At 39.9% G+C, this 59758-nt stretch overlaps 3 protein-coding genes and 1 long non-coding RNA gene across 14 annotated transcripts; 2 read left to right on the top strand and 2 right to left on the bottom strand.

Annotated features, from left to right (window-relative positions):
- The first annotated feature begins 15107 nt into the window (after positions 1-15107).
- On the top strand, positions 15108-23849 carry LOC111251751 (luciferin 4-monooxygenase-like). 3 transcript variants are annotated; one of them, XM_022808688.2, is made up of 9 exons: positions 15108-15222; positions 18027-18234; positions 18387-18493; positions 19644-19870; positions 20360-20537; positions 20717-20885; positions 20989-21234; positions 22974-23234; positions 23625-23849. In XM_022808688.2, the coding sequence occupies exons 1-9, from the start codon at positions 15184-15186 to the stop codon at positions 23759-23761; spliced, it is 1572 nt and encodes a 523-aa protein (XP_022664423.2). In that variant the 5' UTR covers positions 15108-15183; the 3' UTR covers positions 23762-23849. The 3 variants fall into 3 exon arrangements, with proteins under 3 accessions (XP_022664423.2, XP_086845779.1, XP_022664422.1); XM_022808687.2 differs by lacking the exon at positions 15108-15222 and adding an exon at positions 15777-16556; XM_086989653.1 differs by lacking the exons at positions 15108-15222; positions 22974-23234; positions 23625-23849 and adding exons at positions 15765-16556; positions 22743-22967.
- A 3253-nt stretch (positions 23850-27102) lies between these two features.
- On the bottom strand, positions 27103-43877 carry Gycbeta100B (guanylate cyclase soluble subunit beta-1-like). 9 transcript variants are annotated; one of them, XR_002673736.2, is made up of 12 exons: positions 40081-40427; positions 39838-39911; positions 39475-39572; positions 38514-38791; positions 35740-35980; positions 34808-34976; positions 34310-34576; positions 33802-34039; positions 32689-32829; positions 30263-30420; positions 28391-28925; positions 27103-27754 (listed from the first exon to the last, which is right to left on the bottom strand). XR_002673736.2 is itself a non-coding variant. In XM_022807900.2 (12 exons), exons 1-11 carry the CDS (start codon positions 40081-40083, stop codon positions 28703-28705), a joined length of 1890 nt encoding a protein of 629 aa, XP_022663635.1. In that variant the 5' UTR covers positions 40084-43877; the 3' UTR covers positions 27103-28538; positions 28692-28702. The 9 variants fall into 9 exon arrangements, 5 of the variants coding, with proteins under 5 accessions (XP_022663635.1, XP_086845776.1, XP_086845778.1 ...); XM_022807900.2 differs by having other exon boundaries at positions 27103-28538; positions 28692-28925; positions 40081-43877; XM_086989650.1 differs by having other exon boundaries at positions 28692-28925; positions 40081-43877.
- Positions 43878-44030: 153 nt separating this feature from the next.
- LOC111251424 (vesicle-fusing ATPase 1-like) lies at positions 44031-52747 on the bottom strand. Its single transcript, XM_022807984.2, has 12 exons — positions 52730-52747; positions 52150-52334; positions 51641-51732; positions 50715-50930; positions 50458-50545; positions 49666-49832; positions 49024-49199; positions 48557-48744; positions 48228-48418; positions 47298-47718; positions 46895-47177; positions 44031-46788 (listed from the first exon to the last, which is right to left on the bottom strand). The coding sequence occupies exons 2-12, from the start codon at positions 52159-52161 to the stop codon at positions 46385-46387; spliced, it is 2238 nt and encodes a 745-aa protein (XP_022663719.1). The 5' UTR covers positions 52162-52334; positions 52730-52747; the 3' UTR covers positions 44031-46384.
- A 126-nt stretch (positions 52748-52873) lies between these two features.
- Positions 52874-56771, top strand: LOC147755685 (uncharacterized). Its single transcript, XR_015327982.1, has 2 exons — positions 52874-53610; positions 53851-56771. It is a non-coding gene; the product is annotated as an uncharacterized LOC147755685 (long non-coding RNA).
- Positions 56772-59758: the final 2987 nt, after the last annotated feature.

Here is a 59758-nt window from a genome sequence, read left to right as displayed (position 1 = left end):
GCACAGTGAATTGGGCAAAGAAAAATGTTTTTTAAAACGTTAAAAAATATGAGTGGTACGTGATTGGGTGGATGTTTTCGACCTACCGTCTGTCTTTCGTTTCACAGCTTACACAAACTTATTGTTGTGTCTTATCTAACAAAAATAATTGATTTCAAATGATTCAATGGGTGATGCCAATACTGTGTTTTGCTGTGTTTATGACGAAATAGGTAGTTAGATCGGTGTCTGTCTGCCTGCCTGCCTTCGATTCGCAAAGAAACGCTTTCTGGAAAAGGCTGGGACTAAGAAATTTGAACAATGATCCTGCAGTCAAATCAAATTCAAAATACTAGTAAAAGTTCTTCACATTTTGTACAACGCCGGTTTGTCAATACCTGCTGTTTAACGTGACACTAAGCGATGAAAGTTAAATAATGTGGGGTGAGGGGGAGAAGGGTAGCCCTGTGGGGCTAAGATCTAACTGAGCAGTCTGGCAGACAACGTTCGTCGGTGAGCATTCGGTCACCCCTTCGACAGATTGTGTAAAAATAGTTTTCTTTAATTCTGTAACATTCTTTCAGCAACGACGACCCCGCAACCCCCCTTTTCTTCAAAGTGTTTGACGAACGTGCTGCCTTGCCAAAACTAGCAACCTGATGTCCGAGATAGGGGAACGCTTGACAGGAGCACCTGTTGGATTGACAGCATGCGCTGATCTCATATAAACGACACATTTAAACGCAGTTCGGGTCAAAGTTTGCTTAAGTATTATGCGCTTAAAGCCCAATTAAAGGCGGTTGAGAATTTCGAGTTTTAATTCTAACGAGCTTTTTTTTAGTTGAGCGCCGTCCTTTCTTTAATCATAGGACCATAAGATTTGAAGTGCGTCTCACACTTGACAGCGTTGAGGATGACACTCGTGGTTAGGAAGGGTGGCTATGATACCATAGACGTGAATTTGCCATTAGCTATATAACACTGAATGTTTGAATGTAGAGGAATAGTATAATCAATCTCAGCAGCTTAGAAAGCATCTTGATAAATCAATCCGACTAGTATAGAATGGCTTATCTCCCGAGTTTTGGACACAGTTGAGCTGAGTATCACTTAGATCGAACTTCAATGTGCAGTTGGCGCTTGGCTTTTAGAAATTTAAACTTATCCTTATATATAAATAGACAGGTGCGTGAGGTCGAAGAAATAGGTCCAGCTAGGCAGGATGAGCAAACTTTGATATGTATATATATACATAGAATATAATAAAAGATGATACCGGTATATCCGAAATTATAGGCCGACGCGGTACTGACCTAGTCCAGACCAGTGAATAACATGAAAAAGGTACTAACTCTGATTTCTTTCCCAACACAGAACCAGTGCGCTAACAAAAAAATACTGATATAAAAATTCGTGGTATCTGAACATACGTTAGACGCGGTACTGATTAGATGCTACAAAGAAGCTCTCAAACAGGAACCTAAAAAGGTTCCAAATGTGACACTATTTCAGCAGCTGGTGCAACGTTTGTAAAGATCACTTGAAACGACGCGTATTTCATATGTCGTGATTGGATTTACTATGAAATATTTGTTCATTGAGATCATGAGACTGAATCGTTTAAACATTTAACTAAACACTATTAAAGTTACTATGGTTTTTATCTAACTCTCAAGATTTTCTACTTTGTTGAAGTAACTTAGATGTTACTACGTTACGCTGAGTTCTTTTCGCATTCGTCGTTGCGGCCGCGGTGAACCCCTCCGGCGTTCTTTCTCGACATGCTCGTTCTGACCTTGAACGAACACCATTCCACGTGAAGGGGGTCTTCACTATTGCTCCTGGCCCGAGCCCGCAACGACCACGTCTTCAAACATCGAATTGCAATCAAAATCCAAACAATTCTAGGCAAAAGCAAATTTTCTGTTTTCTAAGCTTCATCGAACCTTCTTCCTTATCTCATTATTCTCCTGCGTCTTCTTTTTCTTTTCTTTCTGTCAATTATTCCCGCTTATTGCGTTTCTATACGCTCGTTGTTTTGCCGTCGTTGGCGATGATGCTGCTGTTGCTGTGGCTGTGGCTGTGGCTGGCGTTGCGGTGGCTAAACTTTGAGCGCACAAAACGTTGGCCATCCCATAGCCGAGCCAGCCGTCGTCGTCGTCCTATTTGAAAGATATCACCTGAAACAGCCACGTCTGTTAGCTAAGCTTTCCTCAGTTTGCGCTGGCGTTACTATTACCATTGCAACGTGTGCTACAGCTACAATTGGGAAATTTAGAGAAAACGGTAGACGGAGAGATCAAGGGCAGCCAAAGTCGAAGAAAAACGAGCAGTCAAAGGCATATAAAGGTGTACATGACTGAACGCCGATACCGGGATCCGACGGCTAATGACCAATGCCGATGCGCACGCTGTTTCTACGGACAATCGCGCGACGCCGATTAGACGCTACTGTCATTGCGGAAGGAGCCGGGAGAGATAGCTTGTACAAAAGGGGTAGTAGAAGCACAATCCTTGACACCCTGGACGCGTCTCTCACATGGCGCTGCGCCGGGTCTTCGACCCGCAAGATAGCAAGCTGCCCCCCCCCCCCCCCCCATCCCTCTACCCCCGGAGGACGAAGGAAATCAGTGGCACCGACACAATGAAAATAAAAATGTAGGAGAAACACCATGGCAGGTTATTCGAACCTGTATCATCGTCATCGGCGTTGGCGTCTGTAGACAAATGCAGAAAAGCAACATGGAAATAAAACCATCCGATCGCAGTGGGCGCGACGAGCGATAGTTGCTTCTGTTTCATAGGAAACTGCTGTTCATCGCAAATATGGTGGAAAAGCAGTGTCGTTCATCGATTCGTCATTAGAATCTAGTTATCTATTGCAAGCGGAAGGTACTGTACTGTTCTGTTAGACAAAAAGCAATGAGCCTAGTCAAAGGGCATATGGTGTACAAACGGAAAAAAAACGGGTTAATGAAGTATTGTACGAAAACACAGTAGAAGAAAGTAAATGAAAAGTGACGGCGGGCGTTATTTTGGAAGCTTACATGTTGAACTAGCTTGGAGTTTTGTGTCCTTTTAACTAATTCATTTTTTGCTTTGCATACAATAAAAATCACTGTTGCTTAAAAGAGACTATACATCAGAGGAAATACATTTCCTTTTTGTGTTAATTATTTCATCACTATATGAATAGGTATGTGAAAGCTACAAACTTGTCACGATCAAACATTAACCTGTAGATGATCCCTAATGATTTGACAAAGTGGGCAATACTATTAAACAAAAACGTTTCTAAAATGTCTGTAGAAGAAAAGTTGTCCCGTAAAATGGTCACTCTCGGAGACAACGTATCAGTAGTAGCACAATATCAGTCCACTGTTTCTTTGTTGATTATTCGTGATTTAATTAGATCTGAAAATTGACATGCGCAGCTAGCCAGACGTAGAGATCAGGTGCATGGAGCCGTTCTTGAGCGATAGAATACCAAGTTGCTACAATTCCGTGTCTCAACATCTCCAAGCTACATACATATGTACACCAGGGTCAGTCAAAGTAAGGACGGCGCAGGCAATGCTATCCAACTATGGCCGGAACCCGATTAGCAAGCATTTATTCGAATCGACCGAGACCTTCGCCTATTAGGACGTTCACGCAACGTGTCATGAACGGACCATGTAGCCCAGACGCAGAGAGCATAGGTGGCCAGTTACCACAATGAACGAAGCGGTTTTACTCCAGCGTTCTCTACTGCGGCAAATAATAACGATGCAATTGATCGAGAGTGCCCCGACCGTATAGTTGAGCGCCATATAGTCAGAAAGCCCTTTTATAATAATTTAAAATTAAACTTTAAAATTAAAAACTTCTATAAAACTTTTTATGGGCTCGACTTTTTTTCACAAAATAAATAAATGGGATTAGCTAAAAGCTGGAATAGATTCGAAAATAATGCCTTGCCAAGCTATAGTGAAAAAAAGAGGAATCTTAGAATTCACACAATAAAAAATTAAAGTTAACCAAAAGTTACAATATCGTGTTTAATATCCGTGACATTTTGCTGGAGGGCGGTATCGTTTTCGTTGATAACGTCCTCAAGACAGCCCGAAATCCAGTATCGGCATTATCGTTAACCAGACCCTCTGTTTCCCAAATATTTCCGACATCTACTTTAGCAGCACACGCATGAAATAAGCGCATATATTCTTGCTCAACTTCTTATCATTTGACATACAGAGGAGCTTTCTTGCTTTTAATAAGAAGACACTGAGAAGCTGACGCCGGAAGCCTACAACGCATTGATCTATTTAGGATCGATATGGGATCACTGTTTGCTCTATAGCATACAAACTTTGTGAAATTCCACGAATCATTCTCGTCTCTCAATTCTTGGAAAGCGGATTACCGAAGAAAAGTCGTGGGAAGTGGTAATTCTCGATGAATGATGAGGCAGATCCCCAGAACCCATGCGGGAGTAGGTCTTGGCCAGATACAACGCCGTTTCCCCAAATGGGTTTCTTGCTCATATTTTATATGAGATTTCATACTGCTTCATATGCGATCATGCTAATTAGCATGAAAAGCTGTCTCATGAAGTCGGATAACCGTTGTTGAAGACCACAACTAATAGGCATTTGATCAAATCAACTTTTGTCGTTACATGCATTCAGCCGTAACGTACTGCACTTTTCAACATTGATCCTATTTACCATTAAGGACACTAATCGTCCAAAAACATATGTATAGCGCACACAAATAAGAAAATCGATATTTAAGCTATCCAAATCTGTGCATAGAGTTCATCGAAAACCCGCTAGTGAGCGAAAATGTCCTCACCGTTCGGATAATTCCGTTGCAAAGTTTCACTCGTTTCGTTGCCCCTATAGCCGAGGCGTCAGGCGGTTGATGTTCTCCCGGTTTTTTGAGCTTTGCAGATCATCACCCATTTGGACGCTGGTTCTTATGGCGGTATTTTTCGTGCAGGACGGGCTTACGGTTTCGTTTCGTCCACATCGGCTTTCAATGGGCCAGCTTCCCGTCGTGTGCTCTGCTGTCTTCAGAAGACAAATATATGAAGACACAGAAGCACCCGTTGTAAGGCGCAGTCGAGTTATTGTCGTTATTGTTGTTATCGTTGTTTTGTTATTGGTGCTGCTGTTGCCCGATACTCTGGGTATTGTGGCTGCTCGCTGGTCCGTCCGTATCGACCGAAGACGTTGAACTGATAGTAAAGCGGCAGCACATGGAACTTATCCGTTCACTTCTTTAAAACTCTCCTGGTGGACACGGGACGGGTTTGACAGGTCCATTTGGTCCAGTTTCAAAAATAAATGGGGACCAGATATGCGGGGCAGGTGGATGTGGAAATGTTCATTCGCATATATAGAAATGGTTTCTATAGGGTATAAATAAATGGCAATATGAATTTGTTATATCGTACAGTTATATCTGCTATGTGTCGTAATTAGATATTTCTAATATAAAAAAAAAGAAAACTAGACAACGATCAGTTTATCAGCTGTCTTTCACAAAAAAGCTCCAAAAAATAAACCTGTAGCAAGAGCTTGCCATCGAGGAATTTGTTCATTTATTGAGACAGAACATACCGAATATTTTGTTAATCACATTTAAAATCGATCACTATTTTATCCTATTGCATTTAACGGCGCTAGATGTTCCTGTTTCTACCTGAAAATCCTCTGTTTTTTTTTTCGCGTACATTTACTTTTTGTTTTCAGCTACCTAGTAAGAACCATGTCCACTTATAAGTTTTAACTGTTGCTGTCAATAGAAGTAGCACACATGACTGAATCCCTTACGATAATCTCCCATCTGCCATGACGGAAAGTGCGGCCCTATTTAGTCCTGAAAAAGCATTATGACGTGTTGGCCTGAAATAAAAGTCAACGATGTTATTCGCTTCGCTGTTTAGTCTTTGACATCTGGGCTACTGATGGCATTTGGTACTTGTTGACGGTGACGGCGGATATCGGTGTACATATTAGAAATTTCCAAATTTAAAGATTTGCCGGCATCGGCGTCAGTTTGATGAATTATATTATTTCCTAATCCTGTAACTTTCCCGTTGAATTAGCTCTTAGCGATGTATTTAATCCCCTGAAGCACTACACACGCACAGGAGATTGCAAACAGGCACGCAAAGGCGCTAAAGGGCGACTTTTATTGCACAATACACTATTTAGGAGCCATAACTTGCGTAAGCAAATTTCCTTATCATTGCGTTATTACTCTCTGACAGTTGAGCGACACGGGTAACGGTTGACAAGCTGTGCTACCTTTGCAGTATCGTCCTACAGCCAAATACCGCACCAACACTGTAGCTCAATATTGTTTAATTACGGCTGTTTCTTCTAGATTGCTTGTTGAAATTTCTATTAGACCCCAGCTAGGAAGCCCCCCGCGCCAAATATCGAATCTTCAAAACCGTGTAGTGACCTGATGATGATGCAATACAGATATATCTTTATTGTTAGCCCACAAGCACGTTCGACAAGATTGATTTCGGTTGTCAGGCCACTCTCTATGCAAGCATACATAACTTCGTCTAGTTCTAAAATCTGTAGATTAGTGTGTCAAGCCTCTAAGTATTTCGTATCCTTCAAAATATAATTTCGTATTCGTGCTCGGCTATGAGATCCCTTGCCTTTGCCGAAAAGCCTGCACTAGGGGAACGGTAGGAAACGATTAAAGACGGATAAATCAACATGGCTAAGTGCTGATTTGGATATTTGCATGAGAACGCCACCGGCGGCACACGTGTCTGGCGTAAATGTGCAACATTCACAAACACAGTAGTTGATATACAGGTAGGTTCTTTTGAAGCATGGACCGTAGACGAGACTGCCTAAAACAGGGCCGCAGAAAAAACGCCAGTGTATACGTTCTGTTGAATTTCTGAACACTATCATATAGGTAAATGAACGACTATGAACTGGATGTCGACGCGCGCCAGGATTCGTCTTCAGCAGAAGATGGATTAAGGAGCAGAATCGAGTTATCGAGTATTATCTACAAGTATTACAAATGATCTAGATATCTGAATATAACGATGAAAATATGGTCATTGTAAAACCTACGAGACGCTGAACTAAGTAGCTCTACGCAAGCGTATTTTTTTCTTTGATAAACATTTGTTTACGCGTTTTCTCTTGCTGAAGTTGATATCTCTGTTTCCGATGCAGCTATTTGAACCTGCTGTTCTCGTTCTAAATTACTGCTAGGTAATATCAAGACGATGGCGCAAGATATCGAAAAAGCTGGCTCAGCTTGGAATAAGCACACCATCTAAGCTTGGTATTCCTCCATAAATTGCAGTACACTGCGAAAGCCAGGAAATAAAAAATGTTGTTATACCACTGAATCATAGTCCATTTATGCTATTAACCTTGATTTATCCCCCCTCCCCCCCTCGCAATAAGATTATTTATGTGTACATGATAGCAGACGTGTTTTAGGTGTGCAGATTCTGTTGATAATTCAAATGGTTGCTCTGGACATTCGAATACTAAACCGTTTACCATATCCCTGCCAAGTTTGTACAGTTGTTTGTTGGTTCGTTTGTACGTGTACAATGGCGGGCTACATACTAATAGAAGCAACAATGACAAATCCTAACTGTTTCTGTTGTCGTCAGCGATGGCGATTTTGTTGTTTATTTCTATTGGCAATCGTACAATACAGAGCTAACGGTCCGCAGCGTTCTATTTAGCAAAACGCATTACACAAGCACATTAATTATGAGCTGCATATTCACATTATGTGGAGTCTGCAGTTGTCTAAAGTTTTTGGCTGTATAGGCTGGACGTGCCCCCTATCGCTTTTGATAGTGTTACCGCCAAAACCGCGGTCGTCATAACATCGCGAAGGCAGTAGGCGCGTCTGGGTGTTTCTTCTGCATCGTGGGCTTTTTGCCAGTAACAGCCAAGGTGGAGGTAATTCTGCCAGTAATGGCTGTAGCCAGATTCCCGTTCGGATAAAATGTGATCCTCAGGGAACGATCCATCAGCTGACGCGCCATCAGCGGCAGCAGCTACTGACGGTAAGGCAGCTGGCGTTGGCGCATCTCGGGGGACGAGGAACGAAAGGAAACCAGTTTTGTTCTATGTGGTTCCGCGCCCTCCCTGCTGCCCAACAAACCCCCTACACACGCCAGAGAGACAGTGTTTCCCCTGACGATACAGCGCAGACAGTGGGAAAGCAATCCATGTTCCGTGCGAGCCTGCGGTGCGCTACGCACAACGTGGACGACGAGCACAAATCGTATGACACAGCAGCCTAATTTAATGGATTCATTTTTATCAAAAGAATTGCTTCTTGCAATCCAAACAAAGTATCAGGAGTGTTTTTATTTGGAATTGTACACCGTATACAACGCGAGGTTACGTTCATGCGAACGACATGAGCGAAGCTTTTATGACTGTGTGGTAGAAGTAATGGGTATGTTTTATTATATGAGCGGGGTATTCAGTTACACTACAGCTGTTCTCGACAACCTTACAATAACAAATAAGAGTCAAAATGTATCGTTCTTTGCTTAAGCTATAAGTCAAATGTTACTGAATTGCTATATAAATTTTCTACGACATCTTGAGTGTCTGAAAAAATATGCGTGTATGAGTGATTTGGTAGCATTTAAAAAGCAGGACTTTGTATGCTTTGCTAAATCTAAAACAAGCACACAGATACTATTCCGGTGCAGACTCAATAAAAATATTATCGATCTGCATTATTTTTGTATCTCGATGCCTAAGGAAGTTACGCTTTCATGAGATTTCAGGAATTATTTCGAAAACGTTGAACTATTGCTAACAGTAATATAGAAGTTACAAGCTAGCTTATAGCAAGCTGGATCGTTCACACATCAAAACAAAGGGACCCTGTCTCAGTTGCGTCTTTGTCGACTTCTGCCGACCGATTTCTAAGGTAAGTAGCATTTTGGCACATCGACTTGTCGAAATCGTACAAGGTGCCTCAGTACCAACTTTCAGAGCCATGAAATGGTCGCTGAAAAATGTCTGCATGTACTCAAACGACGATTACATCACCTTAGATCCACCATACGCTCCCATAAAAAAAAGTAGTGGAAATGATAGATGGTCGGATTATTTACTACGACACTCGAACACACGACAATTGACAATGAGATTTAACGCCCTGCTACGACTAATACTGTTTTCTTTATACTTCACCTCTATGGTTGTACTGTACAAACCCAAGCCACAATAAAGATAATAGCAGTTAAGTTAATAATATGAACGTCTTATTCATCAGCGCCTTCCTACACTGTGTGGGGCCAATTCGCCTATAGGCCCGCTGTCCCAGTATCTAATCGGTGCTTGTCACAAAACTAAGAGCGGGAGAACATTGACCGAGAGTGATCTATGGGTTTTCCCGGGAATCACTCTCGTCAAATAGAGAATACTTAGTGGCTGTGTCCAATGAATATCGACACTGTTCATTTTGGCCGTTCAGTTTGGCCACTGACTACCGCTGCTAAGGCGAAGAAACGGAGGCCCGTCACTAGAGAAGCGTACGGGCGGCTTACGCTCCGTCTACGACTCAACGCCATTATTGCCATTAGATCATAGACGGCAAACGACCGAATGGAAAGCACGGGTGGACCTACTAGGGTTTGGCAAGCTTGTTTACCTTACGGCCATCGATATGGTAAACCTTCGCCACGATACCTTTTCATCAACAAAGTTGCGACCGGAAAAAAGTTCATTGGGCAATAATACTGGCATTGCGTTTGCACTAATAGTTACGTTTGGCAGACGAAGGGCATTACATTATATGATTAAGAACAGACAGGCAGCTCGTCGGGGCCGTTGTGTACTATCGCAAGAACCATCATACACTCGGTCCTGTGATGGCTGAATCCGCCACGGCAGTCTGTGGTCTTCATTCAAAATCATATCGCGACTGTCGCGGACATTGGCTTTGTGTATGCCTGTGTCAGATATCCAAAAGACCTCAAATTGATGTTATTTATTAGGCAAATGTACTTCTACGAAGAGATGAAGAGTACCATTTGCTCCATCACTATTCTCATGTGACGTTTTAGAAGGTGATTTATCAGTCAATAAAAATTAATTTTTTACGGTTTTAGCCAACTATCAAACAATAGTCCAGAAGCAAGCGCGTACCATTTCGGTAACAAGATTGCATGAGAAGGTATCATAGATAACAGAGTTTTATCTAGATGTAGACAGAACCACTAATAGCAACAACATTAATCAGACGACAATACAAGTGGTTACAATGTTGGCGATACGGAACCACGCTAGATTCTAGATGACAGAAAGTTATTCTTTCAAATTAATTTCTTTCCAAACTTAGACATATTCAACTTGCAAATAATCCGTTTCCAGGAGACCAAGACTATGTAAATATGGTAAAAATAAATTTTTTTCTACAATTTATTATCAAGCTATTGCGACCTTCTCGTACCTTTTTTCTTTTATATCGAAGGTAACAGGTGATTATTCTTCTTATGATAGGCCGTCAATTCATTCAGTTGTTTACAGCTGCACTATCTAAGTGAGTCCACGTGTTCAGCCTTCTTTATTCCCACCCTCATGGCCTTGAGCGTTTTAATAACATCGTCTAAAGTTTGAAAGATACCATCAGTTTGTGTAATCAATGTTCACGCCAGGACAACCATTATGCTTGATGGGGCATTTATTTAGGTGATGTAAAATTCTGACTAGTGAATAGCGTACTCAAATTAATCACAAACTTGATGGAAAAACTTTTGGCCGCTTCCACAAGCAAACGGTATTTAGATAATCTATATCACTTTACACACAGTCAGGTTAATAATATAACAAAACAAATATCGCAAGCTTTCCTCTCAACTAGTTAGACATCGAATTGTTTGATGCTTCTATTTGAAATTAAAGAAGAAGGTGAGCGAACGCTTTTCTTTTTTTTTTTCATTTTTGACAATTTATTTTGGCCAATAAGCATTTTCATTGGTAATTTCTAGATATTATTATGTTATACTTGTTTGTGACTGTTGGCTCTACGAAGTGGCACTTCGTTGGGTAGTTCCTACATGCACGTGCACAACCTAATGTGCACGTAACAACAACGTAGCAATATCCATTTACTCTTCTCTCATTGATAGCCCATTAATGAAACGTATGAAACGTACTCAAAATATATAAAGGTTTTCTAGGCTAGCCTATTGTAGATTGAGTATTTTTTTTTTTTTGCTTTACTGTACATGTTTGTACACTAAATAGACATAAAAAAAAATTTAACTGAGTTTAAAAAGGCAAAAAGCCACATTATACAGTGTTAGAAAAATGTTAGCGTCTTATCTGATTGTATCACTTTCTAAATGCCTCTATATTGGTGTTAATGCAAGAGAGTGACTATTCACTGCCATTTTTAAAAAGTAAGTATTTCAGCGCGCTAACTTACGCTTACCTCGTTACGATGAGCTTTGAACTCTGCCAGAAACCCACTGGAATGTTCGCTGTGCACCAGCATGGGACGTTGCAAATATGGTTCACTGATATTTTTGAAAGACTAATTGATTTTAAATTTAACGCAGCAGCAGCAATATGAGCATATTTTCAAGATATTTTCCTACCATGGTCTTGACAGGACATAATTGGTGCTCTTGACTCAAACGAACCCGTGTGTGGTACCTGGCTCTTTTACGCTTGCGCCCCTTTGTTGGACTCTGTTATCTGCCGCCCCCCACTCGTAAATTCATTCGCTTGTTTCTCTATTATCACTCCTCCACTGAACTTCATCCAATTGCAAAAAACACACAGACAAAGTTCAAAAAATGCTCTATCGTGTACTCTACCGGACCGGTACATAAAAACGTTTCATTCTTGAACTTAACCAAAACGTAAAATAACAACAATGCAATAATTATTACACCACCTTTATTATGCTATATAATTATAAAATGAAAACAATTTATTTATTTCCTAATTTAGCAGAAGAAATTTAGCAGCATCGTCGTATTGAAACGATATTACAGAGTACGACATAGAATGCGTAAGTAGATAGGTAACGAACGTATAAACCATCATTGGAGGAGTGTATCACTTCTGGTCGGCTAGACACGTCTGGGATTCGGAGCCTACGTGTCGGCGGACAGAGTCAATGCGAACACCGTTAGCGTTTGACTGACTTTAAAAAAAAAACACCCAAAAGTTGATAACAGGCGTTAAGCCCGTACATTTAAATTCTACTGCCGCCATTGTTTCGTCAATTAATCTCAATGTATCCAAATACGACGGCATAGTCTTTTTTTCTCATAACGATAGGAAATACCGACGTTCTCGCAGCTTTTACTGATATATCCTAATTCCGACTCTATATTTTAATACGAAATTCGTCCAGGCAAACATATTGGCCCCTACTACACTTAACCAGCGTGTGTCGTCGTTTTCTACCCTAGTTTGCCTATTGCTATTTTTCGAGAAGTGTTTAATGCTCCACAGTCACAAATGAATGACGCCCGATTGAATTAAGGTGTGCGTAAAAAAAAATTGTAGTCAAATATTTAGATCTATAAAGATGTAATATTGCAGCTTGTTCGCCAATATCGAGCTGATAAGCTTAAAGCTTTACAGGGACACTTGCCCCCTGTATACGTAGGCCCCGCTGGGCAAATGTATGTGCTGTCCCAAACAATGTGCTCTATCACATGCGCCGATAGAGAAACGTGCAACAAAGGAAAACATTGTTTCTATTTATCGAATTTATACCATGCTTAGAATTACCGACAATATCGAATATAACGCACGAAGAAATTTTGAGAGGTGCTTGGACACTGGGCTTACCAAGTCATTAATAGGTACCCGTCACCCCCTTTTGCTTCAAAGTGGAGTTCACCTTACATCAACGAACGAATTACGCGGGGTCGTTCGGAGTGGCGTGACATAGACGAATATGTAAATAGTAAGTTCAATACCGTACGGGAACTAGACACAGCGAACTTTCCGCTATTCCGATCGATTTTACTGGTCGGGCCCTCAAAGAAGGATTTTTCTCTTGATCATAGCATTCCTCATTGTCGAGCGGTGTAGTTAGGTAGCGAATCGATGAAATCATTGTTCAGCGGAACACTTCACAAGAAGTCGCATTTCTACTAGCCTTCACGAGCACAGGAACCTATCCGCGTACCGATATCCGATTTATTCGAATATAATTGCTAAACTTGATTTATTTCGACCGTAGTTGACTTCTTAATTATCTTGATAAAGTACATGTTCTAACGGAAGCCGGCTCCAGAGCAGAAAGGATGGCTCTATCTAATGTATCCGGGGTTTACATACGCAACTTGAAGTTCAAGATATCTACTGGAACACTTCGGTAGGCACAGTCAATAGGTAAAGGTTACTTAATGACTCCAGCGTTTTGTCTCTCTTCTGTCATTGTTGGAGCAATGATTTACGTAATCATTATGCGTACGATCCGCGTTCCGTTGAGTACGAGTGGAGCTGCCCATAGACACACAAGAGCAAGTGGCCACTGGAAATTGTCGTCTGGAGCAGTCGATCTGCCGTGGGACTGCTTACCCAGTAACAGGTTCCAGTAACAGGTGCACCATTAAATTCGTGAATTTCGACCCAAACATCTATAGCTACTACAACGTTGAATAGGAAGCAGTTTACTAAAAAAAAATCGTGTTCTGTCGGAGTTTAGTTGTTTGTTCAAGTTGACGTTGGACTTGAATTATCTAAGCTCAGAAGTAAAATGGAAATAAATAACTTCGATTCGATACTTACCCAAATTCATCAATAGTCACTTATCATATGAATCATCGGTTCATCAGGACGCAGTGAAGCATAATGGTACAGAAATAGCATAATATCGGAACATGATTTTGAATAACTCAGATTTTAGAAGAATCATGCACAGAAAGTGAAGGCTATGTTCCCTATAAATTGCTAGCTTATGTCTTATTTAAGGTAATCTCGCCTACCAAGATCCGACACCACATTAACACTACTATGTTGGGAGAATTCAGGATCTGTAGATAAGTGGCTATTTGATTGAACGTTGTTTGAGTATCCCTCTGTCTGCGCAAGGTACTAGCAGTTGATTCGTATAACAGAAATTTATATATATGATTTGGCAGCTAAATGTACATATGATCATTGTTCACATTTTTGTATGCCAACTGGCTAATTGTATATATATATATATATATATATATATATATATATATATATATATATATATATATATATAACAGTACTAATGTACATGGCAGCGTCGGGCCTGTCGGCAATTCGCCCGAAGATAAACTTAATGGCGTCTGTTCGCGATGTAGAAAATGGTTCATCAAAATAGAAACAGTGGAAAACCTTGGCTTAGGCCAAGTAGAGTACTTTATAGATCGAACAGAATATTGTTTAATATAGATGTCGCCTAATAGAACTACCTCGTTGACAATACAACGTTTACGTGAAGTCCACATAGGCAAATGTTTACGATATAAGCCCTAGACTGAAACGAGTCAAGTCCAATGATGATTTTACGAAATCAGCTGTGGTAGTAAGTCGAGCTATTAATCTATGAAAGTTTGTTTTTATTTAAAAGAAAATCTATCTGATAGGTACACAAGCCTTGATTATTGGGCTTTGTTGTGATTTTCTATAAACGTCTATACATATATAAAAATGTGTTCCCGTGCCAAAATTAGTAAGGACAGACTTGAATAAGGCCGCCAGAGAGTAAGGGAACTGAATTCTCTATATGGACGAGCCGCAGGCAGAGTTAGCTTGCTCCAGCTCACTCACATAACTTGTACGTATGTGTTACAACCTATTAATGAAACAGTCATAGTCAATCTGTTTATTTTTTGGTTTGAAAGATTAGTTCATCATAAACCAGAGCCTTGAAATGCGTTGTCTCTATCCTAGCACTAAAAATTCAATGTAAGCCGATCCAGCTTTTTACAACTGGTAAATGCTACACTGCAATAGGAAGGTCTCGTTTAGATGTGAGAAAGGCAGTATGAACTCTGTCTGAGTCGGGCAAAGGAAGAGTAACCTCTCAAAAATAACTATTCGAACGGTGGTTGTAAATATTTTCATACAAAATGATTAGATTTCCAAAGTGGACCCTTTACAATGTGTTGTACATGAACATTTCCAAGATTATGTGAATTAGACGTCGTTCATCATTCCAAGGCAGGACCTGCCAGTGATGACCGAATTGGCAGGTAGCCTCAGCTGCACGATGATGGTACGTTCGATATGCGCAACAGTAGAGTTGTTCTCGACCTCCTCAATGGTCACCTCAAGCACCCAATCGTAACGGCCTCAATCAGTGTCATTACAAAGGCATGTCCATTGAACCTACTGTTGCGTTTGACATTCTATTATAAACATCATCCGGATGATTACCCTTCTTTAACTACATTTAGCTCTTATAATAGGATGCGATGCGCGACGATTACTGTTACCGCATTGCACAATTTCAGGTCAGACAAGGTCTCAGATATACTCGAGTAGAAAGTCATCGTCTGACTATAGTAGTCCGAAAAGACTTTGACCTTCTACACTCTAAGATGCTCGAGTCAAGCTGTGGCCCCCTTTACCCCTTACCGCTAAGCGTCAATCGCTTATTTTCTTTCTCTTTCATACACTCTCGTTCTCCGGTAGCAAAGAGACGATAGTTGATTCTTGTGTATTATTTGAAATGTGGTGTTGTGCGCCCCCTTGTGGCCGTCACTGCACGACAAAGTCCTAACGAAAGCCGTCGCGTCGCCTGAGAGTGCCGCTGAAAATGGAGAGTGAAAACAGTTGACGGCAGTACTCATGGCGGTTCCGTTCCCTCCGTACTCGCCATCAGCTCAGATATCACTCGAGAGCAAAAACTATTGGCAAGAGGCTTGCCGCCTTCAAACTAAGGGACTCGTTGCCTGTGAATTGTTGTCGACGACTCTTTTTATACCCTAGAAGTTGTTGTCTGCCCGTGACCCCACTATAACAGCCGGTGTTAATGTTCTAGAAACGTAGCAAGTGGCAGTCCGAAATGCCTCTGGAATCCACCATCGGTTCGATTTCGCGCAGCTAAGTTGTTAGGAAGCTAGTAACTAATCCCCGCTACGCGAGCGTATTTTTGAAACATCCGTCCTGCATTGTCTAAATAGAAACCTACAGTGTAATAGGTCAGCTCGTTATTACCGTCGAATCGTATACCAAATGCTCGTGTTTGATGTGTAGTGGCTTTGTAAACAATTCATCCAACTCTGATGAAATTCACAAATGATATTCCCTATGATCAGATCTTGATCGCTGTATCCCTAGTTGATTCCACAAAAGGCTCCGCTCGGTGGAGTTGTACGACTGGTGGCAAATCTTTCGAAGCGGTGCATTATTTCTTTTTCTATACAAATAGTGAACATTCGGAGTTATCGTATCGCGGGTGTCTTTTCACAAAGACCCGCTAATCTACAGTGCGATATGAGTCAATCCATTGCTCGCTTTTACCCTAACACGGATATACACGTTGAGCAAAGTGTATTAGATTTTGTTAAGGACAGATGTCAACGCTACGCCGAGAAAACTGCTATAGTAAGTAAAGCTATGCCACTTAAAGAAAACAATAAGGGGTCATGTAAATTTTCAGCCTATTTAGTCAAATCTGCCAGGACAGATATGTATCTAAAAAGTACTGCACGACTTTGAGTGCGCGGTGTCGAGACTGCATTGCCTTGGACAAGATTAATAAGCTGCGGTGATATAAAGGCTACAAAGGGAATGCAGCTGATGCGGCGGCGCGTATGCGCACGCTTTCTTCATAGTAGTGCCTTAAGCGACTCCAAGGCCAAAGTTGTAAGGCACTCTGCACCGAAGGTCGGCCAAGAATAAAAACGCAGTCTTTTAGCTGCAAACATGTCAATAAGGTTGTTAAAACTTTTTCAAGCTTTATTTTAAATGCTTTTTTGGTATAACTAACTTTGTACTGTGTTGCTTTTTTTTGATTACTATTAAGTACCTTTTTTCAATGAACATAGCTATGATTAGCGCATTAATTTTCAACGTAAGTGATACGCTTTGTCAGCTGACAAATTCGTTCATTTTTAAACGGACCTAAAAGCAACTCGTAAGACTCTGTTACGTCTGATTGCCAAATTGATTAGACACCGCTGAAGCAATCCATTTTAGTGATTCATCACTGAGGATCCTGATGAAAACCTGATAGATCGGCAGTGCACCTTCCACCCTGGTATGGCGCCTTCACTATTTGTATCCCGCTCTTGATACGTAAGGTCTATTACCTAAGAATTTATATGAACTTGACTGTGATAACTTTAAGTTTGCATAATTTTTTTTAGAAAAAAAGAATACGCTTTACTAGAAACCACTGCGCTATTAGTGTAGTTCGAGCGCTTCTAATGGCCCTTGAATAGATTCGTCTGCCAAATCTTGATTCGCTATTTAAAAATAATGCCGTACGGTCACACGTTTTGAACGTCGATCAGTATATCTAGGGCTAATAAAGACCTGGAAGGATAGCTTAGAAATTGTGCCTTATGTAAAACGCCTACTTTAAGGAGGCCTTAACACATCTTACAGGCATTTTGCCAACAATCAGTTGCTCTACTATTCTAATTAAAGTGAAATGCGAGTAAAAGACTCAGTTTATCGATACGTTTCATTGTAACTTTAGATACATTTTTCAAGTTAGGCCCACCCCTTTAATGTTAGATATGGGCCTTTGTGCGCGCAAAATTTAAGCCTGCTGTATAATGTAATTCTTTTACATGTGCATGAAAACGTCATTCCCATTTACGTATTTACTGCAGATCCATTCCTAACATTTACTTACTACAGACCGATTTTCGGGCTTTTACGACTCAAATGAAACACTACAAATAATACAGATTTGAAAAAAATGAAAGATTTGCATTACTACCAGTTACCTAGACTTCCATCAACCTAAACTTCGTTAGTGTACGTAGGAGTGCTCTACGTTAGCATGTCAAATAATGCCTTATCATGTACACTGTTTAACGATGCCCATTGTTTTTCTACGGGCAGATTGATGCGCGTCTGGGGTTGCAGTGGTCGTTTGCCGCGCTCTTCACTCGAGTGAAACAGCTTCGCGCGTTTCTACTTCGAAACGGAGTGTCCAGCGGCGAGCACGTAGCTATTCACGCCTACAATGGAATTGAGACTTACACCTCTATATGGGCCATCGCCTGCGTACCCGCCGTCGCAGTCCTTATCAGGCCAAGCTTCAAATATCGTTAGTTGAAATGATTACAAAAATAACGCGATACGACTTACAATGGCTATTTATCGAATAGCTCTAATGAACAGCTTTTAACATGGTTCAATTCAGCCGCATCCTGCCACGAGGATGTAACATGTAACTAACTCTTAGCTATCTATTCCTAGGTGAAACAAAGAGCGTTCTCAGTATATCGCAATGTTCAACTGTGATCACGGACATAGATCATCTCGTCACCGTTCTTACAATTCAAGAGAAGCTTAATGCAATTAAGGTAATATATATATACATATATTTTTAGCACATTCGATATAGGAGTGCTTTACGAGGGCGAATAATTGTGAAATAGATCAGCTTGATCAGGGGGTGCACCAGAATATACCCCTTAGTTTCAGCAAATATGGAAATAGAATTCGTGGACGAGAATCATGCTGTCGCCAAAAACGACTACTGAATAAAGCTTTTCATTGTACTTGCCTGACCAGCAAACAATGACGACTGTGTATAACGCGTTGATACCAAAGTAGCTTTAAGTAAAAAACAAAATAAAAAAATCGTCGATTCATTAAAATCGAAAACTTGAAGCTGATCGAACTGAACCAGGCCGACAGATAGGGCCGCTCAAAATCCACTATATTGAATCGAACGCCTTCAACTGCACTGATCTCTCATATCATAATGATTAGAAGAAGATTTTAGCATCGATTTTATTATCACTTCAAGTTTAGTGGGAATCATTCGACGGATGAATTGTGAAGGGGGCATGGCGTTGTGGTGGCACCGAATCACAAAAACCTTTCGTGGATGAACTGTTCCATGGCCCGAGAACGTGTTCTGAGTAGTATTTAGTAATACTGTTAATAGCAGGAAGATAGAATCCTTTACACTTTGCTAACTTACATACACTACGATATTATCACGGTATAATCCATCTCACAAGCAACATCGAGATGTCATCGCACAGCTCTAGCTTGGATCAGATATTCTATAATATATAATTTAAATATAATCAACTGCCACATAATTGGATCGTTGAACGACTAGAACTTTTTTCATAAGCTTCTTTTTTTTCCGTCGTTCCTTTACATAGGAAAGCAGCGTAGAAGAAAATGTCTTCTTCCGAACTTTACGATTTTCGCCGGTATTTTCATTATATCGGCTATATAACGAACGCTTAGATTTGCAGTAGAAACCCTTTAAAGGTAAGCTTTTGATCCACACTTTACGCGTTATGACAACTGATTACGAAGCGAAAATCTCTCATTAATAAAGATCGTTATTCGAAAAAAAGTTCAGAGTTTTCTTGCTTCGCTCCTTCTGAACTTGATGAGTGATTATTCTTCGGATCACAGACGTATATATTAGATATTTAGGGCATAGCTGATGACTATATGTCCGGTGGATTATTTTCATACATTTTGCAGAAAATTTTTGTTATTGGCGACTCTGATACGCGCTACCCATCAGTGTCCCAACTGTTTCGATCGACCCCAATGGAGGATGATGAGGTCAGGAACGAATTTGACGGCGAACCTAGCAGGGACCTATCTAAGACTACAGTGTTTATGGTACCCACCTCGGGTACGACAGGAAGGCCTAAGCTCGTTGAGCACACTCATCGCAGTTATCTAAGCAGTTTTCACATCGGAGAGTAAGTTTTCCAATGTCCTTTGCTGGAACAGTCATCAAAGGGACTTATGCAAGTACACATAGAAACCGAGTTACTTCTCGTATCCTTGAGTTGATAAGTATATTTAGTTACTTTGCTTTTTTGTAACGTTCGAGGTCCGATCCTTCCCTTTCTTCGTTTGTGCAAGTAAAAATAGTACGCATGGCTCATGGAGTAAGTCCATGGTACCGCGGAACAGACGAGGCCATAACGAAGGACAATAAAACGTAATGCTATAAGATAAAAAAAAAGAAAAGGATCAGACTAGTAGGCTGTATTTAATAAACAAATGTGCACACATGTCATAGGATCGTTAAATTTGATTGTGAACAAATACATCGCAGATAAATAGTGTTTTGCTATTAACAAGTAACTTGATTGTCTGCTATCATTGTCGGTATTATGATCCTCCGACGTGGCTTGTTCTGTAAAAAGCTTCTAATAGCAGCTTGTTTACATTAATCTTTCTAGTCCATATATGAACGTGTTCTGTAGAAACGATGTATTAGTCACATGGGCAAGCCTGACACATGTTACGGGCGTTTGGAAGATGGGGGGATGTCTGCATGCAGGGGCCGCTTTAGTCGTTACTCGCTTTGATAATCTGCCGACCTATGACGACATGCGCACCATCTGCAACCGATACCAGGTTTAGTATCATACGATTCTAATATGGCTAACTCATCTGTGCCATTAAGTACAGTAGATCATACTTATTATCTTCAATCATAACTATTTACCACTGCGCATTGTCGTTGCATATCGGGAAAGAAGATACACATCGTTCATTATCAAGTTAACATTGATTTATGACTGTAATCTCAACAGGTGACGACTTTCATGATATTTCCCACGATGTCTCGAGTGATCCTTATGAATGCCAACGGAGAACCCACGATGTCGGTCAGAAACATCATCTGCGCAGGTAGCCGAGCTACTCCTGGTCTTGAACATTTAATGCGCCGTTGGTTCCCAAATCTAAAACAATTGCGCAACCGTAAGTTTCTATTACTGGATTTTGTTAAGAACAATGTTACTTTGAAGAAGCTAAATTGAAGTTTCCGCTGAATGAACCAAGTGTCTGATGTGGCTACTTTCAGTGTTGGGCCAGACTGAGGCAATGATCTATGTCTCAATTACTCCCTCTGGCGAATTTGACCTCCGTTCAATTGGTTATCCGCCGTCGAATTGCCAACTTCGTTTGCTCGATACGGAAACAGGTGAGGAGGTTGCCTCAGGGGAAATCGGCGAAATCGTCATCAAAAGCCCTTCGCTGATGAAAGGCTACTTTCAAAATCCATGCGAGACAAGCGCAGTATTCACTGAGGACGGATGGCTTAAGACTGGTAAGCTGTCCTGCTATATGCCATGATTACAATATATGTCGATCAGGTCAGTTTATATTGTTCGGAAAGTAACGAACAGAGGTTAAATGGTTCGTCTTCTATAATTCTCCACTTGTTAATGCTGCATGTTTACGAGTCGTCGAATTGGAGAAACTATCTTTCTATTGTCGTAAACTGTCGCCACCGAATTTTATCCCTGAACTGAGTTACAGCAGTATTTCAGATTGGCGTGTCGAGTGCCAAAGAAATCAGTTGCAGGAACAACTTTTCGACGATGCTACAACACGCAGAAACGATAACTCTTCACATCGCGTAGGACATATATGTTCATCTCATCGATGCTGACTATCCGCAGTCCAAGTCTGGCCTTCGCTGGTCTTGCTAGGAGATTGAAGTGGGCCCAATCCTAGATAATTCCGCAGTAGTACTTCGAGGTCAGATCTGGATTGATTCACATATGTAGAGAAAAAATTGGGGATCATCCGCGGCTTGAAAACCTTTATTTGGGCCCATCTACCATTGTTTTTTTAAGACTTTTTAATGCGCGAATAAGTGTCGGAAACGCTGGCTTTTGTCAACAGAAGTATCATACTGGAGTCCAAACCCAAAAAAACGATTACAACAGCTTAAGAGAGCGAAGTATGACGATTTGAGCCCCTGCAAGAGGCCGATCTACGTCTAGACGACTGCCTCATAGGATGCAGGTCTGAGCATTGTATTCTAGCAATGAAAAAAAACAAGCCTTCAATTAGATATATTTTGATATTTTAAAAGCATATAACAGAGCCTATGGTTATCGCTTTATTTCAAAGTTACATGAACTTCAAATATACAGCAAAACTTTCCCTGGAGTTACTGTAGAAAAGTGAATGGCAAATTTAGTTAGGAGAATGGCCGTCGGGGGTGCTGCAGGAATCGTGTAGATACCCACACTTTTCCTGCCGCTTACTGCCAATCATTTTTGGTGCCAAATAAATTATTCTAAGGGCATGAGTTATAACTGTGTCCGGCTGATGTGAGATATGATCCGTCCGGTAGTGTTAATGGAGAGAGAGTTCCTGCGACCCTCAGTTAACGCAGTATTGAGGTACCGTGACGTCGAAATGTTATTTCGTAATTAACGCAATCTCTGTACGCGCTTTAAAACATCTCCTCGCGTCTACAGAACAGACAATTCATAATTTACGAGTCTTGTTGGATATATGGTGCCTACACCTCAAAGAAACATATAGATACAGGCGGCAATTTGTTCCTTGAGCCAATACAAGATGTTATACTTCTTGGGAGTTAATCACACTCACACCGATAAGTTAGCCGCGCGAAACAGTTAATATTATAATTTAAAAAATAGACCTGGTGGTAATATGCACGTGGTGGCAGAGTATTAGCTGCCACGCGTTAGACTAATTAAGACCATTTTGCCGTGGAGGCTGATGCCTTCGCTAGGATCAAATAGTTTATGCTCTTAAGTTAAATACAAATGCTAATAATAAATCAATTTATTACAGACTTCCATGCATGTATTACATGTTCGTACGCCTTCAGTGATGTCGCTTAGCTGATAATAAGTACGTTTATGAAGCGCCAGAAGAAAAGATATCTGTTGTAACATGCTACAGATTTTAAGCTGCTGTAGATCACCTCTGTACATGCAAGTCAAAACGAACCGTCATGTCCGTATCGGGTGATTCTGCTGCGTTTCTGCCCAATGTCTATATTGAAACTGTTCGTTTCTCTAGGTGACCTCGCCTATCAGGACTCAGTAACAGGCCGGTACTACTATGTGGATCGTATAAAGGAAATGATCTTTTGTAAGGATAACCGAATCTATCCCGGAGAACTGGAAATCGTCCTTATGGAGCACATGTGCGTTGCAGAAGCCGCTGTTATAGGTGTACCGCATCCAGCTATCGGGGAAGCACCCGCGGCGCTTGTCGAATTGAAAAACGGGACTCAGCCTTCAGAGCAGCTTCGCAAGGAGATAGCAGATCTTGTCGAATGTGAGTGTATTCAGACAAAAAAAAAGAAAAGCTGAGTTCATTTTGAAAATATTCGACTGATTTGAAAAGGGTTCTGCTTTGTTTGAAGGTGCGTGATTTTGGTTGAAGAACAACCAATTAAATATCACAATGGGAAGCATATGGTCTCATAGACTTTGGAAAAAAAAGCATGCGCCGCATGGTACGGCTCAAATAACTATTATCACCATTTTACACTGCCAACTGAATTTCTACTGCCATATAATGAGCGAGACGTTAGCCAGAAAATTTAATAAATGTCCAAATGCCAAATGGATATATCGCTTGGCCAAAGAATATATCGCTTTTAACAGCTTCGAAATATCCAAACAACATCGACATATAACTAAGTGTGAACGCTTGATCTTACAGCTCAACTGGCAAGCTTCAAAGTGCTTTATGGAGGTGTACATTTTGTAGAAAGGCTTCCCCGAACAGAACTAAACAAGGTGGCGCGACGCAGACTCCGGGAGCTTCTACCTGATATTGCACCTGCATATGCGCGATGATAACAAATATTCTCTGAAAAAGGTTGACTTCGACGTTTTGTGGTCTATGATAAATAGCAGAAGGCGCAATAAATTTAGGATGTACATACATCGGTTGTGGTCAGTTATCGAAAACAAAATTAACATATATCTTACCTTATATAAGAATGGAAAACTTAGTAGCGAGGCATACCCTTGTCAAATGTGTACATCGCTGGCGTTGTTTCAACGAAGAGGCAACAAAAATGTAGTGGTCCTTTTTGTCGAAGCTACAGTTTACTTAAACGAGTCTCAGAGTTAGCTGGTGATGATAAATAATGTTTCTAATAAACACCTTAAGCTTAATTCCAGTATATCGAAGGTAAAGGAACTTTGAATAGCGAGATCAGCCAAAAAGGAAATAACATCAAATGTCAAGGTCGTAGTTACTACTAGAACTGGTAGGCTTAATGAAGACCTATGTTAATTTTCTCTACCAGTGTGAACATCTATCAGGCTATATCTAATTTCGATAGTCTACCTAGGATAAAGGCAGCATTTCACACGGGGTCAAATCTTATGATTTATGTCTGAGCCACGGAATGGGTGTTCACCCATTCCACCACCGACAGTGAATACGGAACTGATGAATTTTCAATTTGAACTTTCAATTAAATCTAATATTTATAAAAACATGAATATTTAAGGATATTCGACATACTACACTATGCAAACCAGTTGTCGCAGTGGGTCGTAGGTCCTATGGCATAAATGATAAAATCTAGCGCTTTCGAATAAGAAATATGCAATATATCTACCTAAAAGCAGGCAGAGGAGTGGTTAGGGGATCTGTAACGGTTAGAAAGTATGAAGTCTATATCAGTTAGGTCTCGAGCATTCGAGTGTGCGAACCTTCGTAGTACGAATGTCGTATTTTTCTCATAGCTAGAATTTAGCATTTTGTAGCAATAATTAGCAAAACCTTCAACTCTAAAAGAAATCAATTTCATACTGCCTGTACCAGGCTCGACGGACACAATTTCCATTGCGCAGACTGCACAGCTTCAAAAAGAATCCTTCATCATCAATCCTTGTTACTTCTTGTTTGTCAGTTGTTCACATCATGTTTTTATGTCTTACATCTGGTACTTAATATGTCAGGCGCCTCGCTTTCGGCACCAAACGAAATTCGTCTACGGCGAGATTCGCACCACGTGCTCCAAATTGCAGCAGGCAAATACGTCAGCCGCTGCCTTGTCGCGTGGGCTGTCAAGAGCACAAAGAAAATTATGGTAGCTTGTGGTGATGATACAAGCTAAGCGGCAATTACTTCTAGTACATAAACATATATTTATGGATGGTCAAACCTCACTCTCTGATACATCTCTCAACGTTTACGTAGAAAAGTGCCGCCGAAATCTGATCATATTGAATGCTTCTTGCGCATAGGTATTTTGCACATAAGCACACATCTGAGCACCCTACTCTCTAGCTCTTTTGTTGTGTTCAACACGGTCAGATACTTCGGGTTAAATTCAAGTTTTGATCATCAACATTTTTATAGACGTTTCTATATAAACCTGAGCCGCTTGTTTTTGTATAGTTGGCTTCATATACATATAATGTAATGCAATAATTTAATGGTTGGATGGATCTTCCAATAAAACCATTTTTATCTGCGAAAATGAAAATACTAAATGACTGGACCCGCATTGACTTATGTGGTCAGCTTTCTTGGGGTCAACTCTCAACGCACGCGGAAGGTCTCTGCCCCGATTATCCCTGTGCCCTCTCACTTTCGCTTAGCGACGAAAGGAAATAAAAACTCTCAAACTGTATCCGTTCCTATATTGCCACTCAACACGAACAGCGGTTTTTCCCAACTGCAGGTAAGAAGAGTGTTTCTTTTTCTCTGTGGCAAGAAGAGCGAAATGCAAAATGTTTCGTGCATTGAGTGAAATGATGCCTGCCGCTCGTTGAGTACGCACATTTTTACCACGCGGTAACGACAACCAATGACGCAAACGGCAAGGTTTTTCCCTCGTTCGTTACCAGCTATTGCGACCATTGAGGCGAGGTTACTACCCCCTGACAACATCCTAAATTCATTCTGGGTGCAGTGTGAACGTACGGCTGGCGCCAGCATGTGTGCCTCGTTCGAGAATGCTGACGTATTGCTGCTAATGGATTTCAGGGGACTTTCGTTATAATAAAATTTATACTGGATGTTTGGAGACAGCTTGCCCACTTATCTTTCTAGTTGTTTATCTGCCTATTCTTTATCGCGTATCGCAGTAAAATGGGCACTTCACATGAAGGCAATGGAAAACCTACGGTGTATTCGCTGAAAAACTGACTCTTGCGGAAATTGAAAACAAAGATATCATCGATATGATAACGACTGAGCATTGTTTTTCTGCATCATCGTTCCATACATAGGCAACACTCATCGGGCCTGAGTCAAGGCATATCATCTTTGCGGTGATGCAACACTCTAAAGGGGTAGGCACGCTATAACATTATAGGAACCAATAAGATAAACTGATGCCGGGAAGTGCAAATGCATAAAAAAAGTATGAAATTTTCTTTCTCGTTTATTCTTTCTGGCTACGCAGAAATTGGCAGCATTACATTTTCTACCTGCCGTTAACGAGATCGCCTTAGTACAAAACCGTAACCCAGGCGTCTTCCAGCAAACACTTCTTGATCTGTTGGGCAGGTGGAGCTGAAACAACACTGATTCAATTCGAATCCAAGAACGGAACTGAAACCTTTTGCATCCCTGAGCCATTCTGGGTTCCGACTTTCCTAAGCGTATTATACTAGTGATGGGTAATAACAGCATGTGTCAGTTATGCATAATTACATAGTAGTAATATATTGCACAGCACCGGATATAATGATAAGAGAGGTTTGCTTATGCCTGAACGATTCCTAGATTTCAACTATAAGAGGTCTTCAAAGGGATGAAGTCGCGTGCGTACCGGCAAAAATAAATATAAAAATAAAGAAAATTATTAAAAAAAAAATATATATATATATATATATATTAAAAAAATGACAAAAAAGATTAGCAAAAAGCTAATTTAAACCGCTGCAATCAATGATTAGCGCCTAATTGTTTTAGCGATATTAGTTTATGATAAGATGCAGTAATACCTAATTTGATCAATAAAACAGAGATGTCGTAGTTGGGACAGTTACTTTTTTTTTTTGATTACTAGTTACTACAGACTAATTAGATGAACAGAATGGCTTGGTTTAGGCTGTTGTATTCCTGCCATTGTCACAATGGAATTCTATTTTTCTTACGGATATTAAGTACTGCTTAATAAAAACGATTTTTTTTTTGGAATTTTAATAAATGAAAGAAGTACATTGGATATTTTTATCGATATTTTATTTTTACTCATCTCGTTTTTTATTTGGTTGGATATTTTTCATAGTAAGGATACGGAACATCAACATCTAATAACTCACAATAGGTACAATTTAATGGGTTATCGAATCCTTGATTGTAGATCACTTCGCCACAGAAAGATGCTCATTTATGGGTGTCAAAGACGATATCTCAGTGGCAATGACTATCTCATGGACATCACGCACGCATACAGACACGCTACATTAAAATCGCTAAGATGGTTTTGATATGCCATATATTACTAGTCCTCATGCATACACGTATACGAGTTTTTTTCTATTGTGTTTGCTAAATATACAATTAAATTGTACAAGCAACAATGGTCTTTAGGGACATTTCGTATGTTTGTGTGAATACGGCTTGCTTGAAAACAAAGTAGACCCAGATATGTAATTCAAGTCTTGTCTATTCATTTCCTAGGTACTTTTCAGCGTGGAAGGGCAATCGCACAGCATCCGCGGTGTGTTACACCTATCAACCTGACTGCTCGGATGGTATTTCCTGCGAAAAACCGACGAGGGACAGAAGACGCTATCATTCACTTATTTAATGCAAACGTTTATAAGCCATATTTGCGTGTTCCAAATCGCCGAGCCAGGTCGTACGAAGGGTACCTTTTGGAAAAATAGAGTATTGTAAGCTAAGGTAGGATATTAAATCGGCATACACTGACAAGACGAATTTTTTAGAATATATATATATATATATATAACACATGAGAGCTCGTCAGGTATGCCAAGGAGTGAAATTCGGAAGCTCGTCAGTTACCAATTCGCACATAACCATACAATACAATATGGTTATAGCGTTCAGAGTAGTTTGAAGTTTTTCCTGACTTATATTTAATAAAGTTCGATCGTAGCAATGCATAATTTCGAACGAAAAAATATCCTGTTTGAATTATTAGCGTTGTATCTAAACTAATAATCGATGGCGAGGCCGTTAGTTCGAAACAAGAGATTTCAAAAGAAACACGCAAATACACTTCTCTCTTTTTGGGTTCGAGTTGGCCTTCGGCCGATACTAAATAGGCCAAGGACGGACCCGACTATCCGGTGTCTGCATCTGCTATTTACACATCAGATAAATAAGTGCTTCGACGGGAAATACAAATTATTACGTATCTAATATGGAAATTTAGAAAATTATACGTATAGAGATTCAGTATATGATTAGACGTATTTTTAGTTTACCTATTATCAACTATATCGGTCGAATGATGGGTAAAGCGGTAGCAAGACTAGTAGTACCTGATTCAAATCTGGATATCCGCGAGACGGGTTTTGTAGATTTTTTTTGTAGAAGAACTTTGATGTATAAATATATCAATAAATAAATACATCAATGGAGATCGAAAAACTATTATCGACAACGCCGAAGCTGCATATGTAGGCTGATCTGCAACGAAACCGAACGCGTCTACTTTTCCAGTAGTGCTAAAAAAACTTCATAGTCAATTATATTAATGAATACAAAACTTCAAGGTCATGGTACGGTCAACACCCAGTAATAGGCGTTCGTTTAAATAAACAGGAACTAGTTGTAACATACATTTTCGAACACTACTCAATTTCGTTTTTAATCAATGGCACGTCATGGGTATCCTCGACAAGCCCCGATGATGCGTTGGAGACCTCGTCATTAAGAAACGAGTGAGTTGTTCGGTTGATTTGATTCCGGGTGAGCAACCACACGTTCATTGGCTCTTTCATGCCTTTCATAGGGATAGGACCCCGAAACCAAAAGGAGAACATTGGATCAGCATTAATGGGGTCCTGAAGAAGCCTATAAGCGAGAGAAAAAAATATTTATCGTTGTAATCACCATTACTTTTCAGTTCGCATTAAAATGATTTAAACCAAGGGCATTGCGGTTGCTCGAACGGTTTATTTCTTTCGTATTTAAGGGGCATTAAATAGTGTTATATGTCCTGCCGCCAATATAAAACGTTATACGTGACAGCTTCCATCAAACGTGAGTAAGCGTGAAAAATGCACATTACACTATCTCGTGTCCGAAAAAAAAAACCTATGCAAAATTAACTTCTTTGTAACTTACACAAGAAGGTGCAGCTAATCATTGATGCCGTTTATCGGATCCTGAGTACGAGTACAGGGAGCCGACCACCGTGATGCGACTACCTCACGGGCTGTACATTTCAGGTTGGTTTTATTCATTTCATTCAAGTACTGCACATAGAATGCAAATGTGGGGCCGTGGTCCATTAGTCAATGAGGCAGTAGATCGAGTGTGTGTCGAAATGTTTTTATGCTTCCTGCTATCTTCAGCCTGGCTATTCTGCGTTCCTCGCAAAATGATAATTTGGACAAATAGCACTCCTCGGAAATGAAATATTAGTACGGATGTCAACCTAACATGATGCCTGTTGTCATCTGAGGTAGACAGGAGACAGCAGCCCGACTAGCTTGGACGGCATCCTAATGGGTAGGCGCCATATGGAAGGGGCAGTGACGGTACTACTGCAGCGCCACTACTGGATACCAACGGTCATTAGCTTGATCAAGCAATCTGCTCAGACGCTACACACATTTGAGTATATACACTACATAGTTCAACGAATCTCTATCATGGTCAATGTAGTGCTCATATATGTCTTATTAACAATATTAGATACGGATCTTCAGTCGTAAAATTGCACTATATTATGTTGCTTCGGCCCACATGTACAATAGCTACACAATGAATCACGACGGAAAGTGGTTTGGGTCGTAAAGATGTAGTTTCAAAATTACTTAGTAGCCACAACATCTCGTTAGTAAGATCACCACGGTTCTTCCAATAATATACATACATTCATCTATTTCGATTGTTATCGCAGTGGAGACCTATTAACTGCTGAATGTTCTCTGCATCTCACTAAAAGCCAAAATCGGGATCAATGCTTCGGACGCCGTAGAAACTAATGATAAAACTCTGCTCTCGACTTGGACTATTCTAAATTGTAATACACTCTATTCATAGAGTTCTTTAGGGCATTACGGATGGAACCGCAATGTACGTACAAAGATATTGGTAACGCAATGTCATGCAAGCTATACATGACACAATATAATGCGGAATTAGTTCTTATCGTTCGTTGGCTGAGAGTTTGTCTTACTTACTTGTAAACACCTTCCGAGATATTAATTTGCCCCTTCTCGCCAGTAGTCTCAGTACGACTGGCTAAGTTGACACTGTGTCCGAACAGACAGTAGCGTGGCATCTTTTTCCCGATAACGCCGGCGACAACTTCACCACAATGGATTCCCATGGTTATTTGCTTCAAGGAAAATACAAATAGAAATTTTTTTTGTTCTCAAATATGGTTGCAAATGTAGATGTTTACATGTGCTTCTTCAATGTTTAGAGCTAACCTCAATTTTCAATCACTAACAACGTTAGGTCTATCTGTTTGGTATTAATTCACAGGATCGATCAGATACGCAACCGAACTTATATATGTACATTTTGGCGTGGGTTAATCAATCTTGAGGTTCATTCCTATCACTCCCACGGCACCTAACAAACCGCTATGACCAGCAATACAACGCGCTTAAACCTTCAAGAGCCGAAGAATTTTAACTTCAAGTTTTCTAAGTATTGAAATAGTTTCGCAACTTTACCTAATTTAAAATTCAGTCCTATGCGTGTATTAGGCTACAGGCCACGGCCAATGTGCTCATTAAATGACAACCCACTAGAATTCCCCTAAACGTGAGTCTCTAAAAAGAAATCATACTCCTACTTAGTATGTATATAAGCAGCTTCTTATTGGCAATCGGGTAAACAGACCCGCCTTATCTGCAAGATGGGAGGGACCTCCTGTAGTCGCTAACAGTTGCCCAGGGCTGCGTGCATCCACTTTGCTCGGTAAAAGGTGAGAGGAGGGAATCAACAAATTTCTCTAATTTAGCTACCGTCCCAGCCGCTCAGGGGTCTCATACAATATTTATGGACCTCCGTGCGTTTGTGGCGGATGGGCCATGCACGATCGATTCCCCCACGGCCGTATAACTTGCGATGGTCATGGGGTGCCATAGAAAACATTCTGGCATCCGTTTCGAGTTGTATGGTCATCATCTATATTACGGCCACCCCACTAGAGGACTGCCACCCTCGGCACTCGAATAAGCTCAGGAGAGTTCCGAGTTTCATTTCTCGTTCTCGTCTTTTCCCTGTACGATCTCGCTCGTTCCGTAGGCCGCTCTAACTCTTTCTGCTTCTAGCCTGACGTTCATTCTTATGGCGAAACGCACGAAATAGCGTCCTCCATATAACAACTAGCGTTCGACATCTCAATGTCCGAAACTAATGACGCTGCCAGCATAGGCTGCTCATTTGACGCAGTAACAGCGAAAAACAAGAAGACTGACAAAATGGTGATGAAGACGAAGAGTGAGATCGCAACTCAGCGAACTGGCTTGGGTGAACGTCATAAATTGTTCTTGACAAGCAGCACTTGCTCTAGCTTTCCCGGAAAGGAGGTCGGGGGTTGTAGAAGTATGCTGGGTCAGGTTGTGGGGTGGCAATGGGCCTGCAAAATGGAAGAATGCCCACAGGTCTTCCTTAAGAGGAACCGTAGAGGAGCACCGATCGCAGAAATAGCGGCCAAGAATAGAAAACGAAGGAGTACTTTTCATATTGGTAAAAAAGAAGCACAACGAAGGACATTTTTACGCTCTCTTTTTCCGTCTTTCAAGAAAAGGATAATCTGAAAGGGGAGTGCGTATAAACAGGTCAGTATACGAAATACCGACAACGGTGGCGGCTGGTTGGCTAGCGACATTTGGCAAGCGAGGCGATGACGACGAATCCTATCGAGAGTAGCGTTTTGCTGAGGCGCGCACAGTCAGCCAATAAAGACGAAGCTTGAAAAAGGTTTCGATGAGAAAAGGGGGAGAAAAATTGAATGGATCTATAGTGAATCTCAGCGATAGCAACAAGCCACTCAAGGCGACCAAATTGATATAGGGTTCGCTTTAGATATTGCTTCATCCTGAAAGAGTCGTGCACGAAAAAAGAAGTTATGAATCTCGATAGTATGAATAACCCATGGTTCGGTCCTTGTTTGTCAACAAAAAAAAAGCACAGATCAACATTACTATTAAAACTGCTGTTTATGTCAACTAGGGTGACTTGCAAGATAAAAGTCCAATTGCAAAACACACAAAAAGCATAGGATGTCCTTAAATTTTTGATATCACTGTTAAAACACTGCGTTTGAAACATAGGAAAAGAAAAGGCTTATACTTTATTTTATAATATTAATACAGTACCAGCGAAATATCATAATTCATTTTCATACTTATTTCTATCGATGCTAAATTGACACCGTACTAAAAAGGGCGAATGAGAACGAGTAGAAGCGTTGACTCGTTGCAAACAAGTTCTGATACTGTTACACGATAAAAACTGACGCTAGAAAGATGGCACCATCTGTCACGTAATTTTTGGGCCGCTGTATTGTACAGCTGACAAAAAAAAAAAATGGTAATTTTCTAACTAACCTATGCCAATAAAGAGGGCGATTATTAGTGAGTGTACTTACGACGCATTGCTCTGAGTCAATTGTGATTTTGTGAGAAAGATCTTGAAGATCGAGAGCTAGCTGGGCGATACGCTTTGCATGACATTCGCACGGGTCAGGTAATCCCGATACAGCCATATACTTATCGCCGATAGTTTCCACCTAAAATCGTAACGGTCGAGCAAGCATACTAACACAATGTTAAATCGTTTTGTGATACCGCGAGAACAGTACGAAGGCAAGCCTAAATCTGCATTTCTAAACCTCGCAGATCGCTGAGTGAAGATGATATTATCTTTGGAAAGTAAACTCCTCGAAACTTACTTGCTATTCAATGAAGTGCCAAATCTATCGGTAGATAACTTCATCACGTTAAACAAGGCCCATACAATTGTGTCTGCATCTTGTCCTACTAGAGAACGATGAGGATGTTCGAAAATACGTCTATCCATGCATCCGTTCATTTTAGGCCTACGTCACGGTTAAGCAACACCATCGTCAATTTTCAAATCGTATCATGAAATGCGAAGCAATAGGAGGGATTTTGTCCGATCCATTGTTGTCAGATAGCGGTTCAGAGCGTTTATAATTTATCCAGTCGTGTGATCGTGGGAAGTGGTCGGCTGACCCGCGCAGGAACTGTGCCCGTCGAACAATTCTAAGAAATCGCTTTCTCACTGTGACGTTCGTTTGGGTTTTGGTCAATGGCAAATGGGGGGCGTCAATCAGTTCTCGGAATCGATTACATAATCTATCGAGAATTGTAAACGGTGTAACGGCCTACCAAAATGGCACCCGGGTTATACTACAGGCGTTTCATTAAAGCCCGTTCTGAGAACCGTTTAACTCTGAGGCTTCCATTCCTTATGGACGCAGCTACGGGATATACTTCAGCATACACAAGCACTCGATTTACAGGTTAGGTTAAACCGCATGGTTTGTTTAATTTAAGTGATACTGATAGAAATGTACCCTTGATACGTCTAGCGTGCAACTTACGCATGCTATAAATATATGACGCAAATTTAGAATGAATTAGAAAATTCGTTTGAAGTTCTCGACGCAGCTAAATGTCGAAATATGAGGTGACTAGTCTAGACACAAGGAAGTGACACCGACTATATATTTGGTTACCTTATATACGTCTGGGTTCGTACGTGGATCGGTGAGTATGTCAAAGCTGGTGTAGATATCGTTGAGAAGCTTGACAATCTTCATAGCGCCATGTGAATCTGAATGGCGTTGGCAGTAATCGATAAAACCTACCACACCACTGAATAAAATTGTAACTTGGTCATACTTCTTAGCCGGAACTGGCCGATTGTGTCGGAGTTCGTTGGCCACAGACGGTGGAAGAATTGAATATAGCACTCTGAGGAAAGAGCAAAATGACGCAGAAAAAAATAGTCAATAAGTCATTTTTATCAATGAATTTTTTGCTTCATTTTAATTAGTTAGCTAGGACTACGAGCTGTTTGAAGAGACCTTAGCCAGTCTTATCGCTCCCTGGCCGTCAGGAGTTCCTTCGCAACTTTGCTACCTTTATGCCGATTTGCTCGAACACCCACAAATGTCACGTGAACCTCCCTTAGTCCACCTGTGAGCTCTTTGACAAGTCTAGAGTCATACAATCGTGCCTTACCTGTCGGTTTTTTTCTTCTCAGTCTCAAGATCGCTGTAGGTCCGTTGCAGTTTCTCAGTGAGTACTTCGAGGCTTTTGGTGAGCTTGTATTCCGCTTCAAATTGCTCCGAGAGCAGAACGAGGTCCCGTGTGGCGTCGTGCAGGGGGATGTCACTTAGATAGAGGCCCTTACAATTAAGGTCGTCCAAATTGAACACCGAGGGCGAGCATAAAAATAGAATCAAATCATCCTCACCCGTCGGGGACATTTGACCCTTCAAGATCATCCTGCAGAACGGAAAATATAAAATCTTAGTTTGTGCTTCCGTCTACAGCCTCATGTGAAGATTAAAGAAACGAAGTTGACTCATCACAACGTGACTCTGCATAGTCGGTGCTATAAACTGACCATGTGGAATCACGTCACGAATACAGAGAAACATTTTAATGTTAGAAGGTTAACAATCTGAGACAATGTAAACAAATCATAAAAGCCTGAATTGATAACTGACGATTTACCTGGAGGCAAATCTTGTAGAATCAGGTCCCTTTATGCGCAAAACGAAGACGGTGTTCGTATGTTCAAGTATGTTAGCGCGCGTGAGGGGCATATGGGGCTGAACAAGTTCCATAAAGTTGCTCAGCGAATCTTGCAGCATATTCGGTAGAATTCGAGTGATTGATGTACCTGTGGCGTCAGTAGGACGACTTAATCAATGATACCTGTTCGTAACTTAGAAATAGATGTATAACCTAAAAAAAGCGCTAGGTTAATTTATAACGAACCTTCTTAGCGCACAGCAAGCAGTCTAAAAAGGCTTGCCACTTACAATATGCATTTAGCGTTATTCCGAAAAAAAAAGATAACATACGTCTCGTGTTTAAGTTTGTACTTTAAGAGATTCTTGCTAACTGAACCTGCCTATAAGGTCGTAGTTACATTTATGGGAATACTGCGGTTTTATTATGGGAGCCGTTTGCAGAACTACAGAGATCGCTGACCCTCAAGCCACCTAAATGTGCCTAAAAACGAGCAAGGCAGAAGTTCAATTAACTTTAATAAGTTTAGAACTTTACTGATCACGCTCCCTACTACGATAAAGGAAAACAGTTGATTTATTTATGCTGACTCTACCGTACCAAGCGGTCAGCGATATTCCATCAAAACGTTTCATTTGAACTGAGCATGCTTTAAGCAAGTGAGCTGGTACTTCGAAAAGGTTGCATACTATAGCATTATGTGCTTAATTATTATCTTACGATTATCACGCTGTAGCAGCTGAGGGCTTTTTTAAATTGTGAAGTTTGCCTAAATGATTATATTGCATTTAATAAGGACGACCTGTCGCCTTATGTGTGGCCTATTTATGCGTTTGCCGACGTGTAGTACCAGTCAAGCCATCTAGTACCAAACAGAGAATGTTTCCACCGCTAATAAAAAGGACTCTTACCCGCTTGGACAACAATTAAGTCCTTATCAAAAATGACGTGAAAGGGAAAAGCGCGGCAAAACGTTGCAGGAGATATCCTTTTCTCTTCAGGCAGAGTATAGAACTCTTTGTCATCGTTCTGTCTAGTAGCTGGCTGTTGTCGATTGATGCGTAACCGAGTGTGTTCTCCTTCTTTTCCGAAATCTCCTGTCGAAACCACCTCGATTGAAATCGTTTCTTTAAACTGACGTGATGCAATGGCCTACATAAGATATAGTAAAGAACATTTCTGAGATCAACCGTTGGCCATACAGAAGGAACAACATAATTGAAAGAAATATTACAGAAAACTATCTAATTAGGGCATTAATGCTACCCAAGCATCTTCTAAACGCGCCTAATATTAAGTCATTCCGTTCTCGCTGAAGATTCTCACTCGGTGTTTCGGTGACAGACCTTTTACAGTTAATTGCATGTTTTCTGCTGAAGGTAGGACCTTGAATTATATCACATAATCTTGCTCGTACTTCGACGCAACGAAATGCTAGATCACTATATGAGCAATCAAGTGCAAGGATAATAATGAATATAATACGCAGCGCTCGTGACTCGATGGTTCTGGTTGGTCCTTCACTAGTGATAAAGACACGAACACCTTAATGTTGGCCTGCTCCGTTACAAAAGAGACAGATAAATTCAGTTGGTCATGCAAGGCAAGCTCGAAATCAGAAATCGCTTCGGAAAAAGCATCTTCTTGCTTGCTAGTAAACCTATAAGTTATATTAAGCTAAAAAAGATTAAACCTATAATTTACTGCAATGTAATCCTATAGTATTCGTTAACACACTAGAGACAGGAATATATTTTACGTCGGTCGACCAGTATCAAACTATAACTGGCATTGAGCCAGAATATACTCAACTAATGTTATATTAACTAATTTAGCAGGGGTAAGTTTTACAAGAGTCTTTACATCGTTGGTGTATCACTTTATTTCTATCAACTGATTTTGATATATCTCATAGTTCCTGGATAATACGCTGTCATTGATTACTGACCCTGCTCTTGATTTTTCCGAAACGTCGACACAAGGAAAACGAAGGTCGTAAATCGGTCTACGATAATCGCCTACATCTAAATAAGGTCAAGTAGTCAACGAAGCACTGCGTCAATCTGACCTCTATGATATAATAAACACAAGTCGTGAGAAGAAAAAAGGTACGTTGGGTATTACGATTCAGCCTTCTCCTTTAGGTTGTAACAGAGATTATTTGTGTATATAAGATATTAAATAAAGGGTAATCGTGGACTGACGAAAGAAAACGATAAAGAAAGCCAACAACATCGCTTCGGTGCTTTAAAGCTAACAATGGAGAGCTGAATCATGATGAAGCATGAAGCATGCCTCGCCGCGTATGGCAAACAGTAGCCTAGTATTTCTTAGAAGATAAAAAAAGAAAACCCAGATCCTGATTACTATTTTAAAGACAAAGAAGAAAGGAGATCTCTGTATCAGAAACAATTGAAAACACTTAACTAATAGCTTTTAAATCTTGTGTTTTTTCAGAGACAAAGAAGCCTATTTTTTGCTAACATTTATTTATGTATATTGGTGGGCCAACTCGCAATGATAAAGCGAAGCATACAACAAAGGAAGAGTACGGCGGTCGTGTTAAGGACTGTTCATTGTGGTTTCCATAACGCGTTATAATGAATCACGCGCGCTACAACTTTTTACTTAGTACAGTCTTCGAACTGCTACGCATGCACTTGCGCTTATTAACTGGCCAATGACTGGTCCCGCAGTTTAAGGCTGACTCTTCTTCAGTTTTTGTCCGCTCGTCAACCAGCCTGTAGTAACTTTTCAAAATCACGAGGAACGGTTGTACAGGATCTCAGCGCAGCTTTCTACAGGAATCTATTCGCGTCGACGATCACGTTCCGCATTTACATAATCATTAAGTACAGATAATAGTCTCTGTAAGCAATATCTAAAATTCTTACATAATGTGAAACAACAATTTTCAAAACAATTAAAGGTACGCAGCGCATCTGTCGTGACCTCAATATGGATTTTTTTGTTACCACCTAAGAAGGTATCTAGTACATACTGTTTGATATGGGTATCACCGGCTCTCAATACCCATTCGAGGCCTCTGCGAATTTTCGCTGGTACTTGATCGCGTCACTTGAAGTTATCGCGGTTAGCTTTCGAATTGCCATCCATATTGTTACTACAGCATACCGATACGTTATCTAAATTAAACCCGTACGAAGAAAACTAAAAGCTACACCTCTAGGTGACAAAAGGCAAATTGTCTATATGGGATTTTTCGTAGCTATGTCGCGAGAAGTATCTCACACGAAGGGCATAACGATCATCAAATCGGAAAAACTAAATACACAAAGAAATCCCCAAGGAACGTTTCCATGTATGAGGTTATACTGTAGCTAGAACATGAGCTGTCTGACAATGTTTGAAATCTATTGAACAATAGTATTGTTCAATTGCCCTCTACAAAAAGAGTTTTGAAATTTGCTGATCTGAATAATATCCGTACGTATTGCGGGAAAAATACCGAATTCTTAACGAGGAGGGTTTGTTTACAAATGATCGATTGACGCTTTCGGCTTAGTGCCAAAGCTCTCATGAACTGCTGGGAAGATCCGGTACTACAAAAGTCAAAACAACATCTGTGAATCTGTTTCGTGAGACGCTAGCACTGCAGTAGATGAAGCAACTCACTTCACTACATCAGGCAAGGAAGAATAACAGAAATATATTAAATGTGTACCTTAACGGCGCCAACGACCATTTCGTTGAGACCTCTTCGATGCGAGTAATAGTGTAGTACGAACGCAGGTTCGCCCTCTATTCGCTCACACGTGAAGCTCGGCGTCCTCATGCCGGGATAAAATGTCAGTAAATGGTTATGCAACGAGTCGACTGCCTGCAGAAATGTCTCCAGATCAGAACCCAAAACCTGCAAAATCTGGCCATAGCCGGCATGCGTCTGGCAGTATTCGAAGAAGTACTCGCCAAAGTGCTCCATCAAAACGGGTTCCGCCACATCTGCAAACCAATTTTAGACCATGAGAAAAAGCATAAGACGACCTGTAGCTCTGTCTCTCTAGTTTTTATTAAAATTACTCCGGTGAACCTTGGATTCCCGCCCGAGACGGAAGCGTTTTGTTGATGTATGTGATGAACCTAAACGTGGCCACAGATAAATATTGTGTTTAATTCATTGGATGGATTGCGAGCTGGAACAAACATTTATTTAGGGAATGGTATATTTAAGCGAACCAGCAGTGTTCCAATTTGCAATAGTGCGGGGTAAGACAAAATGATGTCGGAGAGGCATGACAATGAAAGATCAAGAGTTGCAAGCGTCATTATAATGATTTCAAATAGTAACATATCACCCTATGGTATAAATAAATAATTATTTATCGACTTGAATATCGTCGGTATTTTTGTCTGTCTCTTGTCAAGTGTTGACTAGAGATAATAAACGGCTTACTAGAACCTGTTTAAGTAGTTCTCAATATGCCAAGCTCAAAAATCAGCTACACTTGAGTTCCTACACGCGCACAGACATAAGGTCGGCCTTTGCTCTTCGTTTTGGAACTAATCCGCGGCTCTAACGAATTGAGTAGCGTCGTGATAGTAATAGCATGATCGAAACAAAATACGGCTAGTAGCTCAGAAGAACACTTCAAATGTGGCAGGTTCATCGATTATACTGTACCCACCCACGATTCGTGCCGTTGTAGCAAGCATTTCGAAGAGAACATTGTCATCGTAGACGATTCGAGATACTAGTTCATCCTCCGACAAGTTGCTCTCCTTTCTTGCTCGTTGTAGGGGCAAGCGTAGCGGAACAAAGCAAGACCATCGACAACAGCAACAACGAAAACATTGCGATACAAGATATTATTATTAGAATATACAAGCCTACAGCAACTTTTTTTTTTGTTTTCATAAAACACATATAACGTACGTAATCGTTATAATTGCCACCTGTAATCGCAATTCGAAGACGTCACGGAAATACCTGGGTGAACAACCCCTCTGTGGTAAACATCAACTTGCGATAGTACTGTGGGGCCACTCACTTTATTGTTGTCCACGTATCCGAACCGTACTCCTTATCAATAAGCAACTCGAGCGCTCGCGCCACGAAGCCGTACTGCAAGCGACACGCATTTTATATATTGCATAGAATATTAGATTAGCATTGTCCTATCTGTGCACGCTGACAGCGGGTTTACATGTCGTAGACTCGGACGTAGCCATCAATTCAAATTTAGCCATAGCTTTCTTTATAATTCAGTGAACATGCTGTACAGTCACCTCACCATAGTTCCTACAACGACGTAGGAGCCCGTTATCTGGAATTACTGCGTGCACTATTGCGATCCTATAAGCATCGATGACACGTTGAACAGCAAGTTCAGAAATTATAATAGGCCTTTTTTGTTAACAGGAATTCTTTTACTCTTTAGAATTCAGCTTACTAAACATTTGTGGCAGTCTGATCGAATATAACCCCTTCTATAGCTCCCGTTCAGGATGCCGAAATGGATTAAAAGGAGACACCATGTTTGTTGGGATGGACGCTACTTCTTGCATCCACAGAGGGCGCCACCATCGACTGCACTTCGCTCAGGTTAAAATGTCCTTGAATTTCAAGGGCACTACCTTGAGACCTTCTCCCATAGACTAATATTTTCCTGGGAGATAGGGTATTATGCCATCGCGCGGCAACTGTATATTCGAACTATATATTAAAACTAATTATCTAACATAAAGGACTGAGTTTATTCGCTAAGTCAGTAAATGTTTACGCTTTCTTGACCCTTTTACGCTTCCTTCAACAATACTCCGGCACATACCCATTTTTTCACTGTTGCTGTTCAGCCGAAAGAAGCCCAGCTTTTCACACTTCGAGATACATAAACAACTTGTCTTCCAGCGCGCCAATTAGTTAGTCTATGTGTAGCGAGCGAGACTGACTCCAGTGAGTTCTACGCTGCGCCTTAAATACCCAAAATCATTTTTAATAAGATCGAGTATTTAAGTCAATGCGTTTCATTCGGCCAACGGTACTTAGCCATGGTCAGTGTCCAGCGTGTTCTTACGCCTCGCGCACCTCGGAGAAAATTAAACGAACTGTATCAGCTGATGCTGTGGCCGATTCTATTTAATTGGCCGCCCGGGAGTGACTGCGGTAACCCCCTCGATTGGTTGGCAATCCTCGTCTCAGACGACTCCCGTCAATTAGACACAGATTGATTAGGCACCTTCGAAGATTATGACTCAGACAGCTTTTGGCCTACAGAATCCATGCTCGTTGTGTAGTGGTTGATAACTGGCCCCCTAGGGATTCCATGCAACCTATCTTCATTGCCGCACGTAATTCGCAGGCAAATATTGCTAAGGTATTCCCGAGCCCAAAGCTAAGTTTCTCCACCTGTAAAAGCGCCTTTCCAGCTCTTAAATGGCCAGATCATGCTGATACAACAAAGTACTTCTACGTGGTCAACACCGACGCAGTCTCCGGCAATCGTTTTAGAGCGCACTGTGCTCTAAGTTACGCTAGACTATTTTGCGATACCTGCCTCATCTGATGTGAAACCTCTAACAGGTCGAATCTTGTTAACAAGTAGTCCCAAACTTAACAATTCATTATACGATTTCGCAAAACCGATAGACTTGACCGGTTTTTCGTGTGTTTAGTGTGTACACTTCGAAGCGAGCCTTACGCCCACTTGCACACAAAAATGCTTGCTTGGCCTACATGAGGTTTACGAGTGCTTTTTTTGTCGGGCAACCAACTTTTTTTCGGAAAGCTGTTTTCACGTTTGTCTTTGTCTTTGTCACGTCTTGATTTCTACTGTCTCGAGATCGCACCATGCCAGCACGGATCGATGAGGTATCTTCGCGTTTCCACATTTCTCGATCCTCAGATTATAGGTCTTTAGATTCTTGATCCGCTGTCGGTTTGCCGCTGCCAAACCCAAGGCACCAGTCGTCTCGCGGTGGGCCATTTCTCTCAAGCAGCGTGTCATTTCGTCCATTCCACGACGCGGCCAGATAGTAGCAACGGGGCCTTTGATAGTTCCGTTGTTGGGTAGGTAAGTTTTCTGCTACGCCCAAATATAAAAAAATTAAACATCTAGTAGGCAAAATAATTGCCGCTTTGAGCTACTTTTGTTTAAAGCATGGCGAAAAACCTGTATCTCAACCACCTATACAATAGCGTAAACATTCCCGAAAGATAGCTTCTTATAACTCAAAGAAGCGTTCATATCTGCACGAGTACCTTAATGGCATTTAGTGGAAACACAGAAGCTAAATCCTGTAGTATGCTACAGTAATTTCAAGATCATTTTCAGAAAATCCCTGCAACTACTTCAAAAATCGTGCTAAGCATGGATGACGAGTTTTTTAGGATCGGTTTATATAGTGGATTTAATTACAACAGTACTGCCAAGAAATAGGAAGCTAAGCTGTGACGAAAGTAAATCTCTAATTGAGGGTTAACAAACTTTCTGCACAAACTGAAATAAGTTGATTTTGGGTCATTCAATTTATAGTAGGAAATTCATTATGGGCTGCCGGAACTTGCAGAGGCTCGAATAACGACCGCTGATTAATCCGTAATTTCCCTTACCATTTACGACAATATAGAATACTCAGTTTTATTCTTATAAGACACACTGATACGGTCCTGTAGGTTATAATTAGCATCATTATTAATACTGTTATTTAGAACCTGCCAATTTTCCCTAGCGAATTAGGATAGGTTGTTGTCGGAAATGTATTGACCTTTTTGAGTTGAAATTGAAAAAAATTCATTTTTAGATTTTCAAATAATATTACTTAATTAATTGTGCACCATTTCGATCGATGATCTTCTACAGCTTTTCCTGTAACATGCTTACCGGGTTCTCTGTCACTAGGGCACCTCTGTACTTTCTGGGAGAGTGATTTTTGCATCCCTCCTTTGAAACTGGATTGACACCATTTAGAAAAATATGCAGAGACCAAGGGAAGTGATAGCTTTGATTTGGATACTGTGGATGTCAAAGGTCTTTCCATTTTCGCCGAACAGCTAAGGATGTACCTGCTGTCCACGGTGGATAACAACGCCTTTCCTGCGTACTAATTCTGGTAGGTTTTTTTTTTAATGATGAGCTATAATCTGTTGGATTACAACTCATCATTAAAGTCTTCTTCTTTCAGGTTGCAGCAGCTCGCAATACACTATTCCTTTCCAATACCGTCAAACACGTATCATCACCGTCGTTGACGTCAGTCCGCGCTTTTATTACAGATTGTGCAACACCGTTTTATTTATCTATTTCCAGTTGCATCTTACTGTTGTATGTTATCGACTTTTCTATTCATACAATAGCTTGACTTCGTCTCGTTTTTACAGAGCTTTGTAGATACTGACTGGCCGAACAAGTAAGTACATTTCCGTCGATCCGTATGGCACCAGACCTCAGCCTTTCTAGCCAGCTTTCTTCAAATCATTAAAAATGTTTGGTAATGGATATTCCTTACTATTTTTTTTTCATCAACTTTTTCCGACCTTGACGAAAAAACTTTTTTATACCGAAATTTTCAAAACGAAAACGATGGAGCCATCTTCGCTGACCTAATTCGGCCTTAAACACACACAATTTTTAAAAACCTGGAGAATATTTACGTCTTTATCGCAACGAAATTATAAAAGGTAGCGAATTTAAACTGTCACCCCCCGTCCCCCATACTACCTGGGATGTGCAGCCTTAAAGCCATCCAACTAGAAAGACGCTCAATATTGTTGCGACAAACCAATATATACACGGTATCTTAAAAGTGTTTACACTATTTAACGAGGTTTAATTTTCTGATCGTTTCTTTTCCAGGCGTAATCAATAGGAGGTAATGGGTGATCTGAAATATACAATTGAAGCGCCTTGTCTTGAAGCACGAAAGTATTATTTTAGGCACGCATGGGTCACCAGAAAACACATAAAACGACACTTTGTGAAGCTCCAGAGTGATGTGTTGATGACCTCGGGGTGATTCGTCCCGTGCAATCGTGGTCATACGCTTACCATTGAATAAAAGATTCAGCCACCAGAAACCATTTACTGTTACACGCGTCGTTAAGACAATGGCAACAGCGGGTTTGTGCCTGGAGCTAATGACAGCCGTTGCGAGCTTGACACTCCTATCTGCTTGATTACTTGATTGATTGATGAAAAAAAAAGTACCAGGTCTAAAAGGTATTGTAATTAATTCATTCACTCAGTGACCGTATATTAATCTGTTCATTTATTCTCTTGAAATGTATTTTTTCTGTATTTTCGCTATATATGTTGACGTGTTGTAAGCTCTAATAGTAATTATGCTGCGTGAGCACGTGTTCGTCCCATGTCATCTTTGCTCTTTGGGTTTTCTCAAACCGGAATGTTTACAACGCTTGACTGTTTGGCCGATAGCGCCTGCGTGTACGTGATTTGTCTTAGTAATTATAGGTTCTCCCACCAATAGGATGGCTTCAGCCACATTGAAACCATGCAATAATGGCTCGAAAATTGTGTCGGTTGGTAGATGGAAAAAACTATTATCTTCTTGTGCGAATTCTATCAAGTTCGCCGCTAAGTTTACATAACCTCGTTATTGGCCTTTCTCTATATATATATATATATATATATGAAGCTGATACTGCGGGTTTTCATTCGCCTTTTCCATACTACTACTACTACCAGGGAAAACCCAGATAATGAATGCTGTTTATTATCAATTGTTCGTAATAAATCGCTCAGTGAAGCTTATACAAGCTTCAACCCTAATACGATTGCTACTTTAATCGATAGACGTAATAATAGTTTAGTCATCTACTTTTACTATATTCTGTTTTTTTCTCTTGTTGCTATGATTAGTCGAGTTAATGTTAATGGTGTTAAAGACATTATTTCTGTCTCAATAGCACTACTAATATCGTATTGATAGAACAATTGGCTAAAATAAATGGCGATACGTTCAATGCTACGTTCTCTCACCGCCGGCTCACCATCGTTATTACCACAACTGCCATGGTGTTCAACGCATCCATATCAATCATAGCTACAAACGGGTGATGGCCGGAAGGACAGCGTTATCGTTTGTCCACCGGCTGCTACAAATTCGCCGGAAAACATTGACTTTTACCCACCTTCAACTACCGTGTTCATGAAGGATTTTTTTTTCAGTTTTTCTCTAATATTCATCGTCCAGCTTTCCTGTCTTTTCTTGATAATGTACTACTGATGACCAGAAATAGCTACTGCCGTATTACGAATAGCAATAATAGTTACGCCTATAGACCATTGTCTATTTCCTACGTAAACTCATGTCATCATGTAATTCTTAGCCAACGAAATCATCATCAACAACAATTAACTCAACAACAACGGGTTCGTATACTATCTATTTTTCTGCTTGATGCGTGTAATTATTGCTAGCCGTTGTCATAATGGTGATGTGCTGTCGCTCGATGTCCACAGCAAATCCTTAGTTCGGCTACCGGAGTTACTGTATCTATCTATCTATTTATGTATTAACTGTGTTTTATTGACACATGTTATATACAACATAAGTACAAAAATCGTCTATGGCTTGCTAAGATCATCGAGTAGGTAATCCGTAGTTGCCTGCTAGTGCCGGGGTCAATTCTGAGTATCCTTAGTGCTTTTTGGAAGCACAAACTAAAACGGACCCAATTAGTGCTTACGAGGAGAACGAGACTGTTGTGAAGGAATCGGACTTTTCCGATCCGATCATCAAGACTCGTTGTGATAAAAAAAAAAAAAAAAAAAAAACTTCTGTCGCTGGTAAACCATCGTATCAATACTTTCAGTGAACGTACCCATCTTTTGTCTGTCGCTGATTATGCACGCACACAGGACGAACGTTGCAACCGTATATACGAGTTGATTTGATAGAATCTGATTGATTGGCGTCCTTTTTCTCCTTGGCGTAAGGATTTCTCGTGGTCAGCTCTAGTAGAAGCAGCTTTCTCTTTGGACTTGTTCATCATAATAGCTACCACGGTGCGTCTTACATGTGTATCAATTTAGATGTTATTTTATTCATAAACACTGTGTTTATGAGCATGTAAGTGTACTCGAACCAGCCGCTCCCCGAAGCTGATTCATATATATTTAGGATCTACCTTCATGCCTTGTTAGAAGCTAGATGCTAAGTTTAAGGATCTTTTATCTTCTTTATCTCTATTAGCGACATGTTGCTGCATTAATATTTTCTGTAGTACGGCTAACTGTCAGTTCAGTGTGTTGTATTTTTTCTGCGATTATTTTAAGCATTGGAAAACGATCATATATTAGATAGCATTTAAAAGGCAGCAACATAGATGAATGGACTAACTGGAACATCATAGTTATAATTGCCGCTGCGATAACAAACTGAACCCTTTCAGTATTTTGACAGCCTTGCTTATCTTAGTTTCAGGAAAGCTAACGTGCATGAACTTACTAAATTCGTCAACTGTGTACAATATTGTATGTACCGTGTAAATAAGCAGATCGTATACTGCTCATATCGCAGTGTAGGGTTTTTTAACCACGTAAATTTCCGGTTAGGTTGATAGAGAGGCTAAGGAACTTAGCCGCTGTGCACGAGGCAACCTTCCTCCTCGAGGCGGAGAAGGAATCTGTTCACGCGCTCTTTCGGGCCAATTTGCCTAGCTCGATCGATGAAACTTAGCAGTTTCTTAATACCGATATAGATACGCATGCCTTGCACGCCTTTGGCAAGCCGATGTATATCGTCTTGGCCAAAGCAATTCGACTGCTCTAGTACAGACAGGAACTGGTCCGGTCGGTTAATAGCAGGAACACGAAGGACAGTAGAGAACAGAGAAAGCATGCCGATCTCTCCCAAAAAGTCTTTGCAGGAGGTCGTACACAGGATAAGTAGACGTCGACCTTTCGGAGGGTCTTGCTTTAGCAGAATCAGTAGTGTCTGCAATACCATGTTTGAGTAACGTGGCCCCACAGGACAATAATCTGAAAGTAAGACGCGCAAACGTTAACAGAAGCATTTATTTGAGAGACAATAAGCGCCAAGTGATTGCGACCCGCCGATATGATAGTTGTAAACGAAAGATCTTACCAAGTAGACGTTCAATATCATCGACCAGAACGCAGCTTTGAACTGATTTGTAAGCATCATCGAAGATCTTCTTGATGATTTGACACTTTGCTGACTCCGAATATCCCACCATCTGTTGCGGTGAACACAACTTGACGAATGGGAATCCCGAGTTGAGCGCGATCTTGGCTGCCAAAGCTGTCTTGCCGGCATTGGGTGGTCCCTCCAGTAGCACCGTGACAAGGCCGCGACCCTCTGACGCCTTACACTGATCAATAGACAAATCGCCTTCTCCCAGCAGTTGCTGTCATATAAAGGAAAACAAATATAAATTGTGATATTACTATGAAACCACAACAAACGAATCGTATATTCCTAATCAACACATACATTATTCATGACTTCTGTTATAATTCACGCTTACATTAACTGGATCCCCCCAGACGAAAATATTGGACCCAACGAGGGTTTCGATCTCCTCGACAGCAGTTCCAAACGCTGGCTTAATATCGTTCTCTAGCGCAGTCATAAAATCTTGCCGGCAGATCTTGAGTTTGTTGAGAGCGTCAGGGTCCACCTCGACTTTGCTGCCAGCCTTAATGAGGCGGTTCATTGCCATTGATTGAGCCGCACGAACTAGACCCTCAAGTTCAGCGCCTGAGAAATTCTTTGTGAGCGCCGCGAGCTCTACGAGATCTACATCATCGTCCAGTTTACCGTGAGTTTTCATACGCGACGTGTGGATGTTGAGGATTTGCGTTCGGCCGTGTTCATCCGGAAGGCCAATCTCCATTTGCACTTCCAATCGGCCTGGTCGAAGCAGAGCTTCATCGATCATATCGCGCCTATAGGGAACAGCGAGTAACACAGCAAATATTAATTGTTTTACTCAAGTTAATCATGTCACTACTACTACTGATGAATAATATTATAGTACTTGATATATAATGAGATATTAGATATTATTTAAATAAATGTTATCATCGTTCGCGCCTAAATTCATCTAAATGAAGGCTGTTTATTCTACTCGGCGTTTATTAAGCCTAAAACCTATGAATCTAAAGACGTCTCTGTTATCTAGAACACGAGATGCCCTCTTAATCAGAGGACAGTATTGAGTACTAGAAGTTAGCTATAAAATGGCATCCTAGACTCAACGGGAGCTACACAGTTCCATAGATCAACATTTCTATAGATTATAAACTTCAGTCGAGGTTTCACAGCTGCTGGAAAACATCCTCGATTTACCAAATCACATATTCGTGCAAAACAAGCTCTTAGTGTTTCGTTAGGTGGCAGCAAACGCCTTTAAATTATTTTACTTTTAATGTTTGTTCATTAGAACTTTGCGTACCTGTTAGTCATTCCAATTACAAGAACATTGTTAAGGCTCTCTACTCCATCAATCTTCGACAGCAGTTGGTTTACAACGGTATCATGCACACCGCTAGCTCCAGCCATCGAACCCCGCTGTTTGCAAATTGCGTCGATCTCGTCGAAAATGATGATATGCAGTCCAGAATTGATACCTAGACGTTTTTGCTCCTGGAACGATACAGTAGTTCGTATTTGATAGATATTATGTGTTTCATCACTGGGTCCTTGCTTATCGTTATAACTCCATTGTTGTTTTTTAATATCAACTTGGTTTATCTAGACGATAGTAAAATTTAAGGCACGTACCTCCTCAGCATCCTCGAAAAGCTTTCGGATGTTAGCCTCTGACTCTCCCACGTATTTGTTCAAAATTTGCGGTCCATTGACAATCTTGGGCTCCCGTCCATTGAGCATTTTTCCAATTTGACGAGCCATCAAGGTCTTGCCCGTTCCCGGCGGGCCATACAAAAGAATACCTCGAACATGTTTCAGATCTGCGTCGAAAGCAATAAGAAAATATGAGAAAGTATAAATGTTCATATAAGAGAAAACCAGTCTCGTTTCATATGTAAATCTGAAGGCTCAAGTGTCCAAAAAAATCCGTCCCATGTTTCAAATAACACTCTTCTCTCTATTTTAGTGTTTGACTAAACAGCCGTGTAACAGAATTGTTTAGCCATGCAAATGAACGAACGAAGGCCTACAAGGGCACGATCAAGTCCCATGTAAGTATAATGGAGCATAGTATACGATAAGGGCGAAGCACTACTCACTAAGCTGTTCGATAATTTCAGGTGGGAAGACTCGGGAGGCAAATGCTCGACGAAAGATAGCGTTGAATTGCTCGTCTAAACCACCGATGCCCATTTGACTGAAGTCCCAGTGGGGATTGATGAGTGACTGTCGCACTACTTTTCCCTTCGATGATCCTGTCAGAGTAATGTTTGCTCTGGGAACAAATTTTAAAAATTGCAAAAATACTTAAAGTATACATCGTAGCTTAGTTCGAATATACAAACATCATCTGTTTAATTGTTTCAATCTGTCCAACCTTCCAAGCACAATATACAGCTTTCATTGCGCTTTGACTTACATCTGTAAGTGCAACATTTATCAAAAATTTACCATACGTATAACGTGTCCGCTCATTATTTCACGTCCTGAATTAGGGAAATAAAACATGCCTGCAATCTTTAAACACTTAAGAAGGAAGCAAAGTTAATAGCCTACCTATGAAACTTTCGTGTTCGTATTCTATAACTGGAACTATTAGCAGGAACGATAATTTTTCATTTTGATCAAATATGAATTTCATATTGATCAAATATACGATATTTCAGTGTCGCTTATATCTTGCACGAATGAACGATTACATACACGCATGTCATGCACCGCAGGTAAAAGGAACTACTAACCCGTCAGCACGATTAAAGCAAACAGCCGCATCGGGCAATAACAGACCGATTTCAGTCTTGTGAGGTACAACGGAGGATTTATCTCCGCCTTTGAGTGCGTCCAAACTTGCAGCTTCCATCTCGGTAACAAGCAGTTTCATGAGTTTGTTATTAAACTGAAACGCCACCTATGCAGTGATGCAAAGAAATAAGAAAATATATGGCTATATATGTTGGAATATATAAAAGAAACACTTCATTCTATAGCTATATGCAACAAAAGTCTATTTCCGAAAGCTAAGTGGCTTCTAAAACAATGATCCCGGCTCCCTGTTTTGCTCATCTACCTATTGAACACTTAGGTTGAAGAAAAATTGCCCATGGTTAACCACATTTGATGTCATAAGTATACAAAACTAGAATATCCTTTCTTAACTCGATGCTACGAAACCTACGCTTAGCAGGCTCATTGTGTACGCTCACATTTTCGTGCGTGCGTGCGTCAACATGAATGTAAAAGTAAATAGGACCTTGTCTCCTTTTCAAAAACGACCTCTTTTTCTCTGTATCGATTTACCTTCTGACAGAATATTAATATAGAGACAAACGCGCTCCCCAATAAGCGTCAATATGAAAAGACCAGCAGCCGTTCAAACGAGCTGTGCCCATGACTTTGGTGGTTGTGTAATTTAATAAAAACAATATCTAACGATAAATTCATATGTAACAATGTATTACAGATATTGGGACTGATCAAATAGAACACCCGCGCAATTCAATCATCGTAAACAAACAACAGCGCCCTCTGCTTACCATTTGTCCAACTGTGAATGCTTGTTTTGGAAATTGTTGAGTGAATACAGTAGCCATCTTATCAGTGTCGAAAGGTTCTTGGGTGTACCTGTAAATAATATAATCATACAATTAATATATTTTTAGTGTACTGCTGTTAGTACAATTAGTATAATAATAAAATTTTTGTATCGATATTGAAGCTTATACGGTCTTAGAATAGAAGCCCATTTTCGCCCATCGAACGATACATCTGGATGAGCTCAATTAGGACTTACTGCTTTTTATCGAGGAAATCGATGTCCAAAGAAATTTTGGCGATATATTGCTTACTGGGGTCAAATGTGTACGGACGCACATCTATCACCTGTCCAATGCTCAGTTCAGCCCATTTACGCATTATCAAAGAAAACCCCATGCAGCCCGGTTTCATTTGATCCGAGAGTTGAATTGTGAAGACATATTTTCGCCCGTTACACATGATAAGCATATGTCTGAAACATGAAATCAGTCACATCTTAGCGGCAATTGTTGATCTTTGGATGATATCGATGCGTTATTAGCAGCATTTCGAACTTCCTCTATGTGTTGTATGCTTGCCTGTATAGCTTCTGTATATATATATATATATTAATCAAGAACATGAACAAACCACGACGGCTCAAACCATTTGGAGTACATACTGTGTATGTTTTTCTTCTTTATATATGAACATAGCTAACATATTATGCGTATTTATTGTTCTAAAATTTCACAAAAAAAATTCTAATATAATACGTAAATAAACAACTATAGTCAAGAGCAAAGTTCCTTTTTTTTTCCCACTTAATTAATGGCTTTGCTTAAACAGAAAATTCGGCGTGCTCTTCTACAAGACAGAATGCATGGGTTTCTTCGCTTAATGTAAAACACATGTTTGGCTCAACAAGTCGAAATTTGAAATTTTTCCCGAAGAGCTACCTTCAATGAAAATCTACAGCGGTGTTTTACTTTATTGTTCTACGTATACTTAACAAAAGCTTTAATCTACTTGGCCGTTTTATACACTTCTACGTAAGAAGCCATATAAACACACAGGTGTTAGTAACGAATGTTATTACCAGATTTCGAAGATCGAATTAGACTCAAGAAATTCGAAATTAGTACGACACCTGCAACTTGTTCGTTCTAGTACCCCCTCCCCCCACCCCATCACTGTTCTTACCTGCATTTTTCATCGGGGCAGTCGCTCGGATTCATAATCGCGCAGTTGGTGAGAGATAACTTGTCCATCGGGCATTTCTCCGCTTTTAGTTGCTTTATAGTTTTTCGAGACAGCAAGAAATTTTGGAAGAATTAAATTATGTTTCCATACGTCTCTCGGTCAACGGTAGCCACTAAATTTATTATTCAATTATTTGGTAACCATCTGCAGTACTTATAAGAAGCTTATGTCATTATCGTTCACTGGGCATATTCAAATTAGGTAATAAGATAATTAGATAAGTGTCTATAATTTGTTCGAATCATGGTGCAGCAATCTTTTTATCAAGTAAGAAAACATTAACCTGTGCTAAGCGTCTCGCTGTTCGTGAAATGGATCGCTATAATTAGTGAGATAGTATTTGAGCTATTTTATTAGACTGGCAGAGCGTCGAGCGGTACGAGAAACAGCTTTGCCCGTACCAAAGCAGTTTCGAACATAGAGCATTTAGCTATTCCCGACTGACTTACCATCGTGGCCATCCTGATAGATGACTAGGAAACCTCGTTTGCGACAAAACCACACACACTGTTTAAGTAGTTGTGAATAGTAGGCGTACACTACAAATCGCCGCTCTAACACTTTAGCGTTTTTCACACCTTCACAAAATAAGAGAAAGTGCGTTCCCACATACAGGCGATTTACCACTGCATCGCTGAAAAGACGCCATTAGGATTTCTGATCTGTCAGCACTAGCCGATAACAGCACGCATAAGTCAATGCTTGTTGTTAAGATGGCCGACTTCGCCCATTATTAACTATCACTGGCAACGGAAAATTACAATCATAGTTTGATAACATACGGTTTCGCAGCATATACTATCCCATAAAGGAAAGAAATATCAAATACGCTTTTTGGGCTAGATTATTATTTTATTTCTTCCTGTTCGTCACGTGGACGATGATAAGATTCTATGCTATTTACTGGATGCCTTTTGATACCTAAATGATAACTATGCGTAAAATTAGCCATTTGAAACTCGAAAATTAACAACTGCGAAGGCCTAAGTAGCAGGAAAAAGCTAATGAAAATCTGAACAAATGCATTACTTCGCTGTCACAGGTGCGCCTATAAAAGTCTTTTGCCACGGTCTCACAACCCGATTTCCGCGCAGCGCGGTTACGCGCCCAACGATCCAAGTCACAGATTAGGTCACAGATCAGTTAGGCATTGACTGAATTTATTGTGTAAGTTAATTATTAGAAAGCACTGGTAAAAATGACGTCAAATCCTGTTTCTATTAGCTCTGCACTAATTCAATATAAGTTATGGTTCTGTGTAGTGCCTATACCTAGTATACGACAAACGGCAGCTCACCTGTACGTGGAACAGCTGACGATGCTATGCTGCAAGAGCCGAGTTCTGCGTCTATCTCTGTTTGAGTATATCAATAAGGTTTCGTGTACAGAACCGTTCGAGCTACATCTGATTTGGCCAGGGGCTATTTTGGTTTTTAGCTGTAGGAACTTCTGTGAAGGTTGCACATCTGTAGTATACGAATAATCTAAACTTAGCGCACGCCCATACAAGTGAGCTCGTTTGTAGGTATGAGGGAAAAAACAATGATGTTTAAACAAAGGTTTCTCCTTTGCTCATTCATAACTTAGTATTTATCCTTTTAGCTATAATAAACGCCAATAGCTATTTTATTGGTATAGGAATATTTTTTTCAAGGCTTCTGAAGATGTTCACATAGATTATTTTTATTTATACTGCATTGTTGCTTGTATCTATAGCGAACTGATACCGACATTTCTGGTGTAGCAGGATCTGCGACAATGGCAAAAATATCTTATTGAAGTATTTCATTCACAAAATTGTGGCCCTGATGTAAGGCCAGATTTTTCTCGGTGAAATGTGAATTTTGATCACGATGTAAACAGTTAAAGCTAAACCTTCGCTCAATGCAACCCAAAACATTGAAAGCCAGGTGACGTTAATAGATAACGGATCGACAAGAATCGATGAATTTTTTAAGGTTCAAGATTCATATTGGGGATTTTACTTTGGATGTTCCCATTATATTATATAAGTACCAAACTGTTTCTGTATGGTGATACACAGTAAAGAGTTTTATCGTAGGTGTGCATAAGTAATATGGTCCGAGACACAGACTTTAATCGTAGATAGTACTTATTTTGTAGTAACTTCATTTACTTCGAAAAATCAGGCAACGTATATTTTTGCATGGATTCGGACTGGCCGACGAATGCGAGCTGTCTATCATCGTGATGAGTCGCTTGAGTTCCTGCAATAAATGCGTGCTAAACTTCACTTCAAAAGGTGTCTTTGACTTTGGAAAGCATCATTTCAGAGCCTTTGTTTATTATTCCGCATACGCTCTGTTGATCTGTACAGATAAAAGAACCGACATCTAGAGCCTACAAGATACGTCCCCCATAATTGTGCAATCTTCTAAAAGATAGAAAAAATATTAAAAATGAAATTGTCGCTTATTTTTCGTATATGCATTGCCTACTGGGCGACTGCGGATCCTCCAGTGAACCACCTTTCAGGACGTGTCTGATCACCATAAATGAACTGTACACTGCTTCCGTTAAATGGGCGGGTTGTGATTCGATGATGATTGATTTTTTCGTAGATCCCTATATATATATATATATATATATATATATATACTAATATATATATATATATATATATATATATATATATATATATATATACGTATATATATATATATATCATCGTGTTCAAGTAAGACACTAAATTTTAATTAGAATTGCAATAACACCTTGCACATCCTAGATGAATGATTTATCAATAGAATACTTTATAAATAAAGCAATTCCAGACACAGTAGCTGCGAAATAGTGTGAAATTTTAATACAATAAAGAGATCAAACAATTACAAATAAAATTGTAGAGAGAACAAGCTGATTTGATAGAATAAAATATTGACAAGGAAATAAAAAGTTCTTGCGTATCCGTAAACCAACATAGCACTGAATTAAATGGACTACAATGAAAAATAGCTATGCTACAGTACTTATTGTTTTCGTGTATAAAAATAGTGGTCCAAAGATTTACAGCGGAGAGATTGGTTATTTGATCTACCAAACGGTGTCTGTTCAGAGCTAGATGCCGACGGCTTCTTCTACGTATAAGTGTAGAATTGATACATTTTATAAACCGCATAAATCAGTTCTAACAAACATTTCTTCTAAGATCTTGTTTCTAAAGGTTCTTTTAACCCTTCCGTTTATCGTATCACCGCTCTGCGTCTTACCCACCCACCCCAGAACATGGATCGGCAAAAAATCTTGAGCGTCGACGAGTTCTGGACACGCATCTCGGCCAGTGAATAACATAATCATTACCACCAAATCGCGAAATCTTCCTAATTCAACTTGTGATTAAATTATGCCATGCGTGTAGCTGTCATTAGCCAGTGCAGATAGTGCGAGGCACAGATTCAAGCGATTTCGGTGAGCGTGTTATCCATCTGCCACGCCTGAGACCCGCACGTCCTTATAGTTTAGGATTAATGGTATACCGATGGACCACAGGTTGGGGCTAGTCATCGATTCGAACGATTCAATCTCTCACTTTTTAATTTTATTTTTACAAATTTTATTTTTTGAGAAATTGTTACAACGAAGCTGGGCTTTTTACATCCTACGAAATTGTCGGAAACAACGGGCTGTTATTGACAAACATGGGCCATTCGTTACTTTACGAAATAATGCAGCATGCCTTAGATGTTCGAGGCGAGCCTAATCTTGTTGGATAAAACACTATTGATTTTTACATATTACATACAGAGCTGATCCTACATATGAGTTATAAATTGAAATAGTAGTGTATTGGATATAAACATAACATCTTCGACAATCATATATCATACCTGTGCCGCTTATTGGAAAATCCATTATACAACGATCGATATTTCATTCATAACTGAAAATGTAATATTGAAATCGTACGAGAAAGATGCCAAATAACAATTACAGTATTCTGGTGTTCTTTTTTTTGTTTATCTTATAAACTATCTACTCAACAAATGTCGATGTAATAAAATAAAGAATTTAAGATGTGATAAAGATATATAAAGGAAGAAGACTAGAATGTAAAAAATATAGTGCAAGGAATTATATTTATTAACCAGAAACATTTTCATTAATACGATGTAATACTTAAATAATATGTAAAACATCGTATTAATAATAGCAATTGCTGCTATTATAGATAGATAGAAGCTGCTCCCTGGAGTTTAAAAGCTTAGGAAGGGCCGTGATGTCCAACTACTCCTCATAATGGCTTACATAGTGAAGAATCGTTCTGAAAGTATCGTCTGGTGCGTAATTACGTGGTGCGTGTTTGGCTCCAGACAATGCTCTTATAACCAAAAGTGTACGCCCGAAATGTTGGTCATGATCAGCCGATATGCCACGATCCTATATTGATTCTCAGCACGATCAAATGATGATTAATCTATCAACACAAATTGCAATTTGCGTCGATAGAGATTTCAACTACGTTTCGTTTGCGACGAATGGTCCAGACAATACGTTGGTCGACTACGTCTTCACAATGCCAAATCAATTGTACCAGTCTTTCAGAATTTTGTTACTGGATATAGCTTCATTATAACATTCCGACTATCTATATTAACCCCACTGGTATCATTGTACTCAATTGAATCCCCGCGAATCTAAGTGAGTTCAGTGAACTTTCATTCGAGCGTTTTGTGATGGTTGATATTCTTGCGATGGCCGACAACGATGATGATGAAGTGAAGAGAGATGTCTGCACCCCATTAACGCAACTAATGTATTCTGCAATACAACAACCTGACAGAGAAATGCTAGGCTCAATGTTGTGTACTTAAGGTTTTTCAGCGTCTGGAAATCCTGAGATGGAATTAAAAGTTTATCCGGACCAACGTCGATCGACCAGCCGCTAAGTTCAGTCATCAACAAAGAAGTGGGGAAACTTGAAAACCCATCTTTTTCCTCACAGGGAATATTTGATAAACAGGATCATTTTTAGGCTATCCACTGAAAAAAACTTTAGCAATCCCCCTACCTGTTCACTTACTATAAACAAAAAATTTAATTAGAGACTTTTCGCTATTTTGTCTTCGGTCGTATTTTATTTTATGTTGTGACGGGGTTTGCTCTGGTTGCGTAGGATTTAAAATAATCGCTATGTCACCGGAAACTAAATTGCCAATTTTCAAAATTCTCCTAAATCTCTGGCATTTAATGATTGATCATGACAATCGACCACGTAGTGGACGCTTAGTAATTTTCCAGTGATATAATATTAATTAAGCAGCTGTTCTGTAAGTAACATAACAACATAAAACGGAGTATCAACCAAAGCCTAATGCCATATCATAGCTACTTGTAAACATCACAAGCATCGAAATCCTCTGTTATACAACTAAAATTTACTTTAAGTTATTGCCTATCATTTACCCAAAAACAAGAAAACTTGCTCATCATTCTCCAGACGCCTGTCCTATTTAGGTAAATGCTGCTATCAACAATTAGACTGTTTTCATTGCATGGAACAAGAAATTCATCTTGCAACCATGGTATATTTTTGTACTGTTAACCCTGCCTTGTCTTGAAGTTTTGACGAATCAGCCGTAATGAGTCAGCAAAATTTCAAGCTACAACGATGATTTCGTTTAATTATAATTCAATATGGTGCATCTTTCTCGCTCAGCTAACTCGTGTCTAATCTGTCAAACATGTATGGTTTGGAAACTACAAAATGATGAAGAAACCCATTAACCCTTTGATGTGCGCATTTCACGAGCCTGTCGTTGAATCGCAATGTCCCATAGTATCAATTCACGAGGCCACAATAACATATTCGAAGAATTTTGATCTATTTTTTTAATATAATTTTGAAATGAACCGGAATTTATAGACTTTTAATAATAACGTGACCGACCAAACCAGCTCTAGTAACTCTCTTCATTTATCGCAACGCCAGTGTTCATCCTATAGCTCAACGTACGTCGGTAAAAAGATTCAAGCATCAGTAAGCTTCGCTGATATTGGCAAATTAAAAAAATAACAATCACATCGGGACTCAAAGAATCTTGGCTGAAATTTTCGGAGCTAGCTTTTGGCAACCTGCAGCTTTAAGTCATTAGCGTAAGCTGAACTTTAAAGAGGAAGCGATTTATCGACTTTTAGTCCGGCTTGCAATCCATCGTATATGCGCGGAGTTTTAAATCTATTTAGGTCGCAATTCGTTTGCATGAGTTAATTCAATGAAATTAGCCGCAACGACTTACAAAAGCTATTGTATGTATTTTACTTCTTGCTTTGTGGATTTTTGGACAAGGACACTCTCGTCAAAACCTAAAATACGCTAAGGCAAAGCAGATACTACTCCTTTTGACTCAATTTTCAAGTGATGCCTTTTTAGTGTACAATGATATATATATATATGTATGTATAACTGAATTATTTGCTCCTTTATGGGATAAAATATTTTCTCTTTTCTTACGACACAATTCACGTAAAACTAAATGGGGCAGTGTTTGAAATAATTTCTTGTCTACTATTCCATTGCGTTTACAACGTTCGCACTCCAGATACTGCGCATCTAATACCAGAACAAAATGCTCCTAGTAATAAGTAAGTGTCAGGTCCAAACAGGAGTCTAAAGTTATTGGATCTTACAATAATCATATTATTTATTTACACCTACTGCTGCTCGGTCATTGATATTATATTATATTACAGCTAGCCCCGTCTGTCGATTTTATCTTCATAGAAAGGATATCTATGAAAGCACATGTTTAAAAGCTATCCATCTACTTTGTGTCATAAACAGCGCGACAGATCGTTGCTAAAAAAACAGAGCAAGAAAAATTTTTAACATGAAATGATTAATTTTTAAAGACGGTACAAGGTAACGCCATTTTGTAAGTTTTTGCAATTCTAGAAATTGACTTCTACGTAAAGTTTCAAGACAATATCGTCAAAGCTAATTCGACCCGCGCGCAATTTTATTTTGTGTTGCACGAGGTATCAGTAAATACAACTTTTCAAGTGCTTTCAAACTAAGAAACCTCTCTACGGGTGAAAAACGCTTCAAACTTCCTTATATTCTATTGTACGTGAACTTAGGGTATCCTATCAAACAATTAATATGATTATATATCGTAAAAAGCTTATAAAATATATGATGAATAAGTACATACTTAGGAAAGGAATAACGTAATTAGACATTGATATTAGGTGTCGTAGTAGCAACACAGAACACTATGATTATGGTCACGACATTCGACAACATCCTTTCTTTATCCACCGTACAACATATTATGTGAAAATAATGAATACTTTTTAGGGCCAGATGACGAAGAAACTTATTGACAGAAAGTACCGATCTGTCAAGTCCGCATACTACCTGCTGCAGGAAGACAGGTTGTCAGAGGAAATAGTTATTATTTCCCAATTATTGGTTCCCAAATGGTTATGCATCAGCAAGTTATATTCAAGTTGATGCTGATTTATACACATAATAAATAAATAGCTGAAAAATAAACACAGGACTAAGAGAGGTATTGTTCCTTTTTATCTTACGGTATGTACAAGTAGAAGGAAAGTTTTGTACTTTTGTAGAAGTGACCATTCATTACAGATACTGTTTTGTATTGGAATCCATAGATATGTGTTTTGCTAGATCTATAGTTAATACAACCGATGAATGAAACGGGCTTTGACTAAAGAAAAATACTATGAAATAAGCTAGCGGCAAGAAACTACCAATTGTCCATATCAGGAATTTCATGTTCGTATAAAAATAACGCTTTTTAAATATAAATTATGTGTTCAATATTATATGTTGAAACAGTTCACGGTCCGTTCCTTTCTAAGTTACGAAATTGTACTACTTCAATAAAAATGGATTGTCCTTTTTTATATTTAGATACTCAATTATTTTATAGATTTTGCGCGAGACTGCAATATTCTTATTTTTAACTAAAAGCATTTTCACCCGTGCCGATTTGCTATTTGCAGACCTTATAAAAGTGACACAAAGAAAACGTTTCGATTCCCTAAATATAATTCTGCTCAAATTCTAAA

This window comes from Varroa destructor, unplaced genomic scaffold (assembly GCF_002443255.2).
Source record: "Varroa destructor unplaced genomic scaffold, Vdes_3.0 BEIS01000005.1, whole genome shotgun sequence".
In the NCBI taxonomy this organism is placed as follows: Eukaryota; Metazoa; Arthropoda; class Arachnida; order Mesostigmata; family Varroidae; genus Varroa; species Varroa destructor.
This window is presented reverse-complemented; position numbering and strand designations above follow the sequence as displayed.

Excerpts from the sequence above, each read along its gene's own strand:
- LOC111251751 (XM_022808687.2), top strand. The coding sequence starts at position 16,446 with ATGAGTCAATCCATTGCTCGCTTTTACCCTAACACGGATATACACGTT. Across the intron at positions 16,557-18,026 it reads ACGCCGAGAAAACTGCTATA|ATTGATGCGCGTCTGGGGTT; the intron begins GTAAGTAAAGCT and ends TTCTACGGGCAG. Across the intron at positions 18,235-18,386 it reads CAGGCCAAGCTTCAAATATC|GTGAAACAAAGAGCGTTCTC; the intron begins GTTAGTTGAAAT and ends ATCTATTCCTAG.
- LOC111251424 (XM_022807984.2), bottom strand. Across the intron at positions 50,546-50,714 it reads GATTTCCTCGATAAAAAGCA|GTACACCCAAGAACCTTTCG; the intron begins GTAAGTCCTAAT and ends TATTATTTACAG. Across the intron at positions 46,789-46,894 it reads TGATATTGAACGTCTACTTG|ATTATTGTCCTGTGGGGCCA; the intron begins GTAAGATCTTTC and ends TCTTACTTTCAG.
- Gycbeta100B (XM_022807900.2), bottom strand. Across the intron at positions 39,573-39,837 it reads GATACGTGGACAACAATAAA|AAAGGAGAGCAACTTGTCGG; the intron begins GTGAGTGGCCCC and ends ACAACGAGCAAG. Across the intron at positions 38,792-39,474 it reads TACAACGGCACGAATCGTGG|ATGTGGCGGAACCCGTTTTG; the intron begins GTGGGTACAGTA and ends ATTGGTTTGCAG.